The sequence below is a fragment of the Anser cygnoides genome, chromosome 4 (genome assembly GCF_040182565.1).
Source record: "Anser cygnoides isolate HZ-2024a breed goose chromosome 4, Taihu_goose_T2T_genome, whole genome shotgun sequence".
NCBI classification, from domain to species: domain Eukaryota; kingdom Metazoa; phylum Chordata; class Aves; order Anseriformes; family Anatidae; genus Anser; species Anser cygnoides.
In genome coordinates, this window is record NC_089876.1 from 44,522,829 (window position 1) to 44,583,776 (window position 60,948).

The following is a 60,948-nucleotide window of genomic DNA, read 5'->3' on the forward strand; positions in this document are numbered from 1 at the left end:
GTGCAATAATATATGAAGTTTAGAGAGGGTTGCTTTTAAATCTACTCAACTTGTTTGTCATAAATTTGGCTATTTTTGGTCAAGCAAGAAAAGAATGGAATTTAAAATTGGTCTCAGTGCCCTTGACATGCGGGCAACCTTTCCAACTCTTTGTGTGACTGCCAGGATGTTTGAAATTTACAAGCTAATTTCCTCCTGAAAGTGCAAACAGAAACTGATACATGTACATTTATTCTCATGGCTATCATTTATTGAGAACTCACTAAGAACTCATTGCCTTTGGATTACTAATTAAATGCTAATTTACTCACACCGACTCACTGAATTCCTCAGTCCAATCACTCTTTCTCTTCACATTCTCTTATTCAGCAGTGAGCCCAGCTCCTGTGCTTGTCATAGTTCTTCTAACACCATGTTTGCAGCCATGCTCAGAATGAAAGAATTTTTCATTGCTTAAAAAGAAGCTCGCTATGTCTATCGCAGTTTCATAGCCACTTTAAACTGGCTGAAGCCAACAACGCTATTAAAAAGATAAGTTTTGCCCTTTCTTCCACCTCGGCCCTGCCCCTGTACAGGCTCAGCACAAGGTTTTGGACAACCACACTGTGAACAAATCAGGGAACTGATTCAAATTAAAAATGAACTTGGGCCCTTGGAAAAACATTTGTTTTTCCCAGCCAGATCAGTTCCCTAGGCCTGTTCAGTTTGCAGCTGCACCAGCAATTGTGCCAGCACAAAGGGGGTGGGTGACATGGGGTTAGGGATGAGCAGCAGTTGTGCAGGAGGAAGGGGGGGGACTGTTTTACTGCTGACTTGTGCAGCCAAAAGTGACACTGAACTCTGGCAATGTGAGTTAGACTTGCCCCAGTTCAGAAAAATTGAAAAGAGGTTTCTGAATTCCTCAAGATTTATATTAAGTACCATTTATGTGGGGAATGAAAATGAGGCACAATACCTTTTTAAGTTTTTAATCTCTATATAGAAAGGGCTTATTATTTTGTCACAAAATATTAACAAAACATGGAAGTAAAAGGCTGCATTTAGATGCAATATATGTGATTTTGTTAGTCTTCCAATGGTGTAATTTAGTTGTCTCCTCTTTGGGTATAAAGGAGATAGATCTCTGTCTCCAGAGAGTTACCACTGTTCACCAAGCCTTCATCCATCACCACGATCCAGTCCCAGCCCACAGCTGCTTTAGCCTATGGGCAATGGTGTAGCAAGCTGTGACACACAGCTGCTCGCAGAGCACCAGTTTTTAGTGCAGCGGTCATACGGTGCAACCAAGTGAATCTACCTTCAAAAGTTTCTAAACAACCCCAGGCAAGACCCAAAGGGAAAATTTCCCTCTCTAGAACAGCACAATCCTGGTGCAGCAGAGCAGGCAGCAGAACTGTGCTTGGTGGCAGTATGCGATTTGCTGGCAGAACTGAGCAACCCAATATTCCTCCCTTCTTCACCAGTAACATAATATTGCTGGAGCAAAGTCCTTACATCAGAGCCTACAGAGAAAAACACCAATAAAGGAGATAAGGGAGCGCCCTGCTTAGTACTTTTTCTCAGCCCAAACCTTTTGGATTCATAACTTTTAATAAGGATCTTGGCAGCTTTAGCCAGCTACATTAATCTTAGGCAAGTAATGAATTTTGGTCTGAATCCCATCATCTCAAGGGTGGAAAAGATGAATGACTGCTCAATCTGATCAAAGACTTCTCTGGCATTTTTAGACAGATTTACAGCAGAAGCTTTATTTAATGCAACAGAGGAAAATACATATAATAATCTTGGAAATTATCAGCTCCACATTTATTCTATATAAATCCCACTTAATTGTGGTAGGCAGTTTAGGAAGAACTTCTAAGTTAGAGTGAAATGAGTTCTTTGTTTATTTGCATATGTGAGCGAGTCAGGAAGCAAAGGTAGGTCCCAAGCAGACTTTTGACTCTACAGGGACAAACTCATGAAGGGTTCATTTTAGTAGATGGCTGGACACACTGAAGAAGGCATATAGAAAACCCTCAGAACTTCCATCTTCAAGGCCTTTATAGCTTACTTCCTTTAGGTTTGTGTGCAACCTACACAGTGCCAGCTCAAAGCTTCTCTTCAGGGTAAGCGAAGTTGAATCTTGATGCTCGAGGATGTGGTAAGCTCAACCTCTGGCACAGAACAGCTGCTGAGGCACCGTGCTCCTTCTCTCCCCCTGCCCCAGCTGCCTGCAGGTGCCAGTAGAGCGCTCAGCGGGGAAAAGGGGGGAGAGGAGGGCCACTGTGTCCTCTTTAATGGGGACAGGACGTCAGGTGAGCAGCTCAGCGGCTGCCATCATTCCGATGCCCCGTTCAGTTGGCCTATGGATGGCCACAGTTCATCCACGCTATGTGCACCATACCACTCCTGCTGCTGTGCAGGGATGAAATACCCTGGCCCAGCTCGGACCCAAGCACCTTTCTCGGCAATGGGAATCAGCTGCCAACTCTGTGCTACCAGGGCTAGCCAGTGCCTTGTACCCAAAGGGGTTTGGAAAACTGTACTGAGCTGTTTGCAGTTATGATGACCTCTTAAAAATACTTCCTACCTTCTCCCACATGCTGTCTTCTGCCTGAGGCATCTTTCCCAAACTGATCTGTGTAACTGCTGAACAGTCTGCATATCCACTTTTAATAATGCTGTGGTGGGAGGCTTGTTTAATACCTCACCTATTTAAAGAAGAAAAGCCGTGGAGGACAGAGGCTGATAAGTATTGTTTTTACCAGCCAGCCCAGGAAAGAAGGAAATTATGAAATCAAGTATCCTTAGAAAGCCATTATTCTTCCTGACAGAACTCCCCTCCTCTCAGAAAATACTGCTCATATTTTCCCATGCTAGGGCAACACTGTAATGGCTAAAAAGAAAATCACTCTAGTGATTTTAATGTAAATAATAAGTTACATGTTTGATACAATTTAATTAGCCACGAAGCTCTAGTTTCTGGCACAAACCTGGTGAACATAAAGGTGAAGCAAAGTTACTGTGTTTGGTGCTAAACTGTCTCCAGAAGGCACTCGCTAGCCCTGGAACCCCTGTGAATAAGCAAGATGAAACATATGCTGCCTGGCTGAGGTTAACGAGAAATACTAAATTATAATCTGCATATAAACTCTGATTTTAGAGGATGATTGAAAGCTAATAGTGGAGGTAGCAGTTGTCATCATAGTATTTCTTAAATATTTGTTATGTGATGTAATAGAATAAAAATATGTGATATAATGAGTGTCTTAGCACTGTGCCTTCTAATAAGCTGTTTTTGAGAGGCATATTTTAAAGCTGATTAGGCAGGTGCTTGCTGAGATTTTAAAAAGTGTCTAAGAGACTAATGTTGCCTTTGAAAATCTTATTAGAAGTTTATCTGCATAAGTGCCCCAATTCCACTGAAGTTCAGGCTTATGAGCCTTATAACTGATGGTTTCATTTGATTTTACACCTGATCTGATGAAAAGTCAGACTGTTTCCAAAAAAAACTGTTCGTCTCCTTCATTGCTCCTAGCCCCATGTCATGTTTTCTTGCAGCAGACTGAACACTAATGTCATTGCACAGTAGGATATGAAAAAAAGAAATAATGTCCTCTGTAACATCTTCAGGTAGCACAATTATCCGGCCCAATGCAGAGGAGGATCACTGTTGTAGGAGAAGCATCAAGCTGTATTCCTGGCTATATGTGCCCTTCCGGTCTCTACTTTCCATTTTCCTCATGTTATTCAGAAAGGCTAGTTAGATTCTAGTGATGTTTAATTAGGGCGTATTAAAAGTAGCTGATGGAGATGGAGGTGCTGAATGTGCAGAATCCAGGTAAGAAAGACACTTGTTGATACTACTCATACAGAGTAAGGGGTTTGGACAGTCACCTGTGAGTTGCACGTCTTAAAGCAGGCAGCAGACTTGCAGTTTTGACTTGGTTGTGTACAAAGGCAGCCCTGCCAGGAATGGCACGCTGTTTCTGCTTATTCTCAGGTCTTCTCTCACAACTGATCAAGCCAGCTCTGACCAACCCTCTGACCAACCCTGTCCAGAACAGCCGTTCAGGTTATTAAACATCAGCAAAAGGCCACACTGGGCTATTTTGTTGCCCTTTATAGGTATAGGAGCATATTAATGCGATCCTCCCCAAGCCTCAGTCTAAGCAGAAAATAATTTAATTCTCTCATACCGAAGTGAACCAACCAGTCAACCCTAACAACAACAAAAGAGGTAAAAATGCGGTTCTAACAAGACACCTGACAAACTGCAGTGCTTCCCTAATTATCGTCTTGTCATATCTGCTTAGTGTGAACCATGCACTGAATAGATGCTCGGAGCCTGCTGCCCATCCCAGGCCTTCTCCACGTATTTCTCCGTGTGAAACTGGAGCGCTGAGGTGCTACCAAGCTCTTGGGGCAGTCACTACTGCTGCACCTGGACACCTGGCCCTGATTTCAGTACAAAAAGAGTAACAGCCTCTTGTTTCTTCTGTGCATTGCTTGGAAATGTCTTCATTACACTGATAATATCTCGGTTACATTGTGCTCCTCCTGACCTTGGGCAAGCCATTTCAAATCTGTTTCTTTGGACTCCTCACACACCTGGGAGGATGGATGTGCCAAGCCTGGACTGCTGTTGTTCCTGTAATCTGCAGGGTCTCAGTCTCGCTGTGCTTTAAAATGAGGTTAATGCCGTACAAAGGGCTTCCTATGCACACGAAAACGTACTGGTGTAGGTATAGATGTGATTATGCCAGTACAGATGTATCATGCGTGATCTTTTTTCATGTAGAAAAGTCTTCCACTTCATGCTTCGCATCTCCTTCCAGAAATGACGGCTGGGTGAAAGCCAAGGTATTTGTTAAAAAAAAAAAAAAAAGTTTCAATTCACTCATACGTGTGCTGTGCTCATCTGAGTACAGATTCCTATAGCCACAGTTGGTAGTGAAGCTCACCTTTCCTCGAGCAGGCTCCAAATGTTCAACTGGACTCACTTCAGAGCAGATGCGTGCTAATTCAGAGTTTGGCTCCATTTCAGAGGGCCGCAGGGGTGAGACCTCGTTCCCCTACACCTAATCACACAAGAAGCCTCACGCACCTTCACGGGTTTCCTCATAGACGTTAGGAGTAACTGCAAAAGCACGCAGAGCCAGGATGAGGCCCCCACGTACAGCACCTCGGGGTGAAGCGGTGTGTTACTGGAAGGTGTCGCTAACTCACCTTCAGCATTAAACACGGACTGAGCAGGGGCTAAGGGAGTGAATCCCTTGCGAGAACCAGAGGCAGGCCGAAACCTCGGGCAAGCAGCGTGCTGCCAATTACTCCAGCTAATTGCCAGCCTGCCGGTGCTCGCCCTTCTCCTCGAAGCCCAGCCGCAGCCCGCGGGCTCCCGGCCGCCCCGCGGGGCGAGGGGCCGAGCCGGCCCGGCCCAGCCCGGGGGCGGTCACTGGGAGAGGATCCCTTTTGCCGGTCCGTCCGTCCGTCTATCTGTCCGTCCGTCCGAGCGGAGGCTGGGCGGCTCCGACCGCCTGACGCCAGCCAGGCCGGCTCAGCCCCGGCGCGGAGGCAGGGCGAGCGCGGGGCTGCCCGGCGGCGGCGCAGCGAGCGGGGAGCCCCCGCCCGGCCCGACCCGGCCCGGCCCCCTTCTTCTCCTCAGCCGCCAACAACTTGGCGGCCCCGAGCCTCAGCGGGCGGCTGCGCTCTCCTCGTCCTCCGTCCTTCCTCCCCGCGGGGGTCCCCGGGCAGGGCGAGGGGCCGCGGCGAGGCCCCGGGGAAGCGGCTCGGTGCCCTCTCCTCGCCGGCATGATGGCGGCCCTCCCCGCCGGGGCGCGGGCTCCAAGTTTCTGGGTAGGTGCCGCCGCCGCGGGCTGGGAGGGACGGGAGGGAAGGGGACCCCAACCCCGGCCCCGACCCTATCCCCGGTCCCCCTCGGGACAGGGCAGGCTCCTGCCTTTGTGTTTTGCGGGGAAAAAGCCCTGGGGCTCGGACGGACCGCGGCTGGCCCGCCTCGCCGTCCTTCTTCCCTGCCGTCCTTTCTTCACGCGGCCCCCTCCCCTCTTTTTCTTCCTTTTTTTTTTTTTTTTTTCCTCTTTCTAATTAACGTTTAAAATGAAAAATCTCTGCTCGGAGGTCAAGGAAAGTTCACTTTTTTTTTTTTTTTTTGTCCTCCTCCGTGTTTGGATGCCCGAGATTTTCCCCTCCTCCGTCTCGTTTCTTCATGTACTCGGGCTGTACAGCCGAGTCCTCTTATCCTGAATACAGCTCCCTGAGGCTGCTGGAAACGTCCTGGTGTGGAAACACTCAGTCATGCATTCAAAAAATGGGCCAAATCCTGATTTTTTTTTTAATTTTTATTCTTTATCAACTGAAGTCAGTGGGAGTTGTGACTGAGGAAGGACTGCTGTGCTTGCTCTTTTGTTAGTAGATCAATCTGAAGAAGATATGGGGTCTGACCTTATACTTTGCTTTTCCGGTATACAAATGATCTTTAAGAATAAGCTGTAATTGTTATTTTGGTGTATTTTAGGAAAAAAAATGGTGTTCGCTGCATGTAAAACAAGGTATCGGCTTTATTTGGGGAAGGAGAGGTATTGTTGGATCGAGGTGGGGAGGAGTGCAAGTAGATGTGTATTCCAGATACAAGCAAATGGAAAAGATCGCTGCCGTGAAACATGGCATTGTTTAATGGATGTCAGCGCTTAAAGATACCGCATCCCGAAACTAATGTGTTGAGAGAATAGCTCTGCTTCACACGTGTCATAACTCATACCTCACATCTCTTTTGCACAGAGGAGAGTAGTCAAAAAGAGAAAACTTTGATTCATTTTTTTTCCCCCAATAGTTCTGCGTGTTTTTAAGCAGCACTCGAGAATAAGACTAAAAGCTGCAGCTAACCCAGCCCACAGAGACTGCTTCTCTCCCCAGGCGTGTGGCACATTCTGCTGGTCCTCCTGTGGCCGTCTGCACCTTGTCCTGTCAAACAATAGGAGCAAATCATGTGAGGGAACTTGGGGTGTCAACATTGACTTTATTTTTTTCTTTTAATTGTCTGTAATTGCTCGGCTGAATTACAGGAGATTAGTTTGTTAGTTGCAACTGATTAATGTTCATTTTATTTTTCCACTGAATCGGAGAGCAGTGCTGTGAAGCTTATTAGCGGTTCCCGTTGGATTTCAGTGTGAGTTTGGAGCGCTCGCTTCTTCGCTGTGACTGGGAGATCATCAGTATGACGGTGAAAGCTCTCTAGCCCTTTTTGGAGTTCTTGCCCAGGTCAGAGGGACCAAATCCTTGCAGCTTACTTCAGACTGTAAGTAGGAGCTTGAGAGAAATTTCCCTTGAGTTGGGTGATCCAGAAGCCTTCCACAGCTAGTGGAGAGGATCAGTTCCAGGCATGATCAGGTTACCCTAAGGGTAGGGATTTGTCCTTGCTTCAGTTTTGGCCCCATCAACCGCTAGGTATGTAATCAAATACATTTTTTCCTTCTCTGTCCTGTTCAGCTTTCCTTTTTGTCTACCCTTGAAGATGCGATGATCCGGTACGTTTGAGAAAAGTGACTGAATAAGCAGATGGAGATGTTTCTGTTTCTGGATAAATATTAAGTATCAAATCAGATGTTTGAAAGCTGATGAGTTTAGTTTTGGTGTTCCTCTGTAGTCTGAACACAAAGTAAGGAGTTGAATGTACACAAGAGTAATACAAAGGTTCAGAAAAGTATTTACTGTGTTTTAGAGTACTGGCAATATATTTGGATTAAGTTGTGAGTTACATTGCTTGGTATAAAGATTTAAATTTCAAAAATGAAGGGGTTGTGACTTTTTTTTAAATTGAAGCATGAATGCGCTGTATATCACATATGGCCAGTGGTGTGCTCTGTGAAGTCCAAGCTGTGTGTGTAAAATAAAAGCTTATTTGAGTAGTCTTACCAAGCCTAATGGAGGCATCATCTCAGCTTTATAAATAATGTAAGTTGTGTATAATGTGGAGTCCCCAGAGACTGCAGAGAAAGCATCATTACCAGCCTTTTCAACCTGCTGGAGATCTTAAATTGATTTACAGCACTGAACTGGTGCAAAATGATACATCAGGATGACACGGGGTCAACCTGTAAAAGTCTATGATGTGAGCCCGTTAGTTCAGTCATCATAATTAAACCGTATTATGAGGGCAGCAAAGCAAGTGTCTGTGACACGTCCCATTGTGCTTCAGATATGGGTGGTTTAAGAATCAAATACAGAGAGCACCATGTTTATTATTGAAGTTATGCAAAGAGTAGCTGAAATTAAAGCTTGTGGTGCTGTGAAGAATAAATACTGAACCAATTTAGGCTGACTCTTCACCTCTTTCTTGTAGTCATTAGCAACTGAAATAGATGAAGGCATGTGCAGCGTGGAGGTGTGTGTGTGGAGAAGTGATCGTGAGTGAACGTCTCTGAATTTTATATATTCTTTCTCTAGTCTCAAAACCAACTAGACTTTACCTGCAGACTGCAGACAGATAGCAAATAGACAAACAGGCAAAAAAGCTAACTTTTTTATCTTGTATTTTTGTCGTACTAGATGCTTTAACTGCCTGTGGAAACATTCTTGCAGATCCGAGTTCTTTTATAAGACATAGTAGCTTAGTCATAACTTGAACTATATGACCAAACTTATTTTAGAACAGAGACTGTAATTTTGAGTATGGGTTGGCATAGATCACTCTACTTTTCTTAGTGGAGGCAACTGCAAGCTTCAGATTCATGTTTCTGCTCTAAATAGCTTAAAGTAGTGTGCCACAGACAGTAAAATGTTTAATGTATTACATATTACACATCTTATGTCTTGCCACTTCTGCTGATAAAATCACTATGAAGTGTTTTGGGGAAAATCCTGCTAAAGCTCCTTTTCTTTTTTCCAGGAGTCAGTGTGGTAGTTGGAGATTTGAGGGTTTTGGATGTGTTAGTAATTAAACCAACTTTTCATACCTGAGTTGGTGTGAACTCTGCTCTACATCTCTTGAGCTTCTCCCCTCCAAGAAAGAAACATATCTTATTTTTACTTGCTGATTTTTACTCGGGGGTAACTAGAAAGCTAATTTTGAGAGAAGCAAAGAAAAGTCACTAGTGGCGAAATAGCTGTTAGCGTTCATCTTCAGTTACATCGCAACAAGATGTGCTTTAGCTGAGATGCTTTCTGAGCAGTCAGTAAAAGAACTGAAACTCGCATTTGGGTGCAGTGTCTTCTAACATGTGAGGATGGAGCTCTCTTCTGCTGTGTCAGTGCAGGTGAATTAATGGAGTGACCTGACTGAAAACAAGGCCATACAAATCTGTGAAAAAGAAAATTGGATTTCATGAAATGCTTTATGGTTAATGAAGTGGTTCTACTGATGATTTATTTTTTCGATCTTTTTTTTTTTTAATTTGTGGCTTAGGTTTTGATGACAGGCTCAGTTGTGCTTGCAGAGCAGGGAAAAGTCTACTCTCTCCTCAAAAAAAGTTGTTTCCCTCTGGTATCTACAGGCTATTATTGTTCCACAGGCCTTACATTTATTCAAAAAACAGAATGTGTACAAGTCTTAATAAAGAAGATACACAGTTCCTAGAAATTTACCTTTGAAGTTTCTTTAACAGAAAAGTTGCATTTAAACAATAAGCACCAATTTGGCAAGCGTAGCCTGAAATGCTTGCGATTTAAAGGCTCGTCTACACAGGCATCTTATGCTGCTCCATCCATTTTGCACCAGCTGCAATGGTGTAACTTCAGAACAGCATAGAGGATTTTCATGTTAGTGTTTTTTGCTTGGGATGGGAATTAAGTTATTTTAAAGTGGTACTTTCTTAAAAATTGATAGAGCTGCATCCACACAGACTGCTATATAACAACTATTTCCATGAGAATGTGGCTGTTCTTCAAGATTGCAAACAACAAGGGAAAATGTTAGATTAGGCCTTTTGTGAAGGCCTTTGCAGTGGGTGGGTTCAGGGGTGATGAGAAGGACACTCTGAGCTGTTAATGGCTGCCACAAAGATCTCTATCCTCCTCCCGAGAACAAACGTTAATTTGCATTAGAGAAGCTTTTTTGTTTTGTGTGTATTTGAATGGGGGTGTCTTTGTTTTTTAACGGGATAGAGAAGTCAAACATTTCATAAAACAAACAGGCTAATTTCAAGGAATGCAAAATATTTTCCAGAATGAAGCCAGGTTGTGCAGGATCTGTTCCCACTTCAGCTTTTTGCCTGCATGTGTTGGCTTTGGAAGTGCCTCCTTGCTGAATAGGAGCAAAGCTGGAGCACGCTACTTCAAATTAGATAGGGTGAGGTAAAGTGTTCGGCACACATAACACTGAGCTCTACCCAGTTGTGTAGACAGGTCAATTTTTATTATTATTTTTCCTTCTGTGGAAGGAGGGACTTGCCAATGCGGAGAACTTCACCAGTACAGCAATTCTGGACACCTGCACAACGTGGTCATGCTGATATAACCCTGTAGTTGGTCTGGGCCAATGTCACTTTTATTTTGATATAGGCTACCCACATGGGAATGCGATGTTAAAATAGATGTCGCCCATCTTTCTCTTTTTGTCTTCCCCCACCCTTTTGCCTAGCATGCAGAGGAAAGGTCTGGAGTACGAGGAGGAAGACAAATTATTTTTAAACATGCCTTTATATAAGTTATTATATTTAGGCACTGTTCAAAGCAGTGTCATCCAAAGGCAACTATTATGTTGACTTGGCATGTAGGCAAATCATTAATGTGGTTCACCAGTGATTTTTTTGAAACATTATTTCATATTTCTGTGCTTATAAAGGGAACTTTTCCCAACATGGCAACAGATAAGACTGTCTAAATAGCACTTAATGGTATTCAGAAGTATTTAACTTGGAAGTTTTTGTCATTAGAAGCATTAAAATGCCAATCCACATCAAAGTGAAATGTGACTATCAATCCAGTATTGGATAACTTGGAAATCAGATATCCATGATTTTATTTTTTTACAGTGTTAGAGACAGACAGTGTTAGTGCTATAGACAGAACCTTGAGTGTCTTCGTTCTCCTCGCTTCTGTGTCCAGAAGCTTCTGTACCCATGGGTGTAAGAGGCATGTGTGCCTAACAGCTTCAGCTGGTGGACCTTATTTCAGTGTGAAGAGATCTTGTTAGAGGGGAAACTGAAAATGTATCATTTTAATATGTATTTTGTGCAAGAGTTGAAGTTGGATTTCAGGATTTACCACGTTACAGAGTTTCTTCTGCAGCAGTTACAAGACTGTTTAAAAACTTGTCCAGGTAGGCAACAAGAAAAAAACCACACATATATGCACACAGAGCTAACACTTGACACTTATGCAGCAGCTCAAAAAGGGTTTTATGAATTTAAAGAAACCTTTATGTTCAGATTCCTTAGGTCGTGCAGTGACCATAGTTGATAATACTTTTGCTTGCTTTTCTTCCTCTGTTTGTTCATATTGGGAATTAGCATTTTATTGTTTTGTGTTTTCATGAAGCACTAATTTACTGGGAAAATTTTTCTGATAAATCACTTCTGACTTCTGGTTTCAAGTGTTTTAAGGGATTGCCAATAATAGCAGCATTCTGTCTGGTGTAACGTGCTGAAACCAGGACACGACTCTTAAAGACTCCTTATTCTTACTGTGGCATATATATGGGATTATTCACACTTGATAGGTGTGCTCTATTTGCATGTGCACATATCAGTGCCTAAAATAAAATGCACTGCTGTTGGAAGTTAAATGATTTGGACCAGATAAAGGTAGAGTAAACCAATATAAAGTTGAGTAGAGTCTGCTAATTTACTAAGGTGTGTGCATATAATAACTATTTGAATATAAATACTTAAAAGCTGCTTAAACACTTAAAAGCATAAAATTATTGGAATTTTGGTTGAAGATGAAGTAAATATCTGGGGAATCAAGTTGCAACAAACTGTGGCTTTCACTGAAATGTGTTTCTGAGGGTGATAGAAGGAGGAAACATCTGCTGCTTGGTCAGATACTGTTAACGCATTGCATATTTGACTATACTAGCAATGTATTTCACCTTTGTATCTGTTAGGTTTCCTTTGAATATTAATATGGAAAGAATTAATGCAATGCACTTGCTGGCTTGCGTTTATTTTAGTAGTAGGGAGTTTCATTCAGCTGACATGTTGAGGAACAAAATAGGTGGCTTTTAACTAGTTATATTTCCTGAGGCAGTGGAAAGAGGACTCTCAAAACTTTTCTCCAAGACACATATGGAAGGGGAAGGGTTAGTGTGGAAGCGAAAGCAAGTCCATCTGGAACTGACATCTCCTGCTGTTTCACTTGATAACTTCTTTAAGGTTACAAACATAGTTTAATTTTTTGTGGTGTCCCTGTAAATTACACAGTGGATAGCAAGAGTGTGAGAAGGTTGTTTTTTCTTAAAGTCTTTGTTCTTTTCTTTCTAGCCCTCCCAAGACATTGCAAAACAAACTCTTTTGAGTGTTCCTGTGGGACGAAATGTTGGCAGAACACCTCTGCTTGCTCTTGGCCAGTTGTCTTTTTTTTCAAGGGTTTCTGAGCTGTGTTGTATGAAACAAGAAAGCTACTTCAAAGTCAGGATGCTAGCCCCAGTTTAAGAGTATAGGTTCTGCTCACAGGTTTGGAAAGGTTACTGAAATATGATCATTAATAAAACAGTTCTGTTTCTTGAAGGGTCTTTCTCTTGATATCTAAGTACTCTGTTGTGTAATTTGACGTATTTTTACCACTGTTGTGGTTTCCTTTGGGGAAAGCAGCTTTGGTTAGGATTTAAACTTAGCTATGAGTTATCTCACTTCTCTTCTTCTGTTGCCCTTACTCCACGTATTAAAATAAGACAGCCCATCTTAGCTCTGCAGGTAGCTTGGGAGGTGAACACATGGACATGACAAGGGTTGGGCATGGTTGCTGAAGATATCAGGTGCTATAGCAATGGGTATGGTTTGGGACCCTCTGCAGGTCAGTACATTTCAGTAGTGCACAGACAGTGAAAGAAGTGGTGGAAGAGTGGCTTCTAACCAGAGCTGTGTTAAACAAGGGCGACAGGACGAATGACTGGCATTTTAATGGAACAGAGCCATATGTGAAGCAAACTTCAAGGGTACAAGGAGCAAAGTAAGGATGAGTGAGGCAACTCACAAGACTTCTAGATGCTTTGAAAATATTTCAAATGTCTAAAATTTGGGGGGGGATATTGTTGTTAATATTTTTCTGTGCTTTGCATTCTAGTGTATCTGGTTTGTATTTGAAATTCTTAAAAGAAGTACAGTGAGGTCACAGGGCATTTTAAATAGAACTTGAAGTGGTCAAAATCAGGGAAGCAAGTGATCTGATTGTGATTTTGATCATAATTCATGAAAGCCCGTCCTTCGTGGAATTCTGACCAAATATGCTATCCTCTGTTGAAATGTATGACTTTTGATTAACAGTACTGAATCCACTGAGTTTGTCTTCCTGGTGAATGCCATATTACTTTAAAAGCCAGGTCTCTTGTGACTCTGACTGTGCAAAGCAAATGATGCTCTGTCCCTACCCCTACCTAATAGGCACTTGATGTGGTTTTTGTATTTGCACTGAAGCAAGAAGGCTTCTGTCTAATTTTCCCGAACTAATTGTTTTTTGTTTTTATGCACGTAGACCAAAGTATTGTTGTTTTCAAATGATTATTAGGTGGGTTTGTTTTGAAAACTTATTTATTCCAGTTGTCTTACAACGTTATTTTTTTTTGTAAGAACAGCTATGAAAGAGGTTTTGAAATGTCTTGCCTAGACCTTCTTCTAGACTTGATAGCACATACATGATGACTTCAGGGATTGCTAAGTGCATGAAGTGATTACATTAGTTTAATTTCACATGTGTAGTCCTTCAGGAATCTCAGACATCTAAGATGGGTGCTTTCCTGCACAGAGAGGGAAGAGGGAGGTGGAATAAAATCAAGTGGCATCATTGCGGTCCCTCCATCAGTCTCCAAAGTTCAGGACCAGAGTTTGGTCTCCCTTCACACAGTCTCTTGGTCATTGCTCTTGCCGTCAGACGCTTTTGTTTTTTCATCACTGAGACGACTAGGAGATGGATAAACTGGGAGTTGGTTGTGTCTTTGTCTCTGTTTTGTTCATTACCTGGTGAATGCAGTGAAGAACTATACTGTTTCAAAAAGGTGTGAATTTTGATCTTGCTGGCTATCTAGGGAAACCTGCCTATATATATAGGTTGCCATCTCAGCTATTACAGTTTCCTGTTCTGTTTTTGCCCACTGCTGGCTTTGCAGTCTGGCATATTTAATAATAGGCCTTTTATTTTAGCCATGCAAGTGTCAGTGTTAAGTGCATCCACTTGGGTGTAGTAGCCAAAGGAAAACTTTGTCCATATTAACTTAAAAACTTGAGATAACTTAATTATAGCTTCTGTAACATGTGGTATTAGATTTCATCTGGGAAACATTCTATAAATACTCTCAGCTAAAAACGCTGTAGCGCGGGGTTTTTTTGGACAGATGGGTATGAAATCACTTTTCTTTTTTCTTAAGCTTGCTTGAAGTGCTTGCTAGAGCCTTTGGTTGTTCAGAACCAGCTGGGGCAGAGCTTTTTGCTCTGGGAATGAGACAGGGTTGTGCAAATGAGCTGTATGCTGCAGAGACTGAAGTACTTGTGTTGGAGCTAACACTAAATCTTTGTCCCAGATATTGTTTAAAATTAGGGAGGTGGCAGTTCCCTGAGAAGGAAAGGACTCTTAACAGCTCAGGTCCTCTCAGACCAGGCCACAGATTTCTTTGCTGGGGGACTTTGGTGCTCATCCTGCTCTGAGCTGATTGCACTGCTCTGCAGAAAACTTTCTGTGGTTGTTCCAGGTTAGGAAGGTGAATGGGCTGACAGACTGTAAGCAGAGCATGGAATTATGTTGGACTACCAAAGCTGGAGTAAGGAAATGAAGGGAGACTTTTTTTCGTTTTGGGTGGGAACAAGCTGTCTGAGCTGCTCATCTGCTTGTGGACCTGTGACCTTGCTGGCCAAAGGCAGCTGTTGGAGGTAGCCAGTTGTAAACGAGTACTGTAGTACTCCCAGATGAAGATTTCCTTAAAATGCTTGCCAAGGAAAGGTCTAATTTACATTTTTTTTTCCCAGATACTTATGTTGGTGATTAGCATGGTGAGGTTAGGCTGCCAACAGTTACGTCAGTCACAAAGCCCCAGTGTAGTTATATAGGCAGCAAAATGACAGTGATTAATGATGTAGCTTATTTTATGGGGGGTGAGGGAGGATGGATGGGGAGGAACACTTAAACAAGCTTTTCTGGTCAAGTGCTGTTTTGCTGCTATAAACTGCAAGCTATATTGGAAGTGTTTTTCTAGTTTAATGTAACTGCATGAGCAGAACATCCTGTATAAGATAGGACAAATGTTCTTTTTCTCACGGGGAAAAGGATGTCCTCCAAGTTTAACTTCATGGTAGTAGAAACTTTTTTCCCCCTCTTTACAGTATGAAATAATGTGAAACAACCGGCAGAGCATGTACTGGTAATGTCTTTTTTTTTTTTTCTTTCTTCCAGAAAACATCACCTAACATAACTGGCATAAATACTCCAAGGGCTATTTACTAAGGTTTCCTGGCTAACTATTCCCTTTGCCCTTGCCCACACTAGTTTATTAGCTATAACTCGTGACCACATGCAGTGTATCTTCTGGAGTCTGTGAAGTGGGAGCAGGCAAGTAGGTAAAGGTGGATGTCAGAGTCCTCCTGGTGATACCTCCACCTAAGCATTTTCTTTTATTGAAGGAATTACTGAAAGCGTAGGACTGTAAATGTGTGTCCTCATCTGCCTGATGTGAAGACATGCCTGTGTGCCATCATGCGTGCCTCAGAGCCAGCTGGAGAGCTTCCTGTGCTTATTTTGGCTGAAAAGAGTTGATGAATGCTTGTGTGTACCACTCTGATCCTAGACTAGAGAGTGGTCGTTTTGGGAGAGGCGGAAAGTGGGCAGGTTAGATGGAAGTGGGAGGTTTAAATAACTTAGACTTCGTGTGCATTGCTGCAGTTTGGAGGAGATACTGAGGGAAACTTCCAGGACGTTCATCAGAGTGCACATCTGCTTAGTAGATATCAATCAGTCTGACATGCCTCGTGAAGAAGATTCCAGTGAAGTTATTGCTGATCACACTGGTCTGACTGCTGCTTGTCCCCACATCTCCATCCCAGGACCAGGTATTGGCGATAGATATGGTACTGGCTTTTAGCACGAGTAGCATTGTCACTGAGGCCAGCGTCCGTGCTACTTTGGGAAATAGGCCTAGTGCCCATGCAGTGCTCATCCTGCTTGCAAGGAGAGGAGATGACACTGAGCTGACTCAACCACACTGTGTGAATAATATGCCTTCCTGGCTGTGGTGGTCCTTCCAGAAATTCAGCAAGTGACCCCCTGCTTCTCTCTCCACTTTACTCCTGTGTGTGCACAGGAGGGAGGAATTTCAGCACCTACACTGTAGGAGCTGAGACTGGGGAGTGCTGGTGGCAAGCTGCTTTCACTGAACTTCAATAAACACAGTTCTTCATTTCTGACTGTAGGCAGGTTTCCATCACACCTTTGCCTAGCTTCTTGCCTCTCCCTACTTGGGACACAGGAGTCCTCAGCCTTACAGGCCAGCCAGAAGCCTGGGTTGTTTGAGTCTAAAGTTTTGTTATCAGGAGAACCTGGAGTCCTGGTTTCAGCCACAGAATTAAAGGCATCTAGATTCTCAGCTTAGAGACAAGGAATGTGAAATTATTTTGTGCTCTTTTTGCTCACTGGCATTTAGCCTAGAAATAAGTAGTCTTGGAGAGCTGCAAGTCCTGCAAATTCATCCTGGTGTTTCTTTGCAACTTATTTGGGGGTTGGAGTTCTCCTGTCCTCTGTACTGGGACAGCCACAACTGTTTATTCAGTAGCAGGCAGCAATGGAAAGCTTGGGAAGCATTGTGCCAGGTTTTTAGCTAGTTTGCTGCTGACCGCAGAGGGCATGTGTTGGTCAGGAAATGCTGTGTTTTGGTGTCTGAGCTGTAAGGGTGCAGTGCTTCAGTTCTGCAAAGCCCCAAGTGTGTAACTTTAAGCTTGTCTTAGAAAATGGTGGTGGAATGAGTAAGTTCCCTGAATTCTGTATGCAGAACTGTATAGGCTCTGTTAATTAAAAAAAAAAAAAACCACCTCTCAGATAAGAAAAGGATATTGAGTGATTCTTTATATGTGGCTTGATTCCTCTTCCAAAGTCATAAAAAGCTTGCAGATAACCAGGGGCCCAGATAGACAGATAACAACCGTTTTCGCTTGTTGTAAAACTTCCGTATTCCCAGTAAGCAGTGTAGGAGGCTATCTCCCACTTCCTTTCGAGTTGTGCAGTTGGCGAGTGCTGTATGAACCATCAGTTCCTATCTGTGGGCTGAAGCCTTTGTTCAAAATCCTCCAAAGCCTTGATCTCAGGAATAGGAGAAAACAGTTTGACGTGAGATTCTGCAGATGTTCTGACTCGGGGCTGTGACGTGGTTTTGCTTCATTCTGCAGCCTTTTGGACCTCTTTGAATCTTCAAACACGGGTGCGCCCTCATTTTGTGCTTTTAGAAGGGGGAAGATGTGTCTGAGAGTAAAGGATCTGTGCATCTCGTTCCCTGCCGGCAGTAGTTGGAGGCCCTGTGGTTGGCTGAGATCGATGCAGTAGCGCTGGCACGTGCTCCAGTCTTGGTCGTGGTGCCTTGCCCTCCAGATCCTTGCTGAAAACTGTCTTTCTTCATCTATTTACCTCTGCACTACCTTTGCAAGTTTTGTTCTCCATTTGTAAGTGGGAGAACCGGAGGCTTTAAGCAAGGAAGCGGCTTGCCCAAAGGAAATAGGATTTGTCTTCTGAGCACCAGCCCAGCACTGTGTGTGACGGTGCTCATCCCGCTGGTGAGGTTTTACAGGCTTAGGGATGCCAGGAAGAAAACATCACTGATAACAAATTAACAGTCAGTTGTCTTCTTGGCATAAAAATGCTCTTAAGCATGGAGCCTTTAGATTTCATCATTGGCCTACCTGTCACCAGTGAGGCTGTTGACCCAGTTGGCAACCATGGTGGTGCATGATCCGCTCTGTGCCAGGTGTGCCTGCTACTTTGGTTTAGAGTAACAGACCACATAAATGCCTTGATAGTTGTGTGTCAGTGACTTTATTCTTCCACCAGTATAGTTTTTAATGTTGGTGGGAGCATAGCCCATGTTGAGGTGTTAGTGGTGTGTAGTTGAAGGCAGTTCAAGGTTTTGGCGTGGACAAGCTCAAACGTATAACTCATGTGCTGGTAAAGGCCTCCCTCGGTCTCGATCTGTGGTGTGTTTTAAATGGGCATCAAAAACTTCCTGACCTGATCTCAGGTGAATCTCTAAATGCGTATTTACCTGCAGATCTTAACAATTCTCGTTTCCTTCTGTAATAGCTAAAGAGACATTTCTAAACGCTGTGATCTTGGCCTCTTCCATTTGCCAAGGGCCTGGCAGGTTCGGGAGGCTTGGCAGATACGGAGCAAGTGCCAGGGAGTGTTTGCGGCCCGGTGTTGGGCTGCTGCTCACCGCCTCTTCTGGGGACCAGGGATGGGAGGAATTGGTGTTGTTGAAGGTCCGGTCCCAGTTTTCAGAGGGCTGCTAACGGCAAGCAGTAATTAAACAGTGCTTCACTGGAGGGTGGAAATCTGGCAGATCTGCTTGTTTGTTTCTGGGCTGTGTAAACTTGGCTTGTGAAGCTGTATCATCATTAAACACTTTCTCTGTCCAGAATGACAGTCGTGAATTGCAAGACGGTTTGTGAAACTGGATATGGACCTTTCACTCTGCATCTTGTTGTTTCAAAGAGATGCTGAAGATAGTGCTTTGAAGACCATCTAAAGGCAAAAAATACTTCCATCGATTTTGCAAATCAGGCAAGAAGGAGGAAAACTAGAGGAATCCTTTTTTTAAAAGTAAAGTGTGCATCTAAAGAAGTGTGTACTTCATACATCGTGAAGAAGTCTTCAGTAGTGGCAATCCAGAGAGGCCATTCTTATTTCAAGTGTATAAATGGTGGGTGGGGGATTAATCTGTGAAAAGAATTACTTATTTTCATGACCTTTTTTTTTCTTGGTTTAATTTTCATCAGCCTATTCTTTACTGAGGCTTGACCTAATAACACTTTCATTAATGAATAAGTAACTTTTCCTTCTCAGTTTTTGTTGCCTCTTTCATTGGTGAAACATTCTGCTTTAAAGCTGAGGATTTGGAGCTGTAATTTAACATCTTTACTTAATCTCTGATGAATGAGGTCTGGGTCACAGTCTTTAGAAGTGGTTTAATGCAGCTGATGTAACTGTATCAGTGCATGCTCTTGGTAAAATGAATCATTTGTTGGAGCACTGGCTTGTATAAGCTGAGCATAACTGGATTGCATTTGGTGTGGTTCCCTCCTTAAAAATACTCCGTTGTAGAGCTACTCTAGATGAGGCGACAGCCTGTCGTGACTCCATGCAGTCTGTGCCATCCTGTAAAGACAAAACATCTTGCGTTTTATGGGCTTTACTCAAAAATTCTGAAAACTGGGTGCTGATGGGCATTTTTCAAAGATTTTTGCTTTATGTTGCAAATGTATGTTTTAACTACTCTTCAAAAACACACAAAGCCACCCTGAAAGTGACATGTCAGTAAATTTTCCCCATCTCACCTGTGAAGGAAGTTCCTCCTGCCCTACCCTGATGAATTGGAGGGAAGTGCTTTTTTCAGCTGATAAAAAGAAATAAAATTCCATGCCCTTCCCAAAGGAGGAATTCAACAATTGGACAAGTGGCGTGGGACCATGTGTCGGTTTGTAAAAGGATATAGTTTGTAAAGATGTTTCCTTTGATGCCTGTGATGAATATGGATGTGTTTCCGTTGGAGAGGGTTTTGATTAAATTATGCAATTAGAGCTGACCAGACAGATCTAAATATAGGAAGAGGTTTCAGTTATCCTGCCTTTGTGTGTAGTAACACACCCACACAGATGTGTGTTTGTTATTGTTGTAAACAACACCTGTTTTCTGAAGACAGTTCAAAAAGTCAGGAAAGGGAATGCTCTTTGTGGAAAAAGGGAGTTGTACTAAAGTTTTATGATGAAAGGGAAGGGAAGCTATTTTCCACGGCTTTCTGACTCTTTAGTGAAGGACTTCTAACGTAGATGGCTGGGCTGGTAATGGCATCTTTATGGATACACCATGTTCACAGAGCTGTAGGCAGTGGTCCAAACGGGGCTACAGGCTGTTTGGCATTTTCGAGACATTGCTTGTGACATCTTCTGATGCTGACTTGAGTTCCTCACCTTCTCCTGTCCTCTTGCACACTTAAGGTGGCTAGGGGGGATGATGTGGTATGTACAAGCAATGTGGATAAATTTGCCCATAGATGCACAATAAGATACTCACTGTGATGATGAATACTTACTGCGACTAGTAATTCATTTTATCTTATCACAATTATTTGTTTCAATATTTTTTTCTTTTGAATATTGGGCTTCACTTGAAGATTTCTTTAAGTGGCCTTTTGCTTGGAAAGAGTATAGAAAATGAAGTCGTCTCCCCCTTTACAGCATTAAAAAAAAAAAAAAACACAAAACAACCTCATGAACACCATTCTGTCACGGTTTGTGGTTCACAGCATTGTATTCATCTTACGAGTTATTTGAATGAAGCTCATAGCTTTGTAATCCTGTATGTGCCAGAACTTTAACTGAATAATCAAATCACAGTTCCTTCCTGACTTAAGTTAAAATATTAACTTGCGGTTTTAGAGATAATCTATGATAACACATCTGAGTCAGTCCAGCTGCTTGCCGACACCAGAAGGGGTTTCTCCACACCTGGGTGTATAGTTTGGTGCATCCCACTTGTACGAGCCCTCCTGTGCACTGGGCTTATCCGGCTTCCACTCCAAGTTATTTGGCAAACTTGGTGTTAGTTTTTTTTTAATCTGTAGTCTTGGCAAGATGAAGCAGTGCAAAGAGAAGACCAGCTGATGTTAAAGGAAGAGACAGATGGCAGTTTGTGGCTTCATGGAGTCTCTGAATACAGGAGTAAGTAAAATTCAACAGTGCAAACTAGGAGTTTGCCATTGTTTTTTTAAAACTTGGTTAAAGCTCCATGGCTTGAGGATTTGATGATTGTTTAAGAGGCTGTACATGTTAGTGTTTCTTGTAAACAGGGAGGAGTTGTGCTCTAATTAGGGTGTAGATAAGCTTCTTGCAAGACGTGTTGTTCCAATTTGTTTTCCAGAGTACAATTTTTAAATGTCAGAACAGTTACAGAGAACAGTATCTGGCATTGAGAAAAGCTGCTCTTAATGAAAAAGGGGGGAGCAAATTTAATCTATGATGCATCTGTTAAAATTGGGAACATGTATTTGCTGTGTCACTTCTCACAATTACGTGTTTATTTACAAAGTCTCTTAAGCCATTTTAGTTGGTTTATAACACAGTATTCAGTTTCTAATGCATACAGAAATGGAGCATTTTCTCTGGAGAAGCAGTAGTGAAGTTACCTTAAGTCTTTCAAATGTAGGAACCAGAAGCTGAGTTGGTAGGAGAATGCAGGAAAGTGTACCTTTTGGTTGGTGGTAGAAACCAGCCAGAGGCTGCGTGTGTGGTTTGAACCGTGGTGATCATTGGCAAGGAGCTGGCAGATGCTGATGGTATCAGGTTTATTTCATCATGCTCTGGAGTAACTGAGCACTGGGGGGTTTGTCATTTGGGTTGCTGTCATGTGCGCCCCCCTCCACCCCAGTACATAAAGCATCTCTTGGGCTCGCTTCCTCATTTTGAGTGAGCGGTGGATCTGCTCTTTGGTGCTTGGGTGACGTTCAGAACTCCATCAGTCTGACTTGGCTTGTTGAATGAGGGAGAAGTTGTGCAAGTCCTTCTAAAGGCAAACACTATTGATAGCCATATGCTCTGTTGAGAACTGCTAGATGCTTCTTGCAAGAAGCTGGCACTTCACAAACCCCCTTACAAGCTGCTGTACTAAGTGGTGCAGGTAGGTGTCTACAGGGATTTTCTCTGGGCCAAAAAATGGCATAATGGAGACTTTCTTGAAAGGATAATCAGTCCCTCATTCAGATATAGTGAGCAGTTAGTTGTCCTAGTCCTCTTTATGGGCATGGTGCTTCGGTCTCAGGAACCAAGACAGAGGCTGCCTTACGGGACAGGCTCAAAGTATCTTGCTGGCCCTTGCTGGATGTCTAATACAGTGCCAGGAAAACAGCCTGTGCAGTATGTTGAAGTATTTTCAACACCAGTATTGAAGTGCTTCTTACTCAAATGCTTGATACATGTAGGTATGTATCACATACTGACACCTGTATCAGTACAATGCAGAGCAGAAATTAACGTGTGATTGCGTTTTTAAATTTTTTGTTTTTCATGCCAAGAATACATCCAAAAGAGTTAACTTTCTTTCTTGGTTCTCATTATCCTTTTCAGAAATGCAAGGAAAGCCAAGTTAGGTTCTGTGTGAACTCTCTAATGAGTTTTACAGCAGTTTGAAATGAAACTTGCTTTCTTTTTGCATGTGTATTGTAATGCTCTTGAAGCTTTTACCAGGTTTCCGTGCATTTTTTCAAGATGAACCAGATCTGATCTTCTGCCATAAGAAAGTGCAAAGAAAGAAGTCTTTGATTAAAAACAGAGTAATTCAGCAGAAGACTTCAGACTTCTTGTTTTACAAGTCACATTGCATGAAGAAGGAAATCAAAACTTTTTGCTGCTTTCTCCAAGGATAAGGAGCCAGAGGAAGCTGGTGCACAAATGGTGTAACACATTCTAGCATTACAGATGTTTGGACTGCATACTTTTTAGTAATACGTGGAAATAGCTTTTGCTGGGAGTAAAGTGACAGCTCTCTGGCTTCTATGCCAAAATTTGATATTTTTTCTTCTGGACCTTTTATTTTTAAAAAAAAAAGTTGTACTGAGAAGAAACATGAATTGCTGAAAAGTTATCTTTCAGAGAAGGTAAATGACTAAATATTTTTTAAGAAGCAAATTAAAATTTGCTTGTTATTTCTTTATGTTGTCAATACCTAATGGACCCTTAGAGGAGGCATGCTGAATAAAATAAGATAAATTGAATTTTAAGAATGTAGTCAAAGAATAGACAGCTTTCTCTGTTAACAATTACGTAGATTCTCTTCCCTGTGGTTCCCGCCCCTTTTTATGTCTAACTGTTCTGGGCATATATTAAAAATACATAATAGGATCCTTTCTACCTGCATCACCAAGCCTGTAAAACAAATAACAAAATTAGTAGGAGAGTTAGAGCTGCTTCTTGTTTGCCTGAAACTCAGGCTAGGAGTTGTTTCACCTCCCTGACAGCGAGGATCATCTAATTGTCCTAACCCTTTCTCCACCCACCAAAAACAATCATTTATGCAAAGCAGGACAGTTTCCTATGGGATCTCCTGTGGGAATTTGAGAACAGTCTCACTGCGTATTTTACTGTCTGCTTCGTGTTGCTGACAGGGTAACCGTCTCTGCTTTGAGGGCTGCAGAACTTCACTTTTAGGCATTTTGCCTAAGTACATTTGTTTAAATCCAAGGCTGGCTAAACAGCTGTATGTATAATGCTCTTTTTTTTTTGTTTTACAGCCTCCTCACAAGCTGCATGTGGGTTAGTGTGTCGGTCCAAAGATGACACAAAAGACAGCAGCAGTGAAGGAGGACAAATAAAGCAGTGCTGGTATTGAAAGAAGTTTGTTGATTCCAGCTCATCCATCAGCAGACAGAACGTGTAATAAAAAGTGCGTGGTTTTTGATGTGTAAAGAGTGGCTGATAAGTGGGTAACAACTTGCTTTCCTTTAAACTGATTCCAGGCTGCCTTTTGGAGGGTGTCCTGTTGTTTGGACCATATTTTTATTTCACTGGTAGCTTGTGAGTAAATGTACCCTTCAAGGGCTGGTGGCCACTCAGCTATTGGAAATGCTAGCTCCTGGTTTCCCAGAAGGGCATGTGTATTTAGGGAAGAAAGACTCAGGCTGTGTCATCTGCTGATTCGTGGTTTAATCTTTATTTTGTACTTCCAGCTGATAAGACCACTGTGCAAAAGTAATACAGGAAATGATGCATTGCAAAAACCAAAAGTGGCAGAAAGGGAAACGGAATGTACTGGCAAAAGCTTGGCGCTATGGGCACGCTTTTGACTTCTTGGAAATGAAAAACTCCACCTACATGGCCCTTTTTTAGTTTAATACCGCCATTGGAATTCGGTGTTAGTGGTATACAGCAGCCTGTGGTTTTCTCTCTTTTCTTTCTTTTCTTTCTTTTTCTTTTTTGCCTTCCCCCAATCCCTTTGCTTTGTCTTCTGGCTTGATCAGGGCTTGGATGTTCTTTGGGCAGGCTGGGCTTCAGCAGTAGTCCCAGGACTTGAGGTTAGTGGCAGGCAAAAATGGGGCTCGTGTTGCCTTCAAGTGTATCTACAAGTACTGTGCCTAACGTTCTCCCTGTGCTGCCAAGGCATTTCTCACTACAGTGGTTGCTCCAGAGGTGCCAGCTGTTAAGATAACACCTTTGACTATGATGATGAGTGTTTTGGACCGTATTTATGGGAATGGGAGACGTGCATGTTACAGGATTTGAGCCAAGAATGTCAGAAAGCCTATTCCTATGATCTATGTACTCTTGGCTACATCTGAATGTCGTCCTAGGCTTTGCAGAGCTTGTGTGCTAGCACGTGTTAAACAGGTTGTATTTCCAGGCAGTGGTATAAACATACAGTTTTTAATAGGCAGGACTTGGGAAGGGGAGGAGGGAGAAGTAGTTTGGCCATTTATTTTTAAAGTATCTTGGTGGAAATAGATTGTGCCTAGGTAGAACTGTGTCTGCGTTCATTACCAATGTTGACAGAAGTTTGGATTGAGATTTAGAATTTGTACTTTCTTTTTCACTAAAACTTCAACTCAAGTCTTTTAAATATTCTTGTTTTAATTCTAACAGATGTGAAGTAGAAAGCTTGACTTGATTGCTCTGTGGTGTACCATTGTGCCTTGTACCTCTTGTGTGTGGAACTAGCATTTTTTGTTTGAAAGGTGCAGGAGAAAAGATATTCAGCGCATTCAATGAGATACAGATTATGTATGAGTTATTCTTAACTCAATACTTACAAGCACGTTTGAAGCATACACACTGGGCTTCTGATAAAAGGTTCTTACGCTAGGACAACATTTTAATAGTGCACTTTAGAATGCATGTAAGGATTAAATATACCCGGAGTACAGTCAGCGGCAGTAATGGAGTTTCAGTTCAGTCAGCAGTATGGCACGTGCCCAGCTAACAAAATAAATTCTTAACTTTGCCCCAGGCTCATGCAAATCTTGCATCACATTGACGTTATTTCAGATAGAAGTCTTAGCGTAAAAGGAATGGCAAGTTACCAGTACGAAGAGCAAGTAGACATGGTCTCTGTTAGTTCATAATCATTATTCACATAAATATGGTTTATGCTTTCAGCCTAATAAAACTGAACCTTTGCAATTAGATAATTGTTTCAGTGACAACTTAATTTGAACCAAGTGGATGGTTTTCAGCTTAAAGCACTCCAAGTATAGTGGCACACCTATGAAACCAATTCATGACAGTCAGGAGGGTAAGTGTGGCATGGCATTTACAATTTCAAGATCTGCAGTCATTTCTTAGTCTAAGTAATTCTGTCTCATGCGGCTGCACTTACACCTTCTATTCTGTGTGTGTATGGGTTATTTTTTTTGGTCTTTCTGATAGTAACAAAAACATTCGTATCCTCTTCCCCTTCCCTCTTCCTCTGCAACCTGTTGGTATCCACTCCAGGATACGTTTCCTGTCTGTCTTCATGCTGTGTTTGAAAACCGATGGTTTAGTGCTCTTTGCCTATTTTTTTCTCCCCCTTTCTGCCCCTGGCAGAGGTAAGCTTTTTGCTTGCTTCCAGCTTGGGCAGATGTGGAAACTTGCTGCTCACAGCAGACCCTGCAGCAGGAGCAGGGGCTTCTGCCAGCCTGCGTGGAGTTCCTCTCCCACCTTCACCCATTGTTTCGTCCCTGTTCCACGGCTCCCAGCTTGGGACCTCTGTGCCATCTGAAGCCCTCTTATCAGTCCTTCCTCCTTCCCACTCCTTCGCGTGTCCTTGAGTACAGCAGGCTGGCGTTGCAGCGGGAGGGGTCAGGATGTAATCAGTGCAGTAAGTTCCCGATCTCAGTCTGCTTAGGAACTGAGGGCTGTTTGGCGGGGTGGGAAGACAGAGCTTTGCTTTCATGCGGGAGATCAGTGAGGGCAAGGTTCTTTCTAGTTTCCTTTTTTTTTTTGGTTTGTTAATCAAAGTAACTCAGAGGTGAAGCTGCACTGTTTTTTTTGTCTCAGGTTGTGATATGCATAACTCTGGTGCAGTGGTTTTCGAGCAGTATCGCTTGCGGAGGGCTGGGTGGCACAGTGCTGTTGGGGCGTATTGCTTCCAGCTGCTCTTTGAAAGCAAAACAAAAAGCGCTGCTCCTCTTGTACGCCTTCCTTGGGACGTTTTGCTGTTTGAGGTTGGCACCGCTGATAGATTGCGGTGTGCCCTTCACACTTAGCAGTGAAAGATGAAAGTTGAGGGACTGTTTTAGGCTGGATTTGGTGGGAGCTGTGTTCCTAATACAGAGCCCTCGCCCTTCTGGCTGGTCTGTATGGGAATACAGCCATGTCTTTTTGTTTTGTTTTTTTCCATCCAGCTTCTCACGGCACTAACTGAGGCTATGTTTGGGCACTGAGCAGAAGCATTGTTGGAAGCTGGCAAATGCAGTTGTGGTCCCCCTTGCTTCATGGCACAAAAATCACTGAGGCTATGCAGCAAGTTGCGTGGGAGACCTGAGCAGGTGGGGGAGTTGTCCTGCTACCTTCTTCATTTCTCCACCCCTGTCCATTACTTCCACCTCATCCGAACTCCCCCAACCATTTTTGACTTTGTCTGTGCTGCTTCACTATTTTCCAGGGCAATCCCCTCATTTTTTCAGGACTATTTTGCAGAGAGGGACATGAAAGCTTCACCAGCAAGCCCTGCTGCTTACAAGTCTGTGTCAGGCTGTTCTTTGAGTCCAGTTCTCAGTCAACACTTTGTGTTGTGGTGATTTTTTTCGGGGGTGGGTGGGTTGTTTTTTTGTTTGTTTTTTTGTTGTTGTTGTTCGTTTGGTTTTGGGTAGCTCAGATCTTGTGGGGGGGGAATGTTTCTAACTGTTGTTGGTTAACTTAAAAAGTAAAATCTGTTTTCCTCTCCCACTGTTCTCCTGCAGGTTCTCAGCCTTTAGCACAATGAGAAGGTCACGTCTATCGCGGGGGAATGTCAGCATTGCCGTTCTGGGACGGGAGGACTGAAAAGGCAAAAGGACCAGAATTATTTGGGGCAGACTGCATTTGACTACTGATACAATCTGCTGGGTGGTGGTGGTGGAAGAACAGAACGGTCTTTCCTGCTTGGTCTGTGGTGTCCAGCGTGACCAAGTTGGGTCACCATGAATGTGACAAGCTTATTCTCCTTCACCAGCCCAGCGGTGAAGAGGCTGTTGGGATGGAAGCAGGGGGATGAAGAAGAAAAATGGGCAGAGAAAGCTGTTGATGCGTTAGTGAAAAAACTGAAGAAGAAAAAAGGTGCTATGGAAGAGCTGGAGAAAGCGTTAAGCTGTCCTGGTCAGCCCAGCAACTGTGTCACAATTCCTCGTTCCTTGGACGGCAGGCTTCAGGTTTCACACCGGAAAGGGCTGCCACATGTAATTTACTGCAGAGTGTGGCGCTGGCCAGACCTGCAGAGCCATCACGAACTGAAACCACTGGAATGCTGCGAGTTTCCCTTCGGTTCAAAACAGAAGGAGGTTTGCATCAATCCCTACCACTACAAGCGGGTAGAGAGTCCTGGTAGGTTCTTCCTTGTTTGTAGCTTCACACCTTATCTAAACAATGCAAAGTATGGCAGTTAATCATGTGACTCATCAGCTTAAATAAGCAAAAGTGGCTGTTTGCACACGTCAGATTCTTCCTCTGCGATTTATCTGGATGTAATCATTAATTAGCAGTTCTCCCTTTCACAGGATGAGTACTCGACATGTGTAAATGCATTTCATCACTGCATGGAGGCATAGTCTCAGCATACGCCTCAAGCTGCTGGGTCTGGTGTCACCTGGTTTTGTTGGTGGCCACCATCCCTCAATTCATTTGTTTTTTTATTGAACTATGCAGATAGAATGCATATGAAACATTGCTATGTAATGATTACCGTAGCTTGTGCATGAAAACTATTCTGACGAGGTTTTACAATTTCCAAATTATTCACTTCTATCACTTCTGTTTCTTCGTCCTCCAGAAGATAATACTGTCTTTAAGATCTTGCGTAATTTTGGCCTTCTGAAAAGGCTGATTTTAGTCAACAAAAGATACCCTTTCACCTTGAAACTTCGATAGCAAGGGTTATTTTCTGCGTGAAGTTTTACTTTCAGATGTTCTGCAACTTGGGGTTGTTAACCTGTTATCCACTTCCCTGCTCGTTATTATTTAAAGAGCAGCCCATTCTCTCTGTCTTCTCTTTAAAGGCCAAGCCCATCTTTAATAAATCCGTGCTTAATTTTGCTTATGTGAGTTTATTATCAGGGGGTGTTTCTGGGACTAAGATAAAATGTGCTTGAATATATCTGCACTAGGCTCTGGTTACTTGTGAGGTGGTGCAGGGACACGTACAGAAATGCACTGCAGGTGTGATGGGCTTTCCTGGTTTAGGTTTGGGAAGTGTATCTGTGTTGGGCATTTTATAAGCTGTGAAGTTGTATCTGCAGAGTGGCATGGATAGCTTAAGAACTACAGTGGAAATAAGGTTGTCACAAGAGTATTTTCCTGTGAATGGAAATTGCGTTTGTCGTGGATCTGCAACACTTAGTGCATATCTAGGTCTTAAATATTTCCCTGTGGTGTGTTAGTATGAATTTGGAAATCATGTGAATGGTACCCATAAAGTAGGGGTTTTTATGCAGCAAATGCTTAAACAAAGGAGTCTTCTGCCCTGGAAAAAGTTTTAGAAAGTTCTTAACAATTCTGTGTTAGGCAGAAGCAGGACAGTAAAATAAATAATTACGTCCTTGTGCTGCTAGCTTTCTACACATCTGCACCAGGTGCTTTTGTTCAGTATTCCAAACTATTGAGAATTAAGATTCCTGAAAGACATCTAGTTCAGTCACATTGAGCAACAGTTGAGCTCTTGCTGTTACTGTAATTTCAAGTGACATGTTACAACTCATTTTGCTTTAATCTTGGAAACGATTACTGAGTTTGAGAACACTTTCATTTGGATCACTTATACCATATTTAAAATAAGTTTCTGTAAATGCCCTGTCACTTCAATGAGATACACAAGATAAAAATAGCGTATAACTTGCAAAAGGTGTCTAACTAAAATACTCATTTTGGCTGAGTACTGCTAAGTAGCTTAAGTGGTTGGAAAGCTGGGGTTTGGGTGCTAAGTCATCTAACACATTTTGTACTTGGGAGACAGCAAAAAGTTACTACCTGTAAGCCAAAATTCTGGATTGCTTTTTAATTGGTTTTGTATAAGGTAAAATTTTTCTAGGTGCTTGTAGCTACAGAATTTTTGCTGGGGGGAAAAACAAACATCAATAACTTGAATGAAGTTGGAGATGGTAGAAATCAAATATTTCCCTTTTGCCTGGTGAATGCCTTTCTTCAGGAAAAACTAGGTATTTCTGATCACTTGCTTAGTTGGCAGCTGGGCAGTTTTCTTGTAAGTACCAGTGCTGGAGTCAGTTTGATGGAGCTGACAGAAGTATTTAGTCCTTCAGGAGATCAGTGTGTTGCTCTAACCAGTTGAAATGTTCTGGAGATGGCTGGTAACTAGGAGCTAGCTCCACTTCTCTGTAGATGCTCTTTTAAGTAGTGGTTTGGAGGTACAAATTTGTAAGTATGTTGAAGTTGCATCTTAGGAACTTCTCACAGAGTCCCAAGTGCACAAGTGGAGGTGAAGCCTGCCGTGTCTTTGCTGAGGTCTCTGGCTGGGTATGTAAAGGAGGGTTTTGCATTAGTTAACCACAGCTCTGGCCTTGTTTTGAGGGATATCGCATGGAGATGAGTGGTAAAGCATTTACCTCTGGAAACAGGCGGTAACTGAACTGCCTTTTGGCCTGGAGATGCGTGCTTCGTAAGTTACAACTTCTTTTTTCCTTTCCCTTCCCTGATCTCTGTGTCCTCCAAGCATCCTCTTTTGTCTTCATTTCCTGACAGTCACTCCCAAATTCTGCTAACCATTTTTTCCCACTTTTGCCTGGACATTAAATTAAAACACCATTATTGCTGCCTAAGTGCTTACACTTGAAGATTAGTAGGAATTCAGGCATGAGTCACCATTTCCAACAGTCTACAGACTCGAGCAGATACCACGGTTTGTTTCCAAGGTTATCATTGCAGTCAGGAGGGTTGGAAACGTACTTGACAAAACAAAGTTGGAAACTTAGATAGCGTCCGATGGGCAGTTTGTGCAGACTGTGCAAGTACATTGTGAAATTCTGGCTCTGCTTGGCAGCGCGGTTGACACCTAATTGCTTCGTGCAGATCCAGCTACTTAGGAGCTGGTGCATAGGGCGTGTACGTGGGGTGGGATCTGTGCAGTCTGTGCACTTTCCTGTTTGTCGTCGTGTGACTTGTTTCGGTGTTGTGCAAGTTTTGAAGAGTGGATTAACGGTAAATCCTCAGACACTTAAAATCGTGTAGTTCTCCCAGCTGAGCAATTAATCTTGTGGATGCTTCTCAGTTTTCATGGTGCCAGAGGGATGCATGGGTTTTCTGCCTTGATACCTTGCTCCATCCTTGCTTTTCAGCTTGGAAAATACTGGAGTTGGCATGCTGTAGTCTGAATTCAAGCAAGATTTTATTTCTGTTAGCTAGGCTGGATAGAAACTGTTTGTGTGCAGTCCAGGGGAGGCTGAGAAGAGGAGAACTGCCTGTAGCTTCAAACACAGAGCCTCCCAGGCATCCCTGACCACTAGTATCTGCCAAGAGACTTGGTGTGACGTGGAGGTGAGGCAGTAACTCAACCTGTCGCAGAGGCTCTGCGCAGGTGCCGGTACCCGAAAACCAAAACAGACGGAAACCTACTTTGTGCTCTGGACTTGTCAGGAGAGGGCAAAGCCAGTGTGGGATGGAGGAGAGTTCTCCCCTCCCCTGCTCCATCACTGCTCAGGCTCATCAGGACAGCGCTGTGATTCCCCTGCGGGAGCATCCGTGCCCACACAGCCCTGTGGGTGACCTGTGGGCAGGAGCAGAGGTGGTGGGAAAGGAGTGGAGAAAGTGGAAAACTTGTTTGGTTGCAGGAGGTGGGAACACGATCTCATGCCGGGATGAAATATTTTCTGGAGAAGCGTTATGGTAGCTCACTGATGCTGTTTCATAGGTCTGCTGGGTGCAGAATTATTTCTGGTGCAGGGCAGTTAATGGCTGCCAAATTTCTCCCTTGGCAAGGCAAAGCAGAGCTTTTAATTAAGGAGGGCAGGGTCTGAATTTGATGCCTTTTAAAAACTGGCACGGTCAGCTAAACTGGTGTGATTACTTGGCTGGATCTTCTTTTTCTCCTCAGTTTTAGCTTTTGGTTTAGAGATATGTGGATACCAAGCTCCTGCCTGGTTTGGGATTCTTAAGTCTGATCGAGACACGAGAAGTAACTGGTAGAGACTGGGAGAGGAAAAAGCAAATGTGTTGTTCCTCATGCCTGTCTGAAAATGTCACAAATGACATCTCTGGTCTTGCTGGAGGACATGTGAAATGGCCTTCCAAAGTCTCCCCTGAGATACTTCTTTCTCTTCTTCTATACCTTTTATTTTTTTGTGGATGTGTGGCCTGTGTTCCTTGCTGCTGTCCTCAGCTATGTCAATGGGATCAGGTGAAAGATGTGACCTAGAATCTGGACAAACATTATTTTTGTTTTAAGCCCAGATCCAGTTTCCTGTAATAGCAAAACAGGGATGGGATAGGGGGAAGGGAGGATGAAGAGGTGCTTAAATTGACACTGCTATTTAAAGAGAAGTGTGATTTATTTCTTTAACACAGCATTAGGGGAGGAGGCTCAGTTCTTTTGCTTTAGCTAAAGGGAAGGAAGGAAGATGGAGAAGCTGAATATTTCATTTTCTTATACTCTTGGTGGATACCAGTTGTGGGTTCCATCTGATGCAGAATAATACTATATGGCCTCTGCTAGGTGTCCTTGCTCATTATCCTTCTAGGATAAAGAAGCTTTGAGTTTATATGTTACAAAGAAGGCAAAAGAACAGCTGATTTGTCCTTTATGCTTCATGTGTAGAAATGGTTGATGGTGCAGAGTACTTGTCTATAGGGTACATACATGCATCCAACTAAATGCTGTCTTCTGAGAGCGAATGGCATGTGTCCAGAATCTACTGGTGTCTTTACAGAGATCAGGCTCAGAAGAAACCTACTTTTCATTGATCTGAGCAAGCTTAAACCTGGCTTGGGAAATGCAGTTGTTACTTTTTGCTATTAATTTCTGGAGGTGTTAACTGATGCTCCTCTGTGCATCACCATGTGATGCCAGGGAGTAGCAAAGCTGATCTGTCCAGAACCAGTTGATCTGTCTTCCAAAATAACAGGGCTGCATTCATCAACCAATTAGTGCATCCACTTGGAGATAGACTAACTGCCCTGGTTCAACTTTTTATAGTTACCAACAAAGTGTGGATAAAAAAAAATGATTGATTTTCCTCTGTTCAGCTTCTCTTCTCCTTTGGAGAGCACACTGTGTTCTGCTGTACATCAGGGAGGCTTTTATGGGGCTGATGGTGCCCGTCTTCCACCCAAATTGCACGATGAGCAGTAGCTGCTTGTTTGTAACATGAATACGCTGTCAGAATGGCTGAGCTTTTAATTTTGCCTAAGGATCACAATGTTCCTTTCCATTATAAACATGAATTTAAAGTGGATGTCTGCTTCAACAAGCTTGTCTTCGGTGGCAAGAAACATTTTACGTGAACATATAGGTGCTTTTTGCCACAAGAACAGACCAAGTCCCCAGGCTCTGAGAAGAGCAGTAGGTGTGTCGTGCTGGTTTTGCTCCCAGCATGGACTCCTTGCCTATGACTTTAACTTGATTGTTTTCATACTTGCCTTTGATCTTCTCTGCTGTTTGCTCTGAGTGAGACTCCATCAGGCTGCACATCTACTTGTGTGCACCAGAGCTGCAGAAAGGAACTTGAAATGGTGGAAGTCCTGGATCAGGCAGGTTTAGATTTGTGCCGTCCTGGAAGTAAATGCTCCTTGGCTGCTCCCATACCCAGTGGTGCTGTCTGGTTCTTAGTAAATGAACAATAATACATGTTTAAAGGAGCTTTTGAATGCCATTTGAAACCATACAGTTGTTTGATTGTATATATTTGTATGGTTGTGCATGCACTTGTGCTAGCTTGTGCTTGTTTGTGTGCGTGCTCTCTGTGGAGGTACTTTTCAGAAAAATGAAGTGGGTCTGTTAGTCACCCCCATCTCGTTCCCCGGTACCCACCCAGGCAGGATCACTGTGCATAAAACCAACATACCCGAGCTGTTACCTGGCAGATGACTGAAATGAGCGCTTTTTAGATAAGCAGCAGGGTTCAAACACCGCGTGCAGCTTGTCGTAGGCCTCGTCCAACAGGCAAGGGCCGTAATTCTGACAGGGCCACGGGGGGAACCAGGAGGGAAAACTGGGGGTGAGCGGCGATTCCCTGCGGGACTGTTGGCTCGCAGCTTGCCTGGGCTTTCAGGGGCCTGAGGTTTGCGTGGTCCCAGCACCTGGGAGGACCAGAGGGGGCAGGAGAGCCTCCGGCTCGCATCCGGCCAGATGGAGAGGCTTTGATGGCCTGGCCTCCAGGGAGCAGGCGGACCAGCTGCGTGCGGTGCTCCCCCGCCGTCCGGCCTTCTGGAGGATGGTGCTGGATGGGGAGGGACTGCGGGGACACTGGGAACGCGAAGGGGAAGTTGCTGCTTCTCTGGTGTAGGGAGTCTGAGGGGGAGGAAGCTGGGGAAGGAGAATATACATGAAATGGGAGGAGGAGAGAAAGAGAAGAGAGAGGGAGTGGAAAAGAAAACGGAGGGAAAAGAAATCAGAGTGACAGAGGCCAGCAGCTGATTTGAAACAGGGAAAGAGGAGATCGTACACAGAACCAATCTACAAAATTCTGCTCCTTTATTCCCATAGCAGGGTTTCTGCACCTCTGCAGGCTTGGGGGTGCGTGAGCATTGCTGGGAAGTTTTGCCTTATTGCTGTGTAACCCTGCTGTTGGGCGTAACTTTAAAAATAGCATGCTACAACAGGTGGGTACAATTATAGGATGGTTCCCCAAAATAGCAAACAACTGTCAGTTTGTTTGGCAAGTAGTGGGAAACTTTCCTCGCTTCAGTTTTGCAGAATTCTCTTCTAAAATTCCCTACCAGAGCTGAAATAGGGAGACAAAAAGGAGAGGATGGCCTAAACTGCAGGGTTTTTTGTCCTATCTCACCGTATGTCAGAGAATAGAGCCATGATGAAACGATAGAATTTGTCAAGAACGTGTTCGTTTCCTTTTATTTTTAATTAACCAGATTCAGATGTTTCTTCTGACTTAGAAGACCAGACTTCCAAGTTTTAACCTATTCTGTAGGATGGTGACTGTGGTTTTCGTACAGGTAATTTGAACTCTGGTCTGTGTAAATGTCCAACTTAATACACACTATCACACTGTAACTTCCTCCTGTATCAGGACTGCTTCTCCCTCCAAATCAGCTTACAAGAACTCCCTCACTAATGTGCATACAATTAGTACTAAATTCTGAAATTGGCCTTGACAAATGTCAGTTTAATCAAAATGTTAGCTTATCAGAGCATCCGCAAGTAAAATCTAATGTTAGCTGAATATTGTAATGCAGGAAATGTACTAATATTACTTGCCAAATGCATTTAGACCAGATGTCTGATGTAAAAGTAAAGTCAATAAAGCGACAACTGCGGGTTTTTTTTCCTCCCCCTTCTGTTTTTAAATACAGTCTTCAGTTGCAACTATGTAAAACGACAAATGAAGCTGTGAGGTCTACAGAAACTGCAAAATAAAGCAAAGAGTTGAGAAAACAAGGCAGCTCTCAGCTTTCTCCCAGAATAGAAGGTCTGGAATGTTTGTCTGTCTGTCACCCGGAGCAGACTGCTGGACAGCTATTACTGAGCCTTTTCACTTGCAGCTACTAGAATTTAGGTTTGGAGCAAAAGTCCAAAAGGCTGGCACTTCTGTTTTAGAGAAAACAGTACAGCAAAGGTGTGCTACCACAGCCTTGCTTCAGCCAGGTGCTATTGGAACAACATAAAGTAGTGAGATTCTTGGAGAATTGCGTTTGCCACAAGAGCATTAATTATTTTTAACCAAGAGTAAACTCGAACCTAAGTGTAGACATGTCAGTGTCTTTGTATGTGAGAACTTGTCCTCTGGTCAGAGAATATTCAATTTCGCCAGGTCTTGTTTCAGGCAACACGAGAAAACCTAATGACATTAAAACTTTTCTTTCTACTTGGTGTTTTATTGTTTACAAGCAAGATCTTGGCAAGACATTTCAGTCAGCGTGCTTCAATGACTCTTTAATGCTGGAGACAGCAAGCAGAGCTAAGCACGCTCAGCTGGGTATGCGCTGGTACCTGCTCTGTTCCCACCGTGGGACTGGGCTGCTCACCAGGATGCCACAGCCGATTTCAGCAGCTGTGGCGTCAAAAGCAGGAAATTAAGCTAAGAGTCTTTAGAAGGATTGAAATTTGTTAGTTTAACGCTGCTATGTTTTGGGGTTTTGTTGTGTGTTTTTTTTTTCCCTTGTTTTCCTGCCACTTCCTTTCCTACTTTGTCTTTTCAGGGTACAAGCCTCAAGTTCCTCCCCCAGCCCCACGTTTTCATGCCCATTTCCAGACAGCACCAACTGCTGTGTGAGGATTTCCCTCCTTCCCAACCTGCAGTTTTATTTTTCCCGTAAAACATGAGTGGCTTTGCATAAATCAATATGAAAATACAGCTATATGATGCTTGGAAATTAAAGTGCACCATCTAATGATAGTGCCCTTAGGCCTTCATAAGGGTTGAAGGCCATGTTTTGGTATAAGCCTGCACAAACACTTGTACATAACATACATGCACTAAGTTGTCATGATTTTTAAGAGCAGAATGGTTGAAAGTGCAGCAGCAGTTGCTCATCCTTTTATTTTGTAAAGGCCACAGAAAGAGTGGGAAAGTGGGAAAACTTTGGAAAGAAAGGGTGATCAAAGCTTCCTTTCTTTTATATGGCCCCTCGGTTTATTCCAGTATTTGGTCTTTGAATTTCCAGACGTGGAAAGAGATACCCGTACCCAAATCTTCATGTAACATGCAAAGGGGAAAAAATAAAAAAATAAACCCTTGAGAGAAACTAGCTGTCACCTTGTCTTATGTAAGATAACTATACCCCATCCAAATTGAAAACAAGTTACTTCGAAAGTACAGCAGGTCCTTTGGTGAGTAGGGGTTTTTTTGTTTTTTTTTTTTTTTAAGAGAGGCTTTAAAAAAGAAGTTGTAATCAAAAACTGGCAACTTCCTATGTTTGCTGAAATCATTATCTCTGGAGTGTGAAAATAGAACAGAAAGGAAAACCAGAATCTTAAGGAAGGCACACCTGTTAGTTTTCTGAGGAACACGATGACATACTGGAGATACAAAGAGTGGAGATCAGTAGCTTTCTTCAAAGGCCACCATTACATTTTCATAAAGGCATTTCTTTCTTGGTGTGGTTAGTTGAAACATTTATCTGAAAAGCCAGGTTGTCTTTGGTCTATCTTGTATGTTTTTGGCATTCTTGGCTCTTAGATGAAATGGCCCTGTGGGTGAAATTGCCCTGTAGCTGTAATTTCTTTAATACAGCTCCACTTGTTTGGTGCAGGCATACTCTGATTATGATTTGCATGTTTAAAAACAAGCTACCCAATTCCCAGGCTGTCATACTCAGTTGACAGATACAGGCTCTCTTCTTTGCTACAGTTCTGCAAACATACCCAGCTTGACTGCCGGGTGGTTTACCTTCTTCAGCCATTAGTAGCAGGGTTACTACTAGTAGTCATGTATTAATGCTGGCCTCCAGGTCCACACCTGCAGCGAAATTAAGACACAGTTTAGCCCCTTAAACCTTTTAGTTTGGTGTTTGAGAAGGCACAAAAATCAAGCTGTCTGATGACTTAAGGCTCTAGTCCATTAAATGGTTTGTTACAGTAGCTTTTTAAGACAACAGTGTATTTAGTAGTGTGTTTCCTTTAAATGAGTGCATCCTACTGAGTAATGATCATTTAAAAAAACAATCTTTCATTTCTCTGTATCTGTTTTCCCTTCCACTAAAGACAGCAAAAAAGGGGGAAATTGTCTGCAAACTGTTACAGCAGCATCCTGCAGAGATTCCCACAACAAAGATGTGCACCACTTCATTATTTTATAGCAACAGGTGTGCTGGCTTAGCACAGAATAACTCACTCATGCTTTTTCCCCTCCAATGATACCTTTTCCTGGAGTTGGCAGCTGCAGCAGAGATCGGCCTCCTCCCCTGCCGTACGGAGCCCTAGTAATTTGTTATTCCATATGGCTGAGGGCTGCGACCTGACCAGAATCTCACTGCCTTACACAGGGCGAGGGGAACAGGAACAGTATGCATCCCCCATTACACTTTGAGCTCCTGGCATCCGTCCGTACTTCTGAACGTACTTCTGAATGGTCCAGTCCCTGATCACGTCTTCGTTTACGGGTGAGCGACCTTCAGATTAACTCCTCAGGGACTCCAAAGGGAGCAGCGAGGCAGCCAAAAAGCCCTTGAGCTGCAGAGAGATCGGGACATGCATGGCAGTGAGCGATTGTCCCAGCGCTGGACTAATTGGAGTGGTCTCTGTCCTATCTGGCGTGGCCTTTGGGGGTTTTTCTCCTCATTTAAGGTTGTAAGCAGGGAAGTGTGAAATAGGGACAGTGCCCAAATACATTCCGTAGTGATATTTTGGAGTCTATTTAGGTGGTATCAGTACCAGTTGTTTTCTTCCTTCCCTCTCCATGTGTATTTTGAAGAAGATGACATTTAATTATTTTAGGTTGAAAGACTAGTTGGAGGAAAAGTATAGGGAAGAGGAGATGGGTTCCTGTCTCAAGTCTTTCTAAACTTCACCAGTGGTTCTGCCCAATAGGCGAAAACATGCATATATTTTCCTTGGGGAAAATCAGGCACAGCCTTATTTTAATTACAGAAAACATACAGAAAATATCCTGTTCTCCAGCTATTTTAGAATGCTATAAATCGCATGGCTTCCTGTGATGTCATGTGTGTCATTGTTTAATGTGAGGTTGGGGATGGGAAAGGTAGGTGATGTACTTTATGCACAAATTAACTTTAGAAAAGTTAATGGTTTGACCTTCATCCGCAGGAAAGGAAGAGATAGGAAAGCTGTGTTTTTTTTAATGGTCAGAAACGTAAGGAAGAATCATAAAGACAGGAAAGGGAAAATAGTTTTTAACACATGATCTCATTGTTAGTTTTTTCACTTCACTTGTAATTTATGAGTCCATCAAACGTTGGCCATAACAATTAATGTGTTGCTTGACCTCACTACAGAAGAACTGTTAGGCTTAACAGAACACGTTTAATTTGAAGAGATCCTAAAATTCAGAGGGACAGGGTTTGACCCTTGCTGTGTTGTGAACAGGGGGATTTGTGATGTCCACCTGAATGCTTTTTCTCTGGTGGCTTTTACCAGTGACCTATGAGAACAGTTGCGTCAGAGGCAAGAGGCAGCTTGCCTGGCTGAGGGAGATGCAGCTCCTCCTGGGGCGTTTCGCAGTTGGGAGCTTCCAGAGTGCGGTAGATGGATGTGCTTTGTTTCAGAAAATGCTGTAATTAGGAATTTTGTATATTCCTTGTAAGATGGAGTTGGTTAAAATTTTCGTATCTAAACAAATCTCCTTAGGAATGACATCTGTCTCAAGTACTTGAGATCTGTTGAAACTCAGTGAAGCTGCTCTAAGAAAGTGAAGCATCAGATTAAGTCTTGAAAACCTGCTTTTGACACTAACAAACAGCCTTAATTTTAGTCATGAGGTGTGATTTTTTTTTTCCAGTGTGTCTGTTCAAGGAAGGTTTCTGGGATCAAACCTTACATGCGTTAATGCCAGTAGCAGGCAAAAATCTGGTGGATAAATTTCTCTTTCTGTTATGCATAAGCAAAAGAAAAAAGTGAGGAAAATCTGCTTCTTCAGTTAATGTATGGCTTGCTCTCAGAATAGAGAGCAAGTTGTATGTGTGGCATCCCTTTGTATACAGTTTAAATGTGGGCCTAGGCCTTAGGCCTGGTCTGTGGGTGGAACAATATCGTGGTGCTCTCAGACCCCTGGACACTGAAGTAAGAGCCTGAATACTTCTGAATAAGCCGAGTGCTGGAGGAGTAAAGGTGTCCTGAGGCATTGGAAGAACCTCTTTATCAAGATGACTTTTTAACATTTTGTTCTTGTTTTGCAATGAGTTTATAATTCGTCTTTTGGTGAAGCAGCTGTCTCTGAACACCTTTCTTAATAGTAGTGATACAGTTTTGGCTGTGGAGGCTTTTCCTTTTCCTTCTGTTTGTCTCCCATGAGGCCACCAGGTTTTGGGGACAGGGCAGGAGGCTCAGGGAGAGGGCTTTAACACTTTGTGGGTTTTGGCACCTTCCCTTGAAGGCACACATGGGGTTTCCTCTGGTCTTGTGGGGCTGTGGAATTGGGAAATAGAGGTAATGAAGGGAAGGGGCAAGTGTGGAGGACAATAACTTCTTATTTCAGTTCTCTGTGCATGGATCTCTTTCTCCCTGCCTTTCTTTCTCCTCCGCTTCCTTCATCACCCCAGAATCTCGGTCTCTAACAAGACAAGCGCTTAATCTTTTGAGTACCTTGGACTTTGCTGTGAGGCATTCAAAGGTAGAGGCTGAGGCACTGGAAAAAGATCGGCTTCTTTTATCTTGGTGTAGCTGGTATCATGTTCGTGTGCCCAGTTAAAGAGACCTTTGTTTTCCTCGAGTGAGGAGGCCTTGAGAGCATGGGGAGACCAGCAGTGTCCGATGTGCGTTTCTCTGATCCCGTAGTAGCATATAGTTGGACCTCAATTGCAGCTCAGTTTTATTATTATTATTTCGAACTAGATAATTTTATTTAAATTACACTTGTAAACTGATTTGAAGGGTTAATAACCATTTTAGTACTAACTGGTAAGAGCATAGCCTAGGTTAAAAATAAAATTACAGCTGTTGGGACCAGGCTCAGTTCAAGGCCTATATGATATTAGTATTGTCTTCAGAAAAAAATCCCTGTTCTTATTAGCAAGGTTTTGGGTTACAGGCCATTACGTGATTAGCAGGCTCACAAGTGCGGTAGAACGAAGTGCCTGTCAGCATTGCACTGGGACTGCTTCTCAGCATTTCTTTGTGCGAATAAAACCAAAATGTGGAATTGCAGCTCGTCCTTGGCTCTTCTCCCCTGGCCCTCTGAAAACAAGCTCCGGGCTGGTGAGCAGGGCAGCTAGCATGATCGCTACAAATTCAAGCTATGCAGTAACCGGATATAAGGAAGAGAGTTCTTGCTTAGACATGTGTTCCTCGATTTGACTACCTTGTTTTTAAGGCAGCTGTAAATTTGCCCTAGGGGGTGAAGAATGTTTTTTTCCAGGTATAGCCTAGTCCTTCAGAGCTGAGTCTCTAACGCTGTGGCTCTTTCCCCCCCCTTTTTTTTTTCCTACCTTTTCAGTTCTTCCTCCAGTGCTGGTCCCAAGGCACAGCGAGTACAACCCTCAGCACAGCCTCTTGGCTCAGTTCCGCAACTTAGGACAAAACGAGCCCCACATGCCGCACAACGCTACTTTCCCGGACTCTTTTCAGCAACCCAACAGTCACCCGTTCCCCCACTCGCCAAACAGCAGCTATCCAAACTCGCCTGGAAGCAGCAGCAGCACCTACCCCCATTCTCCAGCCAGCTCAGACCCGGGAAGTCCTTTCCAGATGCCAGGTATGGTCAACTTCTGTGACTCTTGAGAAGTGGCAATGTGTTGGACATCACAGGTATCTTCATGTTTTTGCGATTATCAGCCAACACTTGTGTTCAATAGTAAGCTGAGAGGGTAGGTAATAAAGGCTATGTAATTGGTTTGTCTATGGGAATAATATCGAGGTTTTTAATATTTTTCCTCTTTCAAACACAATTAAAATGTTAAGATTAAAACTGTTCTGCGGTGGTGGATGGGATTCAAAACTAGGGATTTTTCTGGGATGGTTGTTTAACAGTGTAGCCCATAGAGCATAACAGTCAATATACAAGAAGAATGCTGTGGCTCATTCTTCCTTAGGAAAGAGGTCATCATAAATTTAGCACAGAGATATAGTTCTGCAAAAGAAGGATGTTTCTCAAAGAGATCATGCAGCTGCTACTTGATAAAACTTCTTCACGCAATGATATTATCTCAAGAAACAAATACATTTCAACTGTAAAACAGTTCCTTAAGGCCCCCAAAAGAAATCTTCAGGCTCTTTTAATTCCTACAGTCAAAGAAGTTGCAAACTTTATTTATTGTTGACAGCTGTTTGTAGCTGTTTTTTTCTGTGCAGCTGTCTTTTTTTACATCTTTATATGCAAATTGGTAAAAAGGAAAAATTGCAGAAAAGCCTGTGAGAGATCTCTAGATCTAAATGCTAGAAGGACTCTGTGCAAATGCTTATGGATAGCCTGGTTGCATGTTTTCTTCAGGGGCTGTAGGAGAGCATGTGTAAACAAAAGTGGCAGACTTGTAAAAATCTGTTTTCTATTAGGTAAAATTAACATCCATAGATTTCTGCTGCTGATAGGAGTTTCTCTTGAAAATGTTTCTATCATGAATGAAGACTACTGAACTTGCAGAGGCAGGAGGGAAAGAAGAAGTTTGTTTTTTTTTTGTTTTTTTGTTTTAAAATGTGAAAAGTTGAGGTAGAAACAGCTGTCTACCCTCTGTGTTTTTGTTTTGCTTTAAATATGATTGGTGTGGTTGGGTTTCTTCCAGCAGGCAGAGATAAAGGCTTTTCCAACAGGAAGGTCTTCCTGAACATTGGCATGTGGAAGCTCACTTGATCTTTGAGGGGTTTGTTCTGTCCACATCCCCGTAAAGACGTGTCAGCAGCTGCAGTGAAGAAATTGAATTAGAGCAAAGTCAAGATACTGATGTCCTTCATACTTAGTTCTGGACAATTGTCCGCTGCTAGGGAAAGAGGAGATTGACTTCCGGAAAATACAAAAAAAAAAAAAAATGTCCAAAGATCTTGAAAACTTTCCATATACAGGTTAATTTGTTGCATATAGCCTTACAGTTCTGTTTCCTTATCTGTGCATCACCAACATCATATTTGCACACACACGAATGCTGAGGCTTAGTAAAACAGGAGGCTTTTAAATTCCACTGCAGACTGTTAAGCTTTTAATGCAGTCATGTAGACATTATCTTCTCCTTGCTGCTCATTCCTCCAACCGAGGGTATTCACGTAAGGGAATTAGCAGTGTACCTGCCAGTGCTAGACATAAAGCTCACAGGAGAATATCTCCTAAGTAACAAGCAGTGAATAAATTTCATTAGCTTGTGTTAAAAAAGAGAGAAATAGTTACAAATCAGTGGTACGGTTCTCCTGCCTTTTCTTGATACTGATATGGTTTTTAGGGTTTTGAAGTCCCCAGACTACTGTTGTAGTTTGCAGTCAGTGCTCTCAGCAATGGAGTAAACGTGGGACGAGCAGCAGCCGTGTTCACCAGAGGTAGAACAGTGGTGATCTAGCCCCAGCTTTTGCAACAAAAGCTTGCAGAAATTGGGCAAGGGTTTCTGAACTCTTTTGCATGTAGCTCTGTGCAACTCATGTGGAAGAGAGGGTTCTGTGGTGTACTGGGGAGGTGGTGCTATCAGCGGCTTCCTGCAGCTTCTGAGAAGCCCTTTGGGAAGCACCATAGGTAGCTGGAGAGCAGCACAAGTACCTGGTTAGGGCACTCCGAGCAGTGCAGTGGCAGTGTTTTAGTGAGTACGGTCAGAGTTCACGAGATGGTTTTTATGCTAGCGATTCAATTCTGAACTGGCCAGTGCAGCCAGTAGGAGACACAGGCAAATAAATTCCAGACCCAAAAGTTATTATGTAAAATCTGGGTTCCTCAATACTTTCTACTGTTTCCTCTCTAGGGAAATGGAGCTAGATTGTAAAGCATTACTTTGCAATAGTAATAATAAAGTCGTGGATGTATCAGGGATGTTTGCATACTTTGCTGGTGGAATCATGCTGGAAACAGAAAAGCTGGAACTGAAAGCTTTCTGCTCCAACTTCTGTTCGTATTTACCATATTCAATATTTACTTTGGGTCTGATCCTGAGAGCTCTGTGTGTTAATGTCTATATGGCACTTCCAACCTGCAGAAGATGTGGACTGGCAATGTAGCTATGCTTTCTTTTGTGGCTTGGTGGGGGGCAGGGAGTGACTTGTTTTTATAACTGTTGTGCTTAATGTGCACAGTAATTCTTTGCTTTCCTGAATCAAGGTCCATGATTGCTTTCTCAGATTTCTGGTGGGTGAAAGTTTATAGCTGAGTCAGGCTGGAAGCATTTCCAGGCTGAAACTGTTTATGTGGGTATGTATATATATACTTTAAAGAGAGGAAAGGGTTTGTGTATCTCTGCTTTTTCTATACTTAGCTGATACTCCCCCTCCTGCTTACCTGCCTCCGGAAGATCAGATGACACACGATACCTCCCAGCCAATGGATACCAACATGATGGCACCTGCAATCCATCCTGACATACACAGAGGAGGTAAAAATACTTCCTTCTCGTTTTCTGCTTTGCTTCTTAACAGTGAAGTACTTCAGAACTTCTTGGATGCTGTTAATAATTGACTTTTCATATTGTGTGTGTGTTGTTTATGGAAATTTTTAGCTGTAGAAAAGAGGACAAAAACACAAACAACTTTTTATGTCTTACAGCAACAGGGAAAAATAATAAATCTGGAGATGATTTTTAAAAAGTAAATATTTATTTATAACAAGAACATAACTCATTAAAAATGAAAGTATGTGGGCTTTATTACTTTCTGACTCCCAAACAAGTCATGACCAAAGTAATTTTTATATATTTTGTGTCTGGAAATTATAATCCCTGAACAGCGAGAATTCTTACAATGCAGCACATTTCTACGTGCACTGCTGAAATTACATATGTGCAAGGAAAGGAATCTCTGTATCTCTTAAATACATTAATTTATTGGAACAGTACAGTTAACACTATACAGCGCTTACTGAATTGTGGATAACAGTAGCTATAGTCAAGCATAGTTCTCCAAACAAAGACTTGATCAGAGGATGGGTAATACTGTCAATTATGTAAATGCCCACAGACGTTTTTCACAGGCAACTGGAGTATCTGTGTTTTTTCCTCTGAGACAGTACATGTCATAAAATGTCTGTTCTCATTATGTTTTTGTTTTGAATTCAGTTCTTAAATTAACGTCCTTAGAGAATATGCTCTGCTTCAAATAGTTAACCCTTCTCCTGGGTTAAAAAAAAAAAAGCTTTCTTTATTTTTACTTCTCTGTGTGTGTGTGTGTGTGTTGTTCCATCCTCTCCCCATTTTTATTCTATCTTTGAGTCTGGCAATGGCAGCACATGGTTCAAAACTCAGAGCTGTCTGCCAGAGCTGGCATTGCTACAGACTTTGAAATCTATAATTTAAAAAAAGTATATGTCCTATTGCTTTATGTACTATGACACAGACATCTTTTTACACATTGCTTTTTAAAGCCTTTGCAGCCAGCCGTGACTGCTGAGTAAAGGATTTAGTGCATTCGTCACATTGTGAGAAATAGCCCCTTTAGAGAACACATAAGCTTACACAGTTACTGACCATGCCAAGAAAGAGCAGCAAGCTGAATGCTGTGCCAGAATGATTATAAAGATCACAAGCGTATGAACAATTTAACTATTGTTTGAGTTTTTACTTGTTTTGTTGCTAAGCTTAATGTCTGGTTTCAGGAAGTATATTTACTCTCTTAAAACAATTTGGATAGGTTCCCTGGTAACCTATTTACTCTCTGTGTGGAATGAATCTTGCATGTGATAAACCCCATCTGTGTAGCATTTCCAGTTTTCACTGATACGATACACTGCGTGTGTGTATCTTGCTGCTGTTGAAGGCCCAAAGTAAATTTGCAATGTTTATGCCTGACTACAGACTTTTTGCATGTTTGCCTCTCTTAAAATACATGTGTACCATAGAATTCTTCCATTAGTAAGAAGAGGTTTTGCATTTTTCTTCTTCCCTTGTAACGTGCAACCATTCCAGAATAAAAAGTCCGTTAGTGTTTTTCCCTCCTAATAGTTTAGTACAGTGGAGCCTCACCTCTGCCCCTTCAGTTTAAAAAAAAAAATACGAAAACAACAAAAACTCGGTATGCCTTCCTGTGTTTGTTATTTGTGTGTGTGTATGCTGTAATTTCACCACTTTTACAACCTGCATCAGACTTTTTAAAGAACAGTTTTTAGTGTAAACTTACCGCAGCGCTTCTCTTGCAAGCTCTTAGAAGCATGTTCTTCGCAGTGATTTGTTAGTCTTAGGAGATTTGACTTAACAAGCTGCATCCTGTCAATGAAGTTGGGTAATTTCCATTGTTGGCCCATGCTGGGAATAGAGAGACTAAGCGCACCTGCTCTGCATGACTTAAAGCAAATGTAAGGAAGTTAGTATGAAATCTGTGTGAGAGAGATATGATTCATTCTGGAAGAATGGCCAGCTGGCAAGATTTCTTCCTGACTTTTGAGAACTGGGGTAAAGCTGCAGCTTTGATAATTGCTGGCATCTTCATGTGAATTCAAAGTGTAGTAACCTCTTACTAATAATTAATGACTGATTTTTGTTATTTTATTTTTTAACAATGACATGAGAGGATAGAAAGTAACAAGGGTATCAGGAAAGACCAGCTCCTTTTTGCCACTGTTTTAAGTAAGGTATTAGTCAGCAGTAGACATTATGCTCAGAAGTTTTGCACAATGATGTAGGATGTTACCCTGCTTTCTACTGTTTGCCACCTTTCTTATCTGTTATATAATGTTTGTTTGGGGAGGAACTTTTTTTTGTTTCATTTCGCATGTCAGAAAAATCATAGTGGTATGAACAAAGGGAAGTATGAACAGGAATATGAGGGAAAATATTAATTGGACTTGGTTGGCTGATTTCAGTTAAGACTTGGGGTTGGGAGAAGGAATCCTCTGGCCAGAGAAACAAGTTTTCCTGTAACACCAGTCTTATTTTCATGTTAGCACTTTGGCCTGTAGTTAGAGCTTTAATCTGCAAAGCTGGTATCTTAGCAGCAAGTCCAACTGCGCTAGGCTGAGGAGGGAAATAGTCTCCTTCATCTAAAAGAAACCACATAAAGCAACCACATCCCTTCACTAGCCTCCTTTTATTTGGAGGCAGTTTAATAATTTGTAGCTGTATTTGGCACTTGAAAGAATGCGTACTGGGTGGAGACATCTGAAGAAGCCTGTGCTGTTGTTGGACACCCACTGTGAAACTCCCTTTGGTAAAGATCTTCTGAAGAAACTTTTCCCAGTGTAGAGTCACAAGTGTTACCTCAAGACTACCATGTGTTCCTAGAGCTTGTCAGATAGACGTTGCGAACCATGGATTTCCTATTGGCATTCTGCACAGTTCCCAGCTTTGCTTAGGAGCTGCTTAGGAGGAGCTTGTTGCTACCAGAGTCTGCAAAACCAAGTCCTGAGAAGTCCTTGCTGTTACTCCAGAAGTAATTCTTTTGTTGGGGAACAGTTGCAAGTTTTTTATTTGCTAGCACTTGATGAATAAAAGGTTCCCATTAAATAATACCTACCTTGATTTCATCTTCTCTTTAGTCCAGCATAATTATTAGGATTCTGTGTGTTAGGCCCTTGTTCAGGGTTGAGATGTATGATTGCAGAAGTGTTTCTCTGCTTTCCGGGCCTGCACCTTAGCATTATGTAGAAAATGCAGCAGGGTTATTGGGGCACTGCTTGGTATGTTCTTGGGAGCTTCCTGCACTTTTCTGTGGATATGTAGTGCCAGCCTTTTCCACTTGTGAGTCTCGTGCAAGTGAAGTTGAGGTGAAATTATTCTATTGTGTGTTTGTGGTAATGAAAAGTTCAAAAACAACTGAAGACAGAAGAGCCTTTCTTTAACTGCAGCTGCTTATCCAGATCATCTTTCAGTGATCTTCAGCCAAAATCAGCAGTTTTATGAATCTTTAAATCTCAGGCCTGTATTCCAGTGCCGCTAGACTGTAACATTTGTGTGGTTGCTTTACAGATGTTCAGGCAGTCGCTTACGAAGAGCCAAAGCACTGGTGCTCCATTGTCTATTACGAGCTGAATAATCGCGTTGGGGAGGCATTCCATGCTTCTTCCACCAGCATCCTGGTGGATGGCTTCACTGATCCTTCAAACAACAAAAACAGGTTTTGCCTGGGGCTGCTCTCCAATGTTAACCGCAATTCCACCATTGAGAACACGAGGCGACACATTGGCAAAGGTGAGTTTTAGATCTTTGCATCCTTTTTGGGGAGTTTCTTTCGCAGGGATATTTCCACTAGGATTGACAGCCTGGGCCATTTGCTTCAAGAGCAAGCTGCTCTTCTCAGTATGTGGGATAAGTGCTTGTTAGAATATTGGTAAATGTATAATTTTCTGGCCAGGTCGTATAAGCACGGTATTGTTCTTACCTGTTGTGTAATTACAGGAAATCTTTATCCCTAATCAATTCTTTATTGCCCAAAGCCTATCATAACTTTAATTAGAGCAAGAGCTTAAGGCAGTTTTTTTAATGAAATATCTTGATTTGTCTTGATTATTGGTGCATATGGAAATCCAAATGATAGTTCTTGGCACAAAATTTTTAGCTGCCTTTAGTTCCAACACAATTTAGCTATCCTAGCATGTTTTTAGAAGGACAACTTGCTAAAATAGTTTTCCAAATGCATTTTTAAAGAAGCTGGTGATTTTTTTTCATTGGGAATCTTGTTCTCTTCTGTGGCTGTGACAGTGTCCTGCAAAAGAGAAAAGCTTCTGGTTTGTGTCTGACTCAATACAGTCCTCTTTTCTGAGAACTTGCCCATAATGCAGTTGACATTCAAATCTGACATTGGCCCTGCAATGGTGTATTCCTGCCAGACAAAGTTTTCAGGAGCTTACATTATTAGCAAATTTTCAGAGACAGTTGGGGGTTGAGCATGCCCAACCTGTGGTTATCTGCAATAAGTGTCAATTAATGAAGTATCTTCTCCTTCCTTAGAGGAGTAAAGAATTGAAACTGAAGGAACTGAAGGTCATCAAGTTTTTGCCCTTAGCCTGGAAAACTTTTCTCTACGGGAGGACTTGTGCAGCTCTCAGCAGTACACCCCACCTGTGCTGCGCCACTCAAGTCCTAACACTTCTCCCTTCTTTTCCGCCCCATCCATCTTACCAAGTATGAGGATATTTATTTAACACCTCATTCATTTTCCCTTTAAAAGTAACCCAGCTGCAAGCAGCCTTCTGCTGAATCACTTAACTGTATGTGTGCCAAAGTAGAGCAGAAAAGACAGGGAAGCTGTTGAATAAGTGTATGTATATAATTCTTGATGATGTAGAACTGTTAGTCTTTGAGGAAAAAGGAGTAAATCCTAAACTTGAAAGCAGCCATAAACTGATTTGCTGATCAGATGGTGTTATATGTGTTCCCACACACGTACATACATAGACAACAGCGAAATCTTACGTGACAGAGCACAGTCAAGGCATTCTGATTGGATTTCAGTTTAGTTTTTAAAGTCTGTGTGTTTGCTTCTTTGACTCGTAACATTGTGAGAGGTGAAAGGTTTAAGCAGCAAATAATCCATTTCTAAACACCAAAGGCAAATTTTCTTGGTTTCTCAAAGCCTTTGGAATTGAGTTCTCCCAAGCACATTTCCACAGAGGTTCCCTGTATGTCACGTTTTTGGGCATTGCTGCCACCAGTGATGGGTGAGGGAGTGGGAAATAGCAGTGAGGACTGGGAAGTTGACATGCACCCTCATTTGACAGACACATGAGGAATATAAGGGAAATTTTCTTTTTCCAGCTTTCTGGAGAGAAAGCATTAAAGTGAGCTGAAAAAAGCCTCATGCTAACAAAAATAGCGTTCAGGACTTTGTTGAGAGAATCCAGTTTGAGGCTGTTTTAGTATCTGCTTTCCCCCCCTGCATTTCCAGTTACTGTTTCACATAAATATAATGAGAACAAAGTTCAGCTGGCCAAGCCATCCACTGTACAGCATCAAAATTACTGCAGTACTTGCTGGTTTATTGTTGTTGAATATACAGCACATTAAAATACAGCAATTACTGATTATCCTTGCATATGCATACCTATATACACACCCTACTTTCAAATCATGTACTGATGGAACATTAAAAAAAAAAAGTTTTAAGGCAGAATATGGTCTGATATGCAGTGTTAATCTCTTTAAGCAGAAACATATGGAGACATACCGTGAAAAACAGATGCGTGGTGTGAATTCATCTAACCTCTTAATGTCAACATTCTCCTTCCAGGTGTTCATCTCTATTATGTTGGTGGAGAAGTGTACGCTGAATGCCTCAGTGACAGCAGTATTTTTGTGCAAAGTCGGAACTGCAACTACCATCACGGTTTCCATCCGACCACAGTGTGCAAAATACCTAGTGGCTGCAGTTTGAAGATTTTCAATAATCAAGAGTTTGCTCAACTTTTGGCACAGTCAGTGAACCATGGCTTTGAGACAGTGTATGAGCTTACTAAGATGTGCACTCTCCGTATGAGTTTCGTAAAGGTATGTGAAAATTTGCTTGAGCTTATTTTGTAAGCAAAATAAATATTTTTTTTCTTAATGTGGTGATTCTGAATTGTCGATCGCCTTCCTCCATCAACCTGTTAATAATTTCTGAGTTTAAATGTTTATAGAATAGTGTTCTGGAAGTGTAAGACAGATCTGAATGATATAAAGTTGTCTACAGACCAAAATCCATCTCCTGATGCATAGACTTTGAAAGCTGAGGTGACTTGCAGATGGTCTTTCTTCAGCTTTCTCTCTAGTTGCTTTCTGAAGCGTTGCTATCATGTCTGTTAACTACTCCAGTTTCATTGAAATGCCTCTCTTAAACATAATGATTCAATTGAATACTTCTATTTAATGTGTATATAGATAGTGTGTGTGTATAATTATTTGCATAATTACTCTAGATTTATGGGGCTTGTCTTTTTAATTTTGGGGGGGGGATATGGCGTGGTACAATACAAGTAAGCTTTGAGAAGAGAGTTGAGTGGTCAATTACTTGGCCTAAAAATGTAAAAGCCACCAATTCATTACATAGCATCAGCTTTTGCCCCTTTAAATTACACTGCTATTGGTCTGTGCCGACTCCTGTTCTTAAAGCTGTTCAGCTGAACTTCATGCTTCTGTTCCTGGCTGGCATTTTTGGAGATGGGAGCTGGGACAGCCGTGTAAGTCATTGTAGTGGTTGTGGGAATGCAGATAGCATAATCTTCTAAATTTGTCCTGATCAGCAGCTAGCAAATCAGGAGACACAGTAACTATTTGGAATAATACATGTACCTTTCTATTCTAAGGGGACATGTAAAGTCAAGATTTGTTATGTGGCTATGAATATCAACATGTGTACTGATGTAAAAAAAAAAAAAAAAAAAAAAAAGGCTAGTCACACATCAGAGGAGGATGGTACTTCTCAGATGTGTTAGGGTAGGGACTGCTAAAATGGAGTAGGTTGTTTATAGCTCCACATCCTGTAGAGTTGTACAGCAGTGCTGTCTGAACAGATGCACAGGACCTCCTGCATATTGGATGTTGCACTGCACGGTGTTTGGAGCTGCTGCTACCAGTGTTGGGAGCTGAGTAATCCCTTAATTAGGGGTTAATGCAGAGCAGCGTCATTGTGTTGTCTACAGACCCCCACCAAAAACAGTTCTCTTACAAAATGATTTTGAATGCTGTTTAAGTATCTGTTTATATCCTTGGTAGTAACGGTTACTAGATTGGATATGAGCTGAAAGAAGACCTATTGGCACTTGTCTTAACTTGGAAGTAGCCTGCTGGACAGTGATCATGCCTTCTTTCTCCTGAGAGTAAATGTTTCTGATTTATCACTGTGTTTGTCCTGACCGTCCTGCAAAACATGCTTTGGTTCTTGTCAGACAGATGCCTCACCTCCAATTCCATCATGTCAGTCTATGAGCTCATTTTTTAATTTGTTGATCTGTTTGTCAGCATTTTTCCCAGTTTTGTTCTATTTTTGATCATGGCGCGGGAGACTTGATTATCCCTCTTTTCAGAAAGTTTATGGGTGGGACATCATGTAACTGGTGGTGAGGTGTGAGGAAACGTTGCATTGCCAGAAGTTATGTCTTTGAGAACTTAGAGTCTCATTCCAAGAGATCACAAAATGACACTTCCAATTTTTTTTTACTTCAGATTTGTTTGTTGAAATGTGATAAATGAATGTCATCCTGCTGATAATCACTGTTGAAAGCTAGATTACTTCAGTAAGGAAGAAAACGATTCACATGTGCTTTTCACACATTCGTTATTATAAAATAAGGTGATTTTTCTTCTTTCCCCACTTATCATTCTGTTTCCAGGGCTGGGGAGCTGAATATCATCGTCAAGATGTAACGAGCACTCCATGCTGGATAGAGATACACCTTCATGGTCCCCTTCAGTGGCTGGATAAAGTACTTACTCAGATGGGCTCTCCTCATAATCCTATTTCTTCAGTGTCTTAAAGGTCCCAAGCTCCTGCATTTTGGAAACAATTGAGCCTTGCATGTACTTGAAGGACGTATGAGTCAGACACACACTTCCCCCTCTGCCCCCCGAACTGGCAACAGCTGAATAAGAGCCATGAAAATACTTGACTTCTGTGACCAACTGTTGGATTCAGAAAAAAAAAAACAACACAACAACCCTTTGACATACTGTTGGTGTCAAGAATTTTAGTTTACGTTGTAATATTCTATTGCAAAGTTGATTTGTAGGGCTTAGCATAAGGGGGACAACCAAGCCCAAACCACAATCTGTTGGAGCAAGTTCCTGAAGGACCATCCTGTAGTTGGCACTCTGCGATTTTTTCTTTCTTATGTCCATTGCTCACTTTTTTTTTCTGTGTCCTCTGGGGCTAAGAGCCAATGTTGAAGTCTGCCTTTTGCAGGATTTCTGCAGTCCATTCTAAAACCATTTGTCGAAGCTGATAGTTGCTGTTCTCTTTAAAAGACAAAAAAGGTTATATGGCTTAACCTCAATAACTGTGTAATAATCTTGGAAATTGTGTCCTGACCATACTGCTGTAAGAATGTTAGGTATGTTTTTGCTAAATGTATGTACGGTGTATTTGAAAGTTTAGAAATTAATTAGACTTAGACCATAAAGGAGTTAGGAATATTTGAATGGGGGGAGGTGGGAGTGGGAAGGGAAATGACAACTGAAATGTAGAATATATTGTAAACATAGCTTGTTAGTTTAAACTGAGGTCTGAGTTTTTGCTGTGCGTTTCATTTTTATAGTGGCTTTGTCTTGTTAATTCTGACTATTTTTGCCTCTTCCTTTTCCCCAAAACAGTTGTGCAGCTGGTTAATTCTTTTACCTGTGAAGAGGACAAAATGACTAATTCCTGCAGTTTGAAGGCTGCAGCTCTATGTATTTCAAGACATAATTGTACAGCGTGCTCTTTAACTATTGAGCAGTTTTATACAGTGTATGTAACAGAAGTAGGCTTTTAATTTTGTAAGAGAATCTTGTTTTGCCAAACATAGTAATTGTTAATTGTTTGGAGGACTTCAAAATCCCTGTGTGGGTCTATTTCAAACTTTTTAAAAATATATATTTTTAATTTTTATTTTTTTTACTGCTTGGTTTATTTTTTTCTTTGATCTTTTATATTCACATAAGCTGTAGTACTTTAAGTACCTTTATTCCAAATCTTAGTGGGTCCTCTTTACTGGAAGTTTTGAATAAAACCTGTTGTTACTGCTTACATTTGATTAAAACTTTGTCTTGTCCACTTCTTAGTAGATTTTTTTTTGACAAACCAGATACAGATACAACTTGGAGAAGGAACAACCAGAAGCGAAGAGACACATTATCTCTCATACTGACTTCAGTAATAAAACGAGCTCTCTAGAAAGACTTCTTAACTAGGCAAGATTAGAATGGGTGTAGTAACACTGAAGTATCCTAACCACTTTGTAAGAGATCTTTGAGATCCGATCATACGATATCTGAATGAGCTGAATTTCTGTGCTTTTACAGCCTGCTAGGTGTTTCAGTAAAACTGTGGAAGTAACTTCTAAGTAAGCACTGTTGCATGCTTACAGAGTTCTGAGAAAGATGGTGAGAAATATTTCACATAGGAAACATTTCCTAGAGGAAATAGGAACTCAGATGAGATCTGGCCTCATCTGTTTGCGTCTTTATCTGTAGTTGTAAAATGTATGAGTGAGTCTCATCTCCTTTCTTGAAAAATGTAGAGGTTTCCATCAAAAGAAATGCCTCCCTCCATTACAGTATTTTTCATTAGAATTGTTTGAATGCCTGTGTTCCACGAGGAAAGTATTTGGAGAGCACTTTTGTGTACCAGCCTTTACCTGGTCTCTTGGCCGCTTGCCTTAGGCAGGTTTACCTTGTGGAGGGTGTTGCTGCCTCCCAGCTGTTTTGCTGGAGACCTGCTGGAGATGAAGACTCTTCCTGCTCCCTGCCCTAGTGGCAAGCCTCCCCGCTCCTTTTTCCACACCTCTTTGCTCTGGGGAGAGGTGAGGGAAGGACGATCCCTTTACACCTGCAGTGTGCCACTTAGTTGGATGATGGAGTTTCAGAGTTCGGAAGTTGACTGGAAATCCAGCCCTTGGCCCTGGCTGTAGTGGGTTGTGGATTGCTAACAGGAGCATGAGGGAAAGTCGAGCAACTGAGATCCACGTGTGTTCAGCCACACCTATGCCTGTGAGTGTCACTGTAATGAGCAGTAGCCCTTTTTTGGAGATTGAGCCAGTCCTATCTTTTACAAAAATCTTAATCCCATTGCTTGGTCTAGTAAAGGTTTTTAAAACTAACCCTTCTCCCCTTGTAAAGTGGGAGGAAAAAAAATCCATGTTCAAGTTCCGTATGTAGGAGAACTTGGTTAGGGACTTTTTTTTGTATTTTTAATTATTGATTGTAAGCTTTAAGAACAAAATCAACTTTTCTTAATCTTAATTCAGTTTAACTTTTTTAGTAGTCATGGCACAAACATAAGTCTTAGAAGTACATAAAGTTGAAGATGACCAAAAAAAAAAAAAAGAGAAATGTTTGCTCTTTGCTCAGTCTCTGTTTTTTGCCTGCAACCCCTACTACATTAACTTGCAGCTGTTCCCAGCCAGGTTCCTTCCTTTTGTTGGAATACAGCAGCAGTTGGGTAGTGACATCTTTTTTAAAGTGCTGTAACCATCAATCATGCAGGTGTTAAGAAATAAGAGTGTTTCTGCCTTTCCATATTGGGATGGTCCTGTGAAAGCTTTAGTAAACTTTGAAATAGCTTTGGAGTAAGTAAAGACTGTTTTGTTGCAAATGTTTTTGAATGTTAGTGTCTTGTATGTCTTGGGCTGCCAGGTAGGGAACCAAACCAATAAAACCAGCTCAGATGCCATAGTCTGACCATTCTCATCCTCAAGAGATGCTGCAAAAGCTCAAATCTGTTAGTATGTATATTATCTTATATTGTTTGAGGTATTGTTTTTTTATAAAATTTCTCTGAGATTCATAGTTTGATGCAATCAGAAAAATACTGATTTATATTTCAAGAACATGAATGTATTACATAATTCGTCTCTTTTATTCTAAGTGGGGATTGAGATCAGCCAATACTAACCCTGTAATCTGTCAGAAACTTTGTGGGGTGCTAGTCTTTTGAAGTTCTCTTCCATTTTGAAATTTTCTTTGCTGTTGAAGTGCAGTGTACATAATACTTTCTTTATCTGTTATCCAGCTCTTTGTGTTGAGGAGACATTAGGTGTCAGGAAAAAGTACACCTTCATGTGATGGCACAGGACATCCCGGCTGGACTTTGATAGATGAGCTGAGTGGATTGGAGTAGCACTTGAGACTAATAGCCAAAAAATAGGAGACATTCCAGAAATTACCTTGGAAGAAGTAACTGCTAGCTTGAGGCTCTTGTGAAGATTTTTGGAGTGGCTTGTAGAAATTTTCTTACTGATTTGCCCTGTTCTGGATAGTTGGAGTCAGAAAGTCAGCAAAGGCACGGGACAAGACAGGAGGAAAAGAGTTTTTCTTGCTGACCTCACAGAATGCAGAGAAAGATGGGAGCTAGAACCTCCAGCGGAGCCTACAATGCCACTTCTGTAACCAGGTGAGCTCCTGTGGGTCAGTTGGTGATATTTCCCCATATTTTCCTGGGTCTAATCTCCTGAATGACCAAGCTAAATACAGAAGAGACTATTTTATGGAGGTATTTGCTCATCCTCTCCTATTAGGAGTGTCTTTTCACTTTGGAGTTGAACATGTTTTGGCTTCTTAATGCTAGAGAGAAAATAACTCTTCCAGGATGGGGATGACTTTTAAACCATATAAAAGCCTCTGGTGAACTTTAAAAAGGCTCAATGAGAGCTAAGGGAGGTAGTCACGTTTACTTGTGTGGTTTTCAGGAACTGCTGGAGAAGAATAATTCATATTTTAACATATCCTGTTATCAGAGAATCATGGGCTTGATCTTTGAATGCTCACAAAGCTGGCATTGCTGTATAGTTGGATAAAAACATTCCCTTACTGAATCACTTTTTTTTGCTAATGCAGACATATTTTCACAACTGCAGGTTTTTCTAGTCTCCTCTGTGACTCTATCACCATTTTAAGACAATAAATTAATGCAGAGACGTCTGAAACTTCTGTGGCCCTTTGTTGATGTGCTTTTTCTCTTTGATTTTTCTGTTGTCTTGCCACACTTCAAGCCTTTGATGAACACCCTGGAAGCTAGCTCTGTTTTGGTGGTCTCATGTATTAATTGCTGCTGCTTCATTCTGTTCAGTAAGTAGACTGTAGCCTCTTATTCTGCTCTTGAGATTCATGATTCATAACTGTGAACTGGCAGTCACCTTTTTCTGGATTTGTGCCTAAATATACAATACGACTCTACCATCACCAGTCATGGTAGAGCAATATATTTTTTACATACATCATCTCACAGTTCATTTTCTCTAAATACATATATAATTCTGTGAGGGAGAGAAGTGAAAATGGCTCTTATTTTACTCTGTCCTATTCTGCCCTTGACTTAAACAGTTCAACCAAGAGGCGTTCCCTTGTCATGGTATCCTTTTTGGATAAACTAACTTTCTTTACTCTGAGTCCACCTCCCCAACTTCTGCATTTTGATGATGTTCCTTATTTTTCCTAACTTTTTGCGAATAGCTTTTTGTCAGATTCTTTTCTCATACCTACTGCATGGTCTATGTTTCAGTCAGAAAAACAAACAAAAAAACCCCCTGTAACATATGCTTGCCAAAGGCAGGTGAAGAATGAGGAATTATGGATTGCTGTAGGCCCTAGAAGCCACCCAAAAAGGTAAAGCATGGTTCACAGGCTTTTCCAGCCCCTGCCCTCTCAAATGGTACGTTTTTTGGAGGAGGAAGGTGAATGCTATTGGATGTCAGTTTTGCTTGGGATTACTGTTTTTAAAGACTTTTACAGTTACAAGATGCACCTCACTCCTTTGTATGGAGGTATGTCACATGGTTTGCATCTGACTGAAATTGTCAGCCAGGCTTTGTACTTGTGTCTGTGTTCTCCGACTGTTGCCATTGGCTTTGTAAGCAAGCACTGCATGTGTTCTTGCCATCTCTCGCCAAGCGGACTCCAGAATAAACAAGCTGTCTGGCTTGTAGAATGAAGCTGATGTACACTCTGCGAGCCCTGGTGACCCCTCCTCAGAGGGGAATCCTCTGCAGGACAAATGAAGCCGTGGCATTACTTTGTACGGACCACTGATGCGTGCGGGCTGGCTGGAGCAGGCCCCTGCCCAGGGGCTGCTGACCTCACGAGGTGCCATGCCTCTTCTGAGGCACCGCAGGCCGCTGTCCTGCTGCAGACCGCCACCAGTTTGTCCCCGTACGTTCACATGCTGAGAACTGCTGAGGTAGAGGGCTCTGATTTTCCTACTCCTGTTCTGTTGAGGTAGCTGAGGTGGCTCCTATTTCATTCATCCCAGCTGTAGGAGGTAATGATCTCTTCAGCTGCAGCAGCTCAGTCTGATGAAGTGGTGATCAAGAAGCAGTTGCAATAGAGAGATAGCCTCCAACACAACAATAACTCCAGTTTGTGAAACAAACCAAACTACAAACAGTACAAAAGTCTAGAAGTTGATGCAGTCATCTTTCAGGAATGTAAGATTTTTTATTCTAGTGAGCACGGATTCTAGCGACCGCATCTTGCCATGAAGGTTTGAGTTCAAAGATCTGCAACCTTTCTTCATGATCATCCCAGTTTATTTGAGACTTTAAATCTAAAACTTGAAGGCAGCCACTAGGTAAATTTTGAAGGAGAAATGGAACCTTCATGTGCTTCAGATTGTAGAGAGGATTTGCAATCTCTTGTGGTGGTGATAAAAACCTGCTACTTACAATTCTCTTGTAGTAAATGGAAAGTGAGATATAATTGTTATTACAGTGGGTACTCTCTGCTTGCTAAGCAGGCTTTCCCTGCTCAGAGTTTGGTTTAAGTGGGCATATCACTTGTTTAGACTTGGTGGAAGCTGCTGCTGGTCTTTATAAAGAATATTCTGATTTTTGTATTGCAGCTTCTTTCTTTCTCCAGTATGCCTGTAACAGGCAGACGCATTCTTTCATATGAAGAAAAACTATGTCCCTAAATGCTACTTCTCTTACTTTTGTAATGACCTTGGGCTTCTTGGTTTTCTTTTTCCTTCAGTTTACCGAGTCCAACTTAGAACAAGCAGGAGAATGAGTCTGGATGTCTGCAGTGCTGCACTAAGACTATTTCCCAGAGCACTTGGTTCTTGGCAGGAAAGCACAGTCTGTCTCATTTCTGAACCCTTCACTTCTGCCTTTTGGTGATACTTTTGGGATTGGTAATCCTGAGCATTTTCAGATACATGTGTAGAGACTGAAAGATGGCTGCTGTCCCATCAGATATTTCTTCAAACTTGTGGACCGGTCTCCTCAAGTCAAAATCACCATAGGCCATGGTGCTGGCAACAGCACTGTTTTAAAAATTGATCCAAACATGGCTTCGTTTTGAACATGACTCAGGCAATGGTTTTACTACAAACAAACTTTACAAACCTCTCAAACACAGCTTGATGCCTGTGTCTGTTGGATTTGGTCCATGCCACTTTCTAAAGCGGTACAGAAAGAAGCTACCTTGATCTGTGTGCTCTGAAGAATTATGTTTCCAGGAGATGGATTTTTATGTTGTGCCAGGAGAGGAGCTTTGTAAAAACTCTTTCATGGAGTAGGTTTTAATTTGTGTATGGGGTTTCTTTGTGCCTCTTCTCGTAACAGTTAATTTGGTGCTAATTCAGAATACAATGTGTGCACTGTGTGACCAGTCTGTTTTCTTGACCCATAGTATTCCTCTTTTTATTTCAGGAATAGTGACACTGCAGTAAATGTTCCCATGATTTCTGCAAGACACAGGAGAAAATTTGAACAGCTATGTAACGGTAGGGTTTAGTTTGAATTGAATGAGTTCGCAGTTATAGAAAGAAGCATTTGCATTTTTATATTCAAAATATATAAAAAAAATATCTTCAAAACTTTTCCTAGAATGTTGACGGGGCACATGCAGCATCATAAAGAGTTACTGGAGGTAGGAGCCTTCTGCTTGAGGAGCCTGATTCTGCAGAGCATACTTCCAGTGAGGGGCCACGTGTTTTGTCTTGGGTGATCTGTTAGTGCCATACAAGTACCAGATTAATCTGGATTGCAAATGATGAACAGAAGCAAAAAGGCTATGTATATAGCGGGAAAGGAAAGGTCGTTGAACTTGGTGAATTTTTTTTACAGGCTGGGCTGTTAGGATTAGGGCTACACAAGCAGAATGACTCTTCTGCCAGAGGTAGATTTAGGGTGTATATACCTCCTATGGCTGTGTCGGGGAGGGAGGGAGATGATCTGTGGTGGTGGGACTGATGAAGCTGGGGAACCAAGTGTGGAAGGGCAGGCAGAAGAGGGGTGACTGGCTGAGAAGGTACAGGCAGATGTGTTTCCTGACAAATTTTTCTTATGGTCACTTGAGAACATCAAGGGAATGTTCCTTTCTGTGCCAGGAGCTGTGGGTGGGTGGTGGATACACATGGTTGTGCAGTTGCATGAAATGATCCTAGACGTGTTGATCAGACCTGGGGCTTTACAGCTCAACATGCAGGAGACCGCCATGTATGTGAGCATTGTGTGGGACTGGGGTAGGGAAAGGATGGCCTGATCGTTATGAGTAGTTTCATCATGTGTGCAGTGTTTCACTGTTGTCTGGCATGGTTTTTCTTTCAATAGTAAGGTGGATGAAAGCATATGCAGAGTATGTGGCCTTGCCTTTGTTCGTCTCCGTGCTCTGGTCACCCCTGGTGTTTTGTAAAAAACACTGCTGTGCTTCCTTGCATGGGAAATCACCGTGGCCTCACACAGGTGTTGTATACAAGGAGCTCGCTCAGTCAGAATTCATTGTATCTACAACTGTGTGTAGCATGCCTGAAAACGTGACGTGCCTGTCACATAAACAGGAAATGACCCTTGTGGGGGACTGAGTGTAGCTGCAAACCTAATCTAAATAATGCCGTTAGTCGTCTCCATATGGTAACCTTTCATTGCCACGCAAGTTTGGAAAACATGGTTGTAACTGGCTTCCACATGCTGGGTGGATGCACAGATACCAGATGTTGCCTTACATGTTTAAGTCTCTATCTAAAATCAATCTGAGGCACAAATATTCTATGTACAGCAATTGTGGGTGAAAGCCTGCATGTGTAAAAGTATTTACATGGGAACGGGGCTGGACCTATAGCACTAGAAACAAGGTTGAGGTTTCTTTGATCATCTGAGTTTCTTATGGCAATAAATAGTTGAAACAAAACAAAACCAGAGAGGTAGCATACTTAAACCATATTTGACGATATGTTTTCATTACAAAGATATAGTTGTCATAAAAAGATAGAATAAAATGTGTTTTTCAGTGCTGGCTAGTATATCAGTAAAGGCTGGCTTCATTTCTTAAAATCGCCAGAAACAATACCATGTAATTTAGCAATAGACTGACAATATCCTCTTTAGTCATATAAAATTTAGGCACTCTCAATTTCTGTGCTTTCATGTGTATAATCTGTGATCTGTATTGTGTCTGTTTTTCAAATGCAGAACCAGAATGTGCTTTGTGAAGTTCCTGCCTCGTTCCATGTAGCCTGCTCCCTCCTTCCGAAGTCTTTCCACCTCCAAGTTCTTATGGAGTTGCTGAGAGCATAGTAAAAGGGCTGGTTAATAAAAGTAGAGTAAAAATTACATGAGGTACTGTAAGAAGGCATTTAGCATGTACCTGGAAAAACAACAGTTTTATTTATATATGTATATTAAATAAAAGTATTCTCTTTATTGCTTATGGGAAGCAGAACTTCCAGACTGCAAGTCTGACAAATTTAACCTGGAATTGCTGGTTTGCTACTGAAGTAAAAATAGTGCATTTGGAATTACATTTTAAATTACCTTCCTTATGGAAGGCAAACCTTATAAGACGTTATTTTCAAGGCAAAGGTAGGAACAGAGAGCAGCGATTTACTTTGCTCAGCATGGGTTTGTTGTGCACCAAATTTGTTTGCACTCCTTTTAAAGTC

The 60,948-nt window shown here is 42.1% G+C and overlaps 1 protein-coding gene across 7 annotated transcripts; it reads left to right on the forward strand.

Moving 5' to 3' along the window:
* The first annotated feature begins 5,471 nt into the window (after positions 1-5,471).
* SMAD1 (SMAD family member 1) lies at positions 5,472-53,127 on the forward strand. 7 transcript variants are annotated; one of them, XM_048071792.2, is made up of 9 exons: positions 5,699-5,838; positions 7,130-7,297; positions 26,711-26,854; positions 27,269-27,887; positions 40,790-41,047; positions 43,734-43,850; positions 47,370-47,591; positions 49,630-49,886; positions 51,710-53,127. In XM_048071792.2, exons 4-9 carry the CDS (start codon positions 27,488-27,490, stop codon positions 51,851-51,853), a joined length of 1,398 nt encoding a protein of 465 aa, XP_047927749.1. In that variant the 5' UTR covers positions 5,699-5,838; positions 7,130-7,297; positions 26,711-26,854; positions 27,269-27,487; the 3' UTR covers positions 51,854-53,127. The 7 variants fall into 7 exon arrangements, with proteins under 7 accessions (XP_047927750.1, XP_047927747.1, XP_047927749.1 ...); XM_048071793.2 differs by lacking the exon at positions 7,130-7,297 and having other exon boundaries at positions 5,472-5,838; XM_048071794.2 differs by lacking the exon at positions 26,711-26,854.
* Positions 53,128-60,948: the final 7,821 nt, after the last annotated feature.

Bases quoted from the DNA above. Each gene is read 5' to 3' on its own strand.
- SMAD1 (XM_048071793.2), top strand. From the start codon at position 27,488: ATGAATGTGACAAGCTTATTCTCCTTCACCAGCCCAGCGGTGAAGAGG. The intron at 41,048-43,733 runs GTATGGTCAACT...TTCTATACTTAG, and splicing joins AAGTCCTTTCCAGATGCCAG to CTGATACTCCCCCTCCTGCT. The intron at 47,592-49,629 runs GTGAGTTTTAGA...TTCTCCTTCCAG, and splicing joins GAGGCGACACATTGGCAAAG to GTGTTCATCTCTATTATGTT.